The 71,651-nt window shown below is 41.5% G+C and overlaps 1 protein-coding gene across 1 annotated transcript; it reads left to right on the top strand.

The window, feature by feature from the left end:
• Positions 1–240: 240 nt before the first annotated feature.
• LOC133447307 (trafficking protein particle complex subunit 11-like) lies at positions 241–46,189 on the top strand. The gene is made up of 30 exons (XM_061725952.1): positions 241–471; positions 1,346–1,570; positions 2,908–3,077; positions 5,787–5,857; positions 5,941–6,055; positions 6,154–6,253; positions 9,729–9,802; positions 10,709–10,805; positions 13,847–13,980; positions 17,443–17,584; positions 27,223–27,313; positions 29,333–29,412; positions 29,581–29,659; positions 29,837–29,891; positions 31,348–31,493; positions 32,655–32,716; positions 32,791–32,923; positions 34,544–34,674; positions 35,202–35,327; positions 35,415–35,608; positions 35,706–35,854; positions 36,896–37,017; positions 37,271–37,390; positions 38,102–38,167; positions 38,272–38,425; positions 38,788–38,899; positions 39,679–39,770; positions 39,856–39,989; positions 44,544–44,711; positions 45,523–46,189. The coding sequence occupies exons 2-30, from the start codon at positions 1,361–1,363 to the stop codon at positions 45,565–45,567; spliced, it is 3,372 nt and encodes a 1,123-aa protein (XP_061581936.1). The 5' UTR covers positions 241–471; positions 1,346–1,360; the 3' UTR covers positions 45,568–46,189.
• Positions 46,190–71,651: the final 25,462 nt, after the last annotated feature.

Consider the following 71,651-nt stretch of genomic DNA (forward strand, 5'->3'; position numbering starts at 1 on the left):
AGTTTTGGACATTTCTTACAGACGGCTCCTTTAAAAGGAAAAAATGAAAATGGGGGCGCTGTTTCCATTTTTTTCGTGTTTTGGTTTTAACAGATTAACGGATTATACTTTAATACCCGGAGCTGGCTCCATGTAGTGTCTATTGTGTTCAATAATAAAAAAAAAAAAAAAAACATGACGTGTGCGCTCTTTTATTTTGAAAAGCCGAGCCGGATGTGGCGTGTCCATCCTCCCGGAAGCAGCTAACTGAACTAGCCGCCGCAGCCGCAGCTCCGCTGGCCTGCAGGATCTAGTTCCCCCCGGTGATACAGCTGGTGTGGTGGTGTTAGGACCAGAGGTGGATGTTAGTAGAACCAGCTCGGGGAATCACGAACCACGTGGCTTTAAAGGCCGTTATTACCAGCCCCGCGGAGCCGCTAGCGGCTTCACCTGCCCTGCCTTCAGCAGCTCACCTGGAGTCATGCACCTGAGGTACCAACACCGACCCATACAACACCGAACATGAACATGTGTGTAACTGTACTGGGGAGCTGGAGCAGCTGGAACCAGCTGGAGCCGGGGCCACGTCCTGGTTCTAGTCAGCTCAGTTAGACTGTCCCAGTTCCGCTTTCCCCGGGCTCAGTTTCCCTGTGAGCAGAAATGTGTCATAACCCCGCTGGAGCGACGCCGTTTAGTGTCGTGTCTGATGTAAACAACTGAACTGTCACTGTCACTGTCTGTTAGCAGCTGGGACGGCTAAAGTACCGGTCACGTGACCTGAGGGTTCAGAAACCTCAGGTCACGTGACCTGCACGTTAATGTGCAGAAACCTGAAAGTTAACGTTCACAAACCTGCACTTTAACGTTCCTAAACCTGAAAGTTATCGTTCATAAACCTGAAAGTTATCGTTCATAAACCTGAAAGTTATCGTTCATAAACCTGAAAGTTATCGTTCATAAACCTGAAAGTTATCGTTCATAAACCTGAAAGTTATCGTTCATAAACCTGAAAGTTATCGTTCATAAACCTGAAAGTTATCGTTCATAAACCTGAAAGTTATCGTTCCTAAACCTGAAAGTTATCGTTCATAAACCTGAAAGTTAACGCTCATAAACCTGCAAGTTAACGTTCATGAACCTGCAGGTTGACATTCATAAGATCATGCTCCCATCTTTTACCTTGTTTGTGTCGAGACTATAACCACCAATTTCCAGTAAGAAATTAGATTTCTAATTTTGAATATTGAAAACTCAGCTTAACTCCTAAACTCTTGCTAACTATGAGCATTGTAATGAAATGAAGCATTTTAGTTAATCCTCTTGTCCGCGGGTCCATGTAATGGATGTTTCTCCCTGCTCCTCCTAGGCGGTCCTGCTGAACATGGTGATGGCTGGCTCCCAGTGGGAGCTCCCCCCAGAGCTGTGCTGCCGGCCCATGGCCTTCGTGGCCCTGACGGGCCTGGACGTGGTGTTTAACGCCGTTCACCGGGCCATCTGGGACGCCTTCTGTGCCAACCGCCGCGCCGACAGAGTCCCCATCTCCTTCAAAGTGCTTCCAGGAGACCACGAGTACCCCAAATGTCGCACCAAGGTGAGGAGTGAGCCCTCTTCTGTCAGACAGCTCCTCCACCTGGAGCAGAGGGGAGGATTTCTGCTCTGCAAAAACTAAAAATCTTACCAAGAATATTTGTCTTATTTCTAGTTAAAATGTCTCATTTTTAGTCAAAAAATCTCATTACACTTAAAACAAGAGTAATTACCAGAAAAATAACTTGTTATTTGACAATTTTCACCTGTTTCAAGTACATTTTCACTTGAAATAAGTAGAAAAATCTGCCAGCGGAACAAGATTTATCTTCTCATTATAAGTAGAAAAATCTGCCAGTGGAACAAGATTTTTTTGCTTGTAATGAGAAGATAAATCTTGTTCCACTGGCAGACTTTTCTACTTATTTTAAGTGAAAATCTACTTGAAACAGGTGAAAATTTGAGTTTTTGATTTGAGAAAAAAGTTATTTTTCTGGTAATGACTGGTTTTAAGTGTAATGAGATTTTTTGACTAAAAATGAGACATTTTAACTAGAAATAAGACAAATAATCTTGGTAAGATTTTGAGTTTTTGCAGTGCGTTGAAAAGATCGATTTTCAGATTCTCATATTAATTCCTAAAAATCGATTCATATGTCTAAAGATTGATTTATGTTTTTTTTTTTTTTATTTATTTATTTATTTTTTCCATCATTACGTTACAACTTTTGGTATTTTTTTGTTTACGCCCAAAAAAGGAATGTTTTGTTGGACACAAGAATAACTGGTGCCATGTTTTTGCTTTTAAATATGTTTAAAGGTATGAAAACATTAAAGTTTTCAGTTATAATTGCATAAATTGTCTATATTTCTTGGCTTGACATACCGTCTTGGAGTTACATTTGCATAAAATGCTAAAAACCAAATAGTCAAATGTGGGGAAAAAATAAAACTGATTTCATCCGTCTCTGTTTCCTCCCTGGATCTGTTTGGTAATTCTGCCCCACGATGTTTCTGAAAGCAGTTCTATCAGCATTCTGGGAGCTGATTGGTCCGACTCCTTACAGCATCATTAGCTGCAATACTTGCTGTTGAATCTCAATATAATACTAGTATTAATATGTTGCAGAACTACAGTCATATAATTCATGCAACAGCTGAAAAAACAGTTTTAATAAAACTAACCCAAATCAATATCGGAATCAAAGCGTGATAATCGATTCGGAATCTTAAGAATTGAAATAGAATTGATTCTTGACATTTGAATGGATCCCCAGCCTTACTGGACTCCCTTTGTTGAGTTGTTTGTGTACATAAAGAATTCCTGTCCCACGCTTGTTTGAACAGACTAAAAGAAACCGTGTTTGTTGAGTGTTTCTGAAGTTTCCCCTGTGTGTTTAGCGAACGTCCTACGAGTGGTACATCCCTAAAGGCATCCTGAAAACAGGCTGGATGAACAAACACCTGAACCTGGTTCCTGCGCTGGTGGTTCTGTTCTACGAGCTGGACTGGGACGACCCGCAGTGGAAGGAGAAACAGTCTGAATGTGCCACTAAAGTGGAGATCGTCAGGTACGTGACCACCGCCGTGAACAAACCATCATTTGATCCAAACTACAAAGATGCACGCAGATTGATTCCTGCTGGAGAAGAGCAACAGTTAGGGTTGCCACCTTTCAGAAATAGAAATAAGGGACGCCCTGATTTCAGCAGCGCAGGCGCCAAAAAAAGGGACATCCCCAAAACTTCTAAACTGCATAGAAATGTATTTATTTTATATGAAAAAACTAAATGCTTTGATTGAAAGTTTAAAGTGCTTTAATAGCATTGAACTTGCATGACTGCACAGATAGACAACGATTTATTACTATTTATTTCAATAATTCAACCTGAAGGGTGAAACTAATATATTACATAGTCTCACAGTCTTACATGCAAAGCAAGATATGTTAAACCTTTATTTCTTACAATTTTGATGATTGAATTGTTTATTGATTTCATAAAACATTCAAATTTTTTTAGATTTTTTATTTGGGGTTTTCATAAACTGTGAGCCATAATCACCAAAATTATAACAAATAAAAGCTTGAAATATCTCACTTTGTATGTAGTGGGAAATAATATTTGTTTCACCTTTAGTTGAATTTACTACGAATGAAGTTTTTCAATATATTCAAATGTTCTGACCTTCACCTGTATATTATGACATCAATAAAGTATTGGTTCAATACGGAACGCAATGTTTAATTCCCAATTAAGTAACGATTCTGTATTTTAAGGGACGGGTGGCCACCCTGGCAACAGTGTTTACATGCACAGCCATATTCTGATCATCAGCTTTGTTCTACTACGAGGTGTGTAGATGTTCAGATGGAACAGAGCGTAACCCCCGTTATATCCCACTGTCTTAGTTCTGAATGCATGTTGCTAGACGCTGGTTATATTTAACGTATTTAACGTATTCACTGTACAGTGAACGTTGGTGGTGGTGTCGGTACACACCGCTGGTACTGCACTGCAAAAACTCAAAATCTTACCAGGAATGTTTGTCTTATTTCTAGTTAAAATGTCTAATTTTTAGTAAAAAAAAAAATCTCATTACACTTAAAACAAGAGTCATTACCTGAAAAATAACTTGTTGTTGGACAATTTTCACCTGTTTCAGGTAAATTTTCACTTGAAATAAGTAGAAAAATCTGCCAGTGGGACAAGATTTATCTTCTTATTACAAGCAAAAAAATCTTGTTCCACTGGCAGATTTTTTTACTTATTTTAAGTGAAAATCTACTTGAAACAGGTGAAAATTGTTGTTTTTTCCAGTGACTTTTTGACTAAAAATGAGACATTTTAACTAGAAATAAGACAAATATTCTTAATATTTTGAGTTTTTGCAGTGTGAGGTGATTACATGTCTTTGTGACATAGAAGTCCAGCTACTTCTTACCCTGGATTCACACTGAAAGAGCCACAGGCGTCCGGTTGCCATTCATGAAAGCTTGCTGCGAGAGGCGTCGGAGACCACGGAGGCGTTGGAGGCATCGAGAGCGTCGATTTGAAGTTGAAAAATCTCAACTTTATATAAATGAGCAGCGGCGACGCCGAGGCAGCGTCCAATCACAGACCGGGATTCCTGAAGCGAGAAGCCTCAATGCAGATTGTACTTTCATGTTCACACAAACGTACACTCATTCACATGCGTACAGGAGCAGAGCTGTCACTAACACACTTATTTTATCAGGAATTCATATTATTTCATCCAGCAAACTGACATTTTTTGCTGATTTGGCTGCCATTTTTACCTGAACTGATCATGTGAAACAGTAACTGATGGTTGAGGAGCTGGATGGTCCCAACGATTTTATTTGCTACATCGATCCAACGCAAAATAATTAAAAACCGTGCTTGTTAATCACAAAACACAGTTTAAAAATCATGACCAAATCCGCTGGGACCCAGTGTGTCAGTGTTCACTGCAGACAGACTGCAGCTTCATGATGGTTGATGTTGATCCAGGACCAACCTGGTTAAGGAGCATCAAACTCACTCTTATCTACACGGAAATAACATATATATATATATATATATATATATTAGGACTGGGCGATATGGACCAAAAGTCATATCTTGATATTTTCTAGCTGAATGGCGATACTCGATATATATCTCGATATTTTTTCTGTGCCTTAATTGGGGTTTCCCCCAAAGCATTATAGCATAGCATCTCTGTTAGCTTCATTTTTTTTCTGAGGCAAACCCTTAAAAAAACAGTCAGTTTTAATACAAAGCCTCGTGCCAAATGTCACACAGGTTCCTTTATTAACAGAGGTCTGCACAATATCAACATGTATAAAACAAATGAAATAAAAATAAACTGCCTGCATATATAGAATAAAAATGCTTCTTGAATAAAATAAAACAAATATCCCTTTCCTGCATAACAATTAAATTAAAATACACTGTGCAATTAATACAATGTAGACAGTAACAGGCAGACTTTTCCACTGAGGTTGACAGTTGTGCAAATAACAAAACATTTGTGCAAATCTCAAATAAAACATTCAAGTCAATTTGTCACAAAATAAGCTATATCAAAATAATTTTTTTTTTTTTTTTTTTAAATCGATATAAACGATATTGTCTCGTACCATATCGCGTTTGAAAATATATCGATAGATATAAAAGAAAAGATCTGCTCCTTTAGCCCTGTCCACCTGAGTACAAGGACAACATCCTGGTTGCTTTTTCTCTCCATTAGTCTGAGTGTTGTTGTCTCACCTTTAGGACCAGTCTCCAGGGGAGGAACACCAAGGTGGCTGTGGTTCTGATCCAGAAGAAAACCCCTCTACCTCCAGGTAAGTGCTGCTGCCGGACCAGTGCGTCAGACGTCCATGTTTCCTGATGGGAGTTTCCTGTAAGCTCTGGTCCTTGTGTGCAGGAGAGGACCTGGTTGCATCAGAGAGAGCGTCAGCTCTGTGCAGCGCGTGTGATCTGTCCGGCAAGAGCCTCTTTGTCCTGCCCCACACCGACCACTTGGTGGGCTACATCATCAGGTAGGTCGACTCTGACGCTGGAGCAGAGCTGCTCTCGTAGGGGAGGATTCTGGGAACGTCGTCTGAATGTTTCTGGTCCTGCTCATGTGTCTGTACAGGTTGGAGAACGCCTTCTACGAACACGCTCAGACCTACTACTACACGGAGATCCGCCGCGTGAAATCACACAAAGAGTTTCTCAACAAGACCACGCACCAGGTACGCACAGGTGGAGCAGTGTGACTGAAACACATATCCATACGCCACTAGACAGGCAACAAAGGGCCGCTTTTCACTTCCTAAAGGCTGAATTATGGTTCTGCGTTAAACCTACGCCTTAGTAGGGGTGTAACAATATATCGTGCCAAGAAATATCGTGACACAAAAACGTCACGATACGTGTCGTGGAGGTGACAATCTGTATCACGATATTGGATTATTAATATTAATCTATTGTGTTGAATAGTAACGTGCAGTGTATTTGTGCCGACCGCGCCTCGACCCGCAGACCAAAATCTTCCTCCGCTCAGAAGAAACTAGTACCGTTTTGGTCCCGATCACGGGACTCTTGCAGGGTTTTGAGCTCTGAACTTTTACTTATGTAAGGCTGGTGTAAAGTTAAGCCTTACCTTATTAAATTAAACCTTTTTGGGGTGGTGAGTAGGATAAACACGGGGAAACTTCTGCTGAGTTCCAGTGTACTTTAATGTCCCTCAACAGTGTAGGATTTTAGAACATCAACACAGCACCTAGTGCCGTACTGTGGCGTATCACTCCGCCCAATCTAAAACAGACTAATCACTACAGATAAACTGACTAGTGTCATTATAGTCCCTGATTTACATCAGAATATAAAGAATATATTTATAAAATAATGAAATAACCTTCTTAACAAAAATAAATCTCCTCTTACACTTATAAGGTGAGCATGAATCAATCTGTTTTATGATGTAAAATTGTATGTATTTATTTACTTTTATTTATTTAATTTTAGTTGTTAAATTTCTGGAAAAGAAAAAAGTTAAATCATACATGAGAGAAACTATTCAGTTTGTGGGTAAATATTTGTACTTGTATGAAACTGAAGATCATAATGCAAACCTGACATTTACTTTTAGTTCAGTTTGTGGAAAATGGTTGGCCTGGCTTTCTTTTTAAAACTTAAACAGTTATAAAGCTTTACAAACTGGAACAATAGGACAAACACACAGCATTGTTTTGTATTTTGTGTCTTTCAAATAAAAGACATTTTTTTTCCAGTCATATGTTCCTCATTCAAGGTTGTTAAAAAAATACTGCTATAATATCGTATCGTTATCGTGACCTCAATATCGTGTATGGTGAGATTAGTGTATCGTTACACCCCTACTCCGTAGGGTACACGGCTACGCGGGAGTCTCTCTATAGTCTACACCAGGGGTTCTTAACCTTTCTGACCTTGGGGCCCAATTTTTTCAGTACAGAGTGGCCCGAGGCCCGTTAAATATTAACGCTGTATAGCAGCGAAGGTCCAGAACATCATAATAAATATATATATATATATATATATATATATATATATATATATATTCAAGTAGCCTCATAGTTGTATCAAGATCTGCATCTGACTGTTATATTAAAAAAGTACATATTTGCCCATTAACATGTGTAACTTCAATTACACATTTTTTTCTCTTAAAAATAAAATAAATAAATAAGATTTTATTTTATTTTTCAAATGCTATCTTATTTTATTTCTTTACCAGCAGTTTGAATTTCCCCTTTTCTTTGTTAATTGTCTCAACACATTTTTATAATAAATTAATATAAACACATCTTAGCAATTTAAAAGTTTTGCAGTTTTTCTTTCTTCCCCTTAATCTTATGCCCTCACTTTCTGTCGTTCAGTGAGAGAACTGAGCTCTAACTTCTCCTGCCAGGACTTTAAATCTGGGCTGGATGGTGTCAGGTTCTCATGCACATGTGAAGGTGCTCATTGATGAACCTGGAACATATTTAGTTTTAATTATGTTCATTGTGGAGAAAGCTGCTTCACAGCTGTATGTGGACCCAAACACGTTTAAGATGGTCAGCTTATTTTCTGTGACTTCACTTCAGACTTGAGGATATGTTTGATGAAAAACTTTGTGTTTTGTTTCAGTGGCGTTTTACTTTCGCACTTTGAACGCCACGGTCTCTGAACGTATGAGACACTGGTTTTGTCCCAGTGGGAAGACTGAACAGGATGAATCTGTCCATTCCGGGTTGAACTTCCCTTTCCACCTGTTAGGCTTCTCATCTCTGTAAGAGTCAAGCTAATTACTTACTAAGTAACTTACTAAGTTTTATTTACATTAATAAGTTGTCAGGACTGCGCGTGTCGGATTTCATCCGAGCCTGATCAGCTGAGACGGCCGGGCAGAACCCGCAGCTCTCTGGCCGCTGCAGCAGAGTCACTTTCCGATGCTTTTGCGAGCCCGAACAACAGTCCAGTCCAGCAGACACATCTACATGTACAATCCTTCAGCAGTAACGATGGAGCCCACCGCCCGAGCGGCACCGACCTCCCCGGCTGCGCGGACGAGTCAGGATAAATGATCACGCCGCGCTCGCTCGCTCTGGGCGCAGACCCAAGTAATCGATCCCCGATCCTGGCGGATCTAAACCTACTCTGTGCAAAATGAAGGATTTTCTCTATAAATACACACCATTTCTCTTACTATTACACGTACAGCTAGCTGAGGGTCTTCTTCTCCTCATTTGGTTGGGAGTTGCTATGCAGTCCCGCGGCCCCCGCGGCCCACACGTACAAAACTGAATTTTTTTCGCGGCCCACTAGATGGCGCTCGCGGCCCAAGTGTGGGCCGCGGCCCTATGGTTAAGAATCACTGGTCTACACCATAGCCTGACCTGCACCTCCCAAAAATTGTAACTACACGTGGAGGCGACGCAGACCGAGAAGGCTGTGATTGGTTCGCTTTGTAGCAACACATTTCCGGTTCCGGTTCTCTCTCGGTCGTCATTGTTCACCGTGACCGGAAAAGCCGGAAGCTAAACAAAGAATCAACTAGAGACGACGATAACAATAAAATTGTTGTAATTCAGCCACATTGGAGGGTTTTCAAGCAGGAATCGCCTTTTCTTTTCTCTGGAAAAGAACGCAAGCCCCTAGTGCTCTGGGGGGGTACTGCACCGTGGATAAATGGAGTGACGGAGAAGTCTGAAGGGTTCACGACAGCGTCACGGCAACGGCGTAGGCTCTGCGTTGGTTTAACGCAGAACCTTAAATCAGGCTTAAGCCAAACACAAATTTTCTGAAGCATTCAGTAGAATATAGATCAATGAAATCATGGAATTCTTTACCACTATATGACTAAATTAACACAGAAATATATATTCAAAAAGCAAATGAAGAAACACCTTGGAATATCATATGTATAGGATACCATACACACACACTTATACAGATACATATACATACTGGACAGGGTGAGGTGTATTTTTGATCATATTTTCATGGCCAGATGATGTTTTACTGTATATTGGAATGTTTCATGTATGTTTTTTTGACTTAAAATAATGATTTACATGTACGGTAGAGTTGAATGTAGGTTTATCGTGTTATTTCGTTTTCTTTTTTTATGTTTTGTTTTTAACTGTATGTTTTAAATTTTCAGAAGTCATTTTGACAGCCACCCTCCTGTTTTCTCTCCAGCTTCTGTTCGTCAGACACCAGTTTAAAATCGCTTTCTTCAGTGAGCTGAAGCAGGACACGCAGAACGCTCTCAAGTAAGTCTGAGCCGCAGATCCCGCTGGTTGGAAATGCTCTTTGCTCCGGCTGGACTGCAGGAAAACCCCTAGAGTTTCTAGCTGACCCTGGATTCACATTGAAATAATCACAGGCGTCCAGAGCGTCAATTTGAAGTTGAAAAATCTCCACTTCAAATGCAAATGAGCAGCGGCGCCGGCGAGGCAGCGTCCAATCTCACACTTTGTACTGTATGTCACACAACTGGACACTCTCAGTACTATAATATTACCATCGCTGGTATTTCATTATTGTAATATGCATTTTTTTGCTCAAATCACTTTAAACCCAAGTCACTTTAAGATACAATCCATACTGCTTTTAAATGCTGCTAAATATATTTTGCTACTAGGTATGTTTTATGTTTGTTCCCTTGTTTGATTGTATTGTTTGACTGAATCGTTTATGTTTTCTGTGGGGACTCAGGGTGGAAACTAGCATTTCTGTTAAAACCCGGTGTATTTACACTGCTTACGGTAGTGTTCATTAATATGCATTGTCCTGTCTAAAATATACTTAAACTTAACCACAGACCGGGATTCCCAAAGCAAGAAGCCTCAATGCACATTTTACTTTCATGTACACACAAACGTACACTCATTGAAAGCCGCTACTGCAGGTGTCGGCAGACATTGGCGTGATGCAGGCGTCCCGACCCTCCACAGGCCATTTTTGACGCTTTCAGTGTGAATCCAACATAACGTGGTCCATTATCACAACCATTATCTCTGAAAAGCAGATGGACAATCGTCCAACTCCTGAACTCGTATTACTGTGTTCCTCCTGCTGCTTCTGTCAGTGTCAGAAATGGAGCGTTGCAGTGTTGACAGGAGCTGCAGGAGTTTCCTGCCCATCTCAGCCGCTGTTTTCTGCTGTTTTGTCTGCAGGTACTACAGAACTGCATACAGCCTTGTGCACGAGCTCAGAGCCCACGAGACCAACATGTTGGAGATTAAAACCATGGCTGGATTTATCAACTACAAGGTAATTACTGCTCCTGTTCACCCACAGGTGGTTCATCCCACCAGAATAGAGCGGCTGCTGCACAACAAGCAGAAACTACAGGACATGGATGCAAGAGAAGGCCGCTTAGAAATATTTACAACCAGCATTCCTTTTTTTTTTTTTTTTTTTAACATTTTTAAAATTATACATGTCCAGTGCAGTATATGAATGAATGAATGAATGAAGTTTATTCAATCATGACAACACAATAACAACACAACACCAAAAAACATTCGGCACAGCGATAACATTTCACACAAAACCAATAATCATGTGTTGAACAATGACTGAAAAGGCATAGGCTGAAGCAAACTGCTTATAAAAGCCTGTCCTATGTTATCAACTTTCTTTTTTTGGCTACCGACTTCCAGAAAAGCAAAAAGAGAATAGAAAAGCAAAGAAACAACAGAAAAGCAAAGAAACATTTACAGATAGTCAATTTCACTTATAAGCTTCAAAAATAGCTTTACAAACCATTTTCTTAAAAACCCAAAGAGAATGACATGTTTTTAAATGTATGTTGGCATCATTCCAGAATTTAACTCCAGTAATGGAGACACATCTCCTTTTCATACCTTTTTTAGCTTTTTGTTCAGTAAAATTGCAGACACCTCTAAGATTATAACGAGTCTCCTGAATTGAAAAAAACCTCTGTATTGAGTCAGGGAGCATTTTTGATTTTGCTCTGAACATAATTTGCATGATTTTATAAGAAAAAAATCAAAAAATGTAATAACATGAGAATTTAGAAAAAGTGTCTCTGTGTGAGCGTAGTAATCAGCCTTATTGATGATACGTATGGCTCGTTTTTGAAGTTTTATCATTGAATTTATATATATACAAATAATTTGAAATATGTAGCAGATCCAGTAGGGCTGGTCGATTTTGCCCAAAAATAAAATCTCGATTTTTTTTTTCTCTCAAAATCCGATTTTCGATTACGATTATTTTGTGAATTGACAAAAGGCAAAGAAATGATTTCAAATATGCAGTTTTTTTATTGAACATTTGCCCCATTGGGCTTTAAGTGCAAACTTTGCTCTTATTAAACCAAAAATGAATGAATAAAGTGCAAAACTCTGTAAAATAAGTTGAAAAAAAGTTTTAAAAAATATAATAAAATATAAAGTTTTATCTCTGAAAAAACAAAACAGCAAATCAGCACTTGCAAACATACAGTAAGTTATATTTCCAATTAAATAAAACAAGACATTTTCTAATGAAACTAAACTGGGTCTTTGCCTGCTAAATAATAATGCAACCCATGAAGGAGGTAGAGGTGTGTAATGTCAGTCATTACATTTGCTATTCACATTTGCAAGTTTTTTGCAAGGAACACGAGCCGGTCTACCGCATCTGGCTTGAGGGATGCCCGGTGGCATGTTAGTATATCACCATGGTTACAACGCCCCCTCCTACACTAAAGAGCCTCTCCAATGGGGCACTTGTCGCAGGTATTGAGAGGTATTTCCATCAATCATTAATATGGTATCAATCATTAATATGTGTGCAGACAAGGTTAAAAAAAAAAGTGAAAAATCGATTTTACGATTTTCACGTTTTAACATCGTTCTAATTACATAATCGCGATTACGATTTAAAATCGATTAATCGAACAGCCCTAATACGCAGTAATGATTCCCAATGTCCTCAGTGAATCCAGCATTTCAGGCAGTTTCCAGGTTCCAACACTTTGCCAGATGTATCTGTAAAAAGGCTCCTCTGACAAACTAATTCCAAATCTCAGTCTTTCCAGAGAAAGATAGTCCGCTATCAACGACTTCCACAAATGTGTTGATGAGGTTCTTAGTCAGAACAGCCTTTCAGCCCAACATAAGCAACAACTGTAAGAGTTTTAATGTCGTCTTAGTGATTCAGGGAAACATCCCATAAACATAATAGTGGGTTTGGCTGTAATTGTTGTTTGATTATCACACCAACCTCATCACATACAGTTTACCAGAAACGTTGAATCTTCACATTCCCAAAGACTGTGCAATCTTGTTCCTAAAGTAATCTTACATTGTTAACAGTTTGGAGAGGCCCCTGCTGTATATTTACCATACATATATGGAGATGTATAGACATTCTGTAGAATACACTGCAAAAACTCAAAATCTTACCAGGAATATTTGTCTTATTTCTAGTTAAAATGTCTAATTTTTAGTCAAAAAATCTCATTACACTTAAAACAAGACTCATCATCAGGAAAATAACTTATTTAACAATTTTCACCTGTGTCAAGTACCGGTAAATTTTCACTTGAAATTAGTAGAAAAAATCTCCCAGTGGAACAAGATTTATCTTCTTATTACAAGCAAGAGTCATCACCAGATAAATAACTTGTTAAGTTAAGTAAACTTGTTTTAAGTGTAATGAGATTTTTGTTGACTAAAAATGAAACATTTTAACTAGAAATAAGACAATTATTCTTGTTTAGATTTTGAGTTTTTGCAGTGTGGTGACGTTTCTGTGGCATAATGTGACGTTCTGAAGCCTAAATGTCCGTTTCTCTCCATTTACAAGCAAACGTGAAGACGGAGTTTTTGCAAATCTCCACTTTGGCCAGAGTTTTCAGAAATTATGGTTTTTGGAGACTTTGAGCTTCATTTTCGTTTAAACGAACGGCCAAAACGCATGAAAACACCACCGTTTTTGCTACGTGTAAACGGGGCCTTAGTTGTGGGCGTGGTTTCACGCATCGCTCTCGTTGTGACGTAACAACGGGAGCAGAATCTTATTGGCTCGTAGATCCCCATCACACTGGACGGCTCATCCGGGCGGCTGTTCAGACACTGCAGAATTTAGTTGCTTTCCTCCTTCTCTGAGTTGGCAGGCTGAGGGGAGACCACTTTATATATGTTAAACCTGTTTTTCATTATATGACCCCTTTAATCTGTCTGAAGTTTGCATGATTGCTAAAACCTCACTGATGGTCTGAATCCTGTTCGACTAAATCAGCTGGATTTGTGCAGATCTGCCCTGTAAGGCCTTGTTTCCCCCGTGTGTGTCCTCCCCAGATCTGCCGCCTGTGTTTCCAGCACAACACTCCTCTGGACGCCATCGCTCAGTTCAGGAAACACATCGACCTGTGCAAGAAGAAGATCGGCAGCGCTGAACTGGCCTTCGAGCACTCGTCCTGGATGTCCAAACAGTGAGACACACACACTAAACCTGCACATGTACAACTCTCGCATGCTGCAGAACACTCAGTACGTGCACATGCAGCGATTCAAGCTGGTTGGAGATCATTTGCACACATCGTACTGACTTTTAAACTGCATGTGAACACCTTAAGTCAGTCAAGTCAATCTGATCAGACTGGATTCATCAACCTACTTGCAGCACCTAGATAAGCCAGTCGCAAGCCAGTCGCAACCGCCTTGTTAATGCCATGTGAACGGGGACATGGATATTACAGTCTGCGCATGCTCGAGATTCACCCGGAAGTGAAAGGAGACGACGCAACGCTGCTCAGTAGTAGCACCCTGGCGTGTCGTCAAAATATTTCCTATTCTGACATTTCATATATAAATACTGTATTTTCGCGACCATACGGGCGCCGTGTGGAAAGGCATAGCCTCAGTCTTGTGTCATTTCTGTATTTAAAACACACACGGCGCACCGACTGAAACGGCACACACACAAGAACACACACACACAAGAACACACACACACACAAGCGTGCTATTTAAAAATACAGCGGGAGCAAAACTTTGTTTGATTGTAGGCTACTTTATTTCAGTTTTTACATTAATCAAACCCATCGAAGTCCTAATCCTCTGTTTCTGCATTAAAGAGCTCCGCTAAATCAGCTGTGCCAGTCCGCTGCTTCACTCCTGGAGAAACTCTTCTCCCTCTCAGTCATCCGTCGCTCACACGCCGCTCGCAGCCTTAAGGCTGATTTATGGTTCTGCGTTAACCAACGCAGAGATTACGCCGTAGGTTATGCGGCGACGCGCACGTATGGTGCGCTTCGCCGCGTACGTTACGGCGTAAGCTCTGCGTCGATTTAACGCGGAACCATAAATCAGGCTTCACTTTTCCAGCCGGCGTGAAGCCGGCTGGAAAAGTCTCTTTAGGCAAAGTCTTTTCTTTTAAAAGTCACCATAGTTTCTGTCCATCAGCGTGGCAACCAAGCACAATAGTGAACGATGACTTCTACTCTGGTGCAGTTAACGTGTTCAAGTTATTGATACAAAATAAACAGGATTTATGCATCTACAGTCAGAGCGATGCAGTGCGGTTTTTAATTATATTTTACTCTGGGGTGTCGTGAGATTTTATTCACTTTTGAAAGGTGTCATGACTGAAAAAAGGTTGAGAAAGGCTGTTTTAGACAGATTATTAATAGGAAAGCAGTTAGAATGCACTTTTTCCTTTCCTTGTTGTTAAGCGGAGGTCAACCGGAAGTGGCTCTTTGTTGAAATGGTTACCATGGTTACCATGGGTACAGCGCCACCTAGCGTCACGGAGTCAGCCATGCTCTGGTTACAGTGGCTTATTTAATCTGATTCAGTCTGATCTCAGAACAGCATGTGTGATCAGATAAGTTGATCCAATCTTCTGCATGTCATTATCTGATCAGATCCGCAACCATGTTGAATCGCTGCATGTGTACGTACTGACTGATGTGATCACAAATAAGCAGGTCTGAGGATCTGCAGGTAACAGAATACACGCGTTTGAATTGGTCCACACCTGCAGCTCCCTCTCAACATGAAGCTGCTCATTCCAGTGATGCTGCACCTATTGTATTATAACTAGAGATGCACCCATCAGGATTTTGAGGGCCGATCTCCAAAACCAGTATCTGCTGATCACCGATCACAGCCTGAAATCCATAAATTCTTCAATTGTGTTGTCTCGTGTACAACACTGACATTGTATTATTAGGTATCAAATTAGGAGATGAGGAAGTATCATGAATTGACCACTGTTTTATTGCAGGCTGAGGCAATATGCAATATTTCACTCTAGAGACTCTTAGAGACGACTTAGACTCATGTAGCTTATTAACTTAAGCTTTCCTGTGGCAATAATTATGTACATGTGCAGCAACACACACAACAGCAGACATGTCACTCTCTTAGAGTTGATACAAGTTGTAAACTATAAACCTTAGTTTGCCTGTGGAGAAAGGAGTTACATCTTAAAATAAAAAATGAATTATGAATTATTAAGGTTTGCTAAAGCTTAAGCGGTAGCATCCGCCGCGTGTGAGGAAACTCTTGTGTGAGTGAAGCAAAACTCACACTAGAATCCACATGTCACTCGTGAAGCGACTGACACGACTGTCGTCCTGCATGAGGCTTTGGATGTGACTGTATATATTCTGGTAAAACTGCAGACATTCATCAGTGAAATATTTACGATTCAGCAGCGTGTACCGGGATCCAAGCAGCTAACGAGGCGTTTAAATCCGATGCCTGCTACAACAAAAAGCGGCTGATGATCAAGGCTTGTGAATCCATTACCTTAGGATGTATTACTTTATTTTTTTTGCTGTTGCTGCTGTCGTTTATAGTTCTCTGTTACAGGTGAGTTAGCGTCGTTGCTGCACCTCCTGTTGTGTCTGCTTTAGCAGCAGCCGACTTTAGAAACTCAATATACTCCTTAGTGTGAGAAACTTTCAAATGTCTTATCAGCTTTGTTGTGTTGAAATTCTTTTGTAACATTCCTCCTCAGAGTATTTCCTTTGCATCTTGCAAACTGTAAATTTGTTGTCCTACACTGCAAAAACTCAAAATCTTAACAAGAATATTTGTCTTATTTCTAGTTAAAATGTCCCATTTTTAGTAAAAAAAAAAAAATCTCATTACACTTAAAACAAGACTCATCACTGGAAAAAACAAACATTTTTACCTGTTTCAAGTAGATTTTCATTTAAAATAAGTAGAAAAATCTGCCAGTGGAACAAGATTTTTTTGCTTGTAATGAGAAGATAAATCTTGTCCCACTGGCAGATTTTTCTACTTATTTCAAGTGAAAATTTACTTGAAACAGGTGAAAATTGTCCAATAACAAGTTATTTATCTGGTAATGACTCTTGTTTTAAATGTAATGAGATTTTCTGACTAAAAATGAGACATTTTAACTAGAAATAAGACAAATATTCCTGGTAAGATTTTGAGTTTTTGCAGTGTATTCAGACATTGTAAAACTCCATACCGGCGACGCCGGCCACGCCCCCTTAGGACAGCTGGGTCTGAGATGTGGGAACTCGCGCTCGGGGGTGGTTTGTTGTTGTAAACGTCATCAGATCAGCTGCTTTGAACTATTATTCTGAGAACTCCGATCCAAACCGATAGGGGCATTATCGGCCGATACTGATCGGTTGCCGATCGATCGGTGTATCTCTAATTATAACCTGTCAGGTTTTCCCTGTGTTCCCAGAATGCACCCTTCCACAGGAGGTGTGTTGTGTTTGCCAGTGCTGAATGAGACACAGCCCCATCATCGGGGGGGGTTGATCAAGATCCAACTCCATCAGTCCCCCCAGAACATCCCTCAGATCCCTCTAGTTCCCTCCGTGCTCTGCGTTTGAGAAGCTGCTGCTCACTCTCTCACACACGTAGACCCCAGACCTCCACTCTCTGTCCTTGTTTCCTCCCAGGTTCCAGTCGTTTGGGGAGCTGTTTGACGAGGCCATTAAGTTGGGTCTGACGGCCATTCAGACCCAGAACCCTGGATTCTACTACCAGCAAGCTGCCTGCTACAGCCAGGAGAGGAAGACGCTGGCGCAGCAGCTCTGCCAGGTGATTTCAGCTGGGGGATCACTTCCTGTTTGCACAGGGAAACATTCAACATAATACCACAGTGAACTGTCATCGCTGCTGATCCGAAGTTACTTTTTTTTTTTATTTTTAAATATCTTTATTTCACAATAATTTTCACAATTCACATTTTCACATTCACAATTTCTATTTTACCCACATTCCTACCCTCCCCATAATTGCGCAAGGGGAAAAAATTAAAAAATAAAAATAAAAAATCATACATTAAAGGCATTCTCCCTGATTGTCCCTGAGCTAGCAAGAATTTTGAAAATGGCACCTCTAAGCCCCCCCCCATTCGGTCCGAATGATACGGATTGGTCCAGGTCCAGGAAGGGAAAGAACCAATCAGATGTCTTCATTTTAAACCACGCCCCCCCGCCCTGTCCCATGCGCGCACTCGCTTCCAGCCCCGTGTCCACTTCCCACGGGTCCTCCTGGGCTCACAGTGTCCCAGTGTAACCCCCTCCCTCCCTCCCTTCTGCCACGGACCCCAGTATATAGATATTATGTACCGGTAGTTATTTCCAGAGCGGGTCGGTCCCGCTGTGTGTGACCGGGGAGCGGGAGCCGTTAGTCTGCTGCTGCTCTCTGCCCAGCAGCAGCTCCTGCAGCAGCAGCAGCCCGCGGGGACACGTGAACAGCCGCAGCCGTGAAAAGCTCCGGCTCGGAAGCTGTATGGGGTCCGTGGGGATGTAGGCGTCTCACGGCAAGAGCGGTAGGGTAGACGCCGTAGGGTACGCCGTAGGCTATGGCGTAGACGCCGTAGGGTACGCCGTAGCCGTGGCTTTAGAGCCTGCAGCGCACCGCAGCCACGCTCTCCAGGATGGAGACGCCGGTGGGCACGTTTGGGTGGGCACAGCCCCCTCCTGCCCCCCCTAAAACCGGCCTCGCTTACAGGTGAATGAGACATGGGGTAGTTTTGCTGTAAATGTGCTGTCCAAAATGTTTAATAATCGTATGCGCGTTCGTGTTTGTGGGGGCGAGGCTTTGGACGGAACGCTCGTGGGTGGGGGCGGGGGGGGGCGGGGCTTAGAGGAGGCGCCATTTTCAAATCTTGCTAGCTCTAGGAAGTTGCATAGAATACAGGGATTAAAGTTCTCCGTCTCTGGACGGATTTCCGTCAATTGGAAAATGAGAGGAAAAAAAACAAAAAAAAACCTTTGCATGTGAGTTTTGTTGTGGTACAGTTTTAGACTATCCAATGAAATCATGTTAGGCATTAAACTGACACTGTTGTAAACCAATAAAACTGCCAGAGCCTTGGATTAGCCAATCAGAGCAGAGGAGGCGGTGTTGGATCAGTAAGGGAAATCGGCAAATCAGATCCGTATTCGGGATAAGGATTGGCTCTAAGGGCTGGGTCGGTCGGGCTGGGGTTTGAAGCGGGGCTGGGCTCGAGCCGCGGCTGGGGGAGCAGTCGCCCCGTCGCCCTCCTCCCCCCGCCGCCGGAGGCGCGGTCGTCCGGCCCGCCTCGCGGGGGGCCTCTGTCCGGCGGCGTTCGCGCGTCGTCGGGCGGGGGTCTTTCATGCGGGGCGGTGTCCGGCGCCGCGCGGAAGGCGGACCGGTGGGGGGGGTCGGGTACAGCGGATGGCGGCGGCGACTCTGGACGCGCGCCGGGCCCTTCTCGCGGATCTCCCCCGCTGCGGTGCCCGCCGGGGACCCGTTAACGCGGGCCCCCGGCGGGTCCCCTCTAGGGTTGCCACCTTTCAGAAATAAAAATAAGGAACGCCTGATTTCAGCAGCGCAGGTGACAAAAAAAGGAACATCCCCAAAACGTCTAAACTGCATAGAAATATATTTATTTTATATGAAAAAACAAAATGCTTTGATTTAAAGTTTAAAGTGCCTTAATAGCATTGAACTGGCACGACTGTACAGACAGCCAACCATACCAGTAACTGAACCTCCTATTCTATGTACGTCCACATCAGCCCAGATGTAGAATATAACCTACAGGTGAAGGTCGGAAAATTAGAATATGGTTTAAATTTTAAATTTAAATTTAAAAGGTGAAACTAATATCTTACATAGTCTCAATACATACAAAGCAACACATGTTAAACCTTTATTTGTTATAATTTTGATGGTTGAATTGTTTATTGATTTCATAAAATATTCAAATTTTTTGCGATTTTTTATTTGGGGTTTTCATAACCTGAGCCATAATCACCAAAATTATAACAAATAAAGGCTTGAAGTATCTTACTTTAAATGCAGTGGGAAATAATATATTTGTTTCACCTTTAGTTGAATTTACTACAAATGAAGTTTTGCGACATATTCAACTTTTCCGACCTTCACCTGTTGATTATGACATCAATAAATTAGAGCATAATATATGTCTGTATTGGTTCAATACGGAACGCAGCTTTTAATTCCCAACTACGTAACAATTCCGTATTTCAAGGGACGGGTGGCGACCCTAGTCGCCTCGGCTGGCACCGAGCAGCTAAACTTAGAACTGGTGCGGACCAGGGGAATCTCACTGTTTAATTGAAACAAAGCATCTCGAAGGCCCACGGGGGGTGTTGACGCGATGTGATTTCATAAAACCTCCCTCTCAACAATAACATCATCATCTCTTTGTCTGCACTAACACCATCATTGATGAAACAGTCCAGGATGTTTTCATCACCTTGGCCAAAGCCTTGCCAAATGCAGTGACATCAGAGGAGCTGGTCAACTGGATGAAGAAGTGCAGTTTACCAGGTTGACTCAGATCTAGGAGAACAGGCCAAAGGCTTTAATGAGAGGACTGCACCAATTGATGTGGACGATAAATTAAAAGCAAACTAACAATAATAAAACTGCTCAAAAACACCTTCCTCCTATAAAATGCTATTGGTCTCGAGTACCGTATTTTTCGCGACCATATGGCGCACTGTGTGGAAAGGCGCACCCTCAGTTTTGTGTGTCATTTTTGGTTTTAAAACACACATACGGCGCACCGACCCAAAAGGCGCCGTCTACGGAGACGGAGCTGCACAGACACCCGTTGCAAAACACACATGCGCTAAAAATACAGCAGAAGCAAAACTTAGTTTGATATTTTATTTCACTTTTCACATCAATCAAACCCTTCAAAGGTTCATATTCTGTTTCTGCATTAAAGAATTAAAAAAAACCACCGGGTTGCTGCACAAACCTGTCTCAGCCACTGATCATCTCCTCATCCATCCAGCCCTTTTCATTTCACTCTGGCTGGAAAAGTCTCTTTAGGGAACGCTTTTCTTTTAAAAATCCCGACTGCGGCGGTCCCGGGTCCCGCTCCCTGTTTGCTCCCTCGCGCTGGACCGGGTCCCGGGTCCCGGTCCGCCCCCCCCCCGCGCTGGTCCCGCGGCGGACCGGGTCCCGGTCCGCCCCCCCCCCCCCGCGCTGGTCCCGCGGCGGTCCCGGGTCCCGCGGCGGTCCCGGGACCCTCGCGCTGGACCCGCTCACACACACGCGCTGTCGGGGAGCCGGTACCGGGTTGTATGCGACAGGAGCTCCGTTAATTCAGCTGCGCCAGTCAGAATTTCCAGACCTGTCTCAGCTTCTTGATCATCATCATCCCTTCATCCAGCCCCCTCTTTTCATTCACCCTTATAATGACTCCGGCTGGAAACCTCTTATGCAAAGTTTTTCTTTTAAAAATCACCATAAGTTTCTGTCCATCAGCTGCGCCAGTCCAGCACCACATAGCCTACATGAGAATCTGTGTGTCGCGCCGCGAATACACACACGCGCGCATGTCGGGATCCGGTACCGGGTTTGTAACCGACAGATTTGGCTGCAAATCTCGGAAAGTGAAGCTGATCTGACCTGAGACAGACCCCAGAAATCTCTGCTCTTAAAGCGGCCGGGAACCAGGTCATCGGACCCGCTTGGGGAACCAGGAAGTCGGCTGCAGCAGCGACCATCACCGCGCTGCTGCAGCCGCTGCTTTAACCGGGGAATGTGGACGGTTCCGACCGGCCGGCGCTGCAGAACACTCACACACAAGTGTGCTTATTTAAATAGAGCGGAGCAAAACTTAGTTTGATTGTATTTTATTTCACTTTACACATCAAGCAAATCCTTAAAAGTCTTCATCATCTGTTTCGCATTAAACAGCTCAGTGGATGGTCTCATTCAGCTTCACCCGCCCCCTTCTCTTTTTACCTTCTCATGGTGGCCGACCTGACATTACCGTAATTCAGGTAATAGACACGGCGCACCGTTTCTTAATGCGCCCGGCACATTTAAAAAAAAAAAAAAAAAGTTGCGCCTTATGGTTGCGAAAATACGGTATTTAAATAGTGTTGGTTAAAGTCTTATTACACCTTAAATGCTGTATTAGAAAACAGAAGGGCTAATACAGCATTTCACTTTTTTGCTTGAAACCTTTGGGAAGCGACCGCACGGCAGAAAAAGGGCCATTCTTAAAGTGTGGTGCAGCGGGAATATGAACTGGCATGAAAAAATGTTTTCAGTCAAAAATATTTTTTTTGCTTTAATCCCTGATAGAATAACTTTAAGGGAGAAAAAAATTAAATATAAAAAAAATGTAAATAAAAAAAAAAATAATAAAAAAATGGCAGCGATATCAAACTATATATATCTTTACATACATACAAACATACATACATATAAGGCACAAGTTCAAAAATAGAGATACTCATTGGTCCCCCTTGGAAAAGTGCTCTAGTTTTGAAAAAAATGGAGACCAAAATTCTAGAAAGATATGACTACGGTTGTATTTTTCTATAATTAATTTTTCCAATGGTAAAAAAACTGACATTTGATCCAAAAAAAACTTGAAAGTTGGAGGAGAATCATCTTTCCAAAGTAAAAGTATACATTTCTTAGCGAAGTATGTGATCATAATTAATATCCTGCTTTTTTTCCGGTCTAACTGAAGATCCAGTGTATCATTTAATAAATACAAATTGGAGCTTAACTCAAAATTCATTCCTAAAACTGATTGTGTGAAGGAATGGATTGATGTCCAGAAACGTATTAAAAGATCACATTCCCAAAACATATGCACAAATGTTCCATCGGTTCTTTTACATCTTGGACATTTTGAAAAGATATCCTTTGAAATTTTGTGCATTTTAATTGGAGTTAAATACAGTTTGTGAATACATTTAAAATTAGCTTCTTTAATTTTATTACTAGTAAATGGAAAATGTATTTTTTCACATATTTAACCAAGTATTTTCTTCAAAGACCATCCCTAACTCCTTCTCCCATATCTTCACTAAAGTTTGGAAGATGACAAACCTCCTTGTGATAAAATATTATAAAATTCACTCTGAAGTTAATTTTCTAGAAAAAGTAAAAAGCCAAAGGTTCAACGTGCAGCGAATGCAGCGTGACCTCAGGTGGTTGTTATGGACAGAACTGGACAGAACTGGATAGAACTGGACAGAACCAGTGACCTGGGTGTGACGGACCAGCACCACTGATACCCCTTTTACACCAAGCTGGTTCCAGGGCTGGTTCTGGGCTAGAGCCAGACTTAGCACCAGTTCTTTGGTTTTACACAGCCTAAGCACCGGCTCCTGGCTCTCAAAACTGGTGCTACGCCAGCCCCTTTGAGCTGCTGGGCCAGCGTTAGAACCAGTTTACGTCGGGGGCTGGGGGCGGGGCTGGGGACGGTGTTACTGAACAACCAAAGCAGAGTAAACACGGAAGAGCGCTGTTTTTAAACAACGTAGCGTTGAAGAAGGTGGTTAAGTTAGCAGACTCTTTTATTATTACATCCATTTATTTAATAATGGATGTAAAACAGAAGCAGCAGTGGTCTACGGTACAATCCATCAACAGTAACGTCTGCGGGCTCCGTGCCCACCGATGCAGCGGCGCAGCCTCGTCCGAGCCCGCGGAGGAGCGTTCCAGCCCTGGGACGCTTGGACGCGAGGCTGCTGCTCCATCGGCGGGCTCGGAGCCCGCCGATGCAGCGCAGCTCGATCCATTTATTTAATAAAATTCCCAGCCCGCGGTTCTGGGTCTGCGTTACACCAACGCAGAGCCTACGGCGTATGTTACGGAGGAGGAGAGGAGAGGAAAGGAGAGGAGCTGCCGGCTCTCGAGTCAAATTTCTTAACAGGCGTTATTTGGATAAACTGAGCCCAGGTTGGGGATCTTAAAGGTTACTTTACCTGAAAAAATATTAAAACTTAATAAAGTGCCATATTAACAGCGCTACAGCTGAAATCAAAACAGCTTTTGGCTCTCAGCTTCCTCATATGGTGTGACGATCGACGCAGAGCCTACGGCGTAGGTAACGCGGCGACGGGCGCCGTACGCCGTACCCTACGCCGTAGGCTCTGCGTCGATTTAACGCGGAACCATAAATCAGCTCCGGAGCCGGCAGTCAGCCAGAAATTCATCATCTCCGAAAACATCGGATCAAATTTCTTAACAGGCATTATTTGGATAAACTGAGCCCAGGTAGGGGATCTTAAAGGTTACTTTACTTGAAAAAATATTAAAACTTATAAAGTGCCATATTATCAGCGCTACAGCTGAAATTAAAACAGCTTTTGGCTCTCAGCTTCCTGATCAGGGTGGGGATGAAAACGAGGGGGAGTGGTGACGTGATGACGTGGCTCTCTGGCCAGCTGCTGGGTAGCACCAGCTGTGTAAAAGCAACAGGTTCTTACTTAGAACCAACCGCGAACCGGCTCTAGCACCAGCACTAGCACCAGCCCTGGAACCAGCTTGGTGTAAAAGGGGTATGAGTGGCTCACTTGTTCGCTTCAGAATTAAGAACCGTAAAGTGATGTGGTTGCAGTGGGGGAACCTTCTGGGCCTTCTACGCCTTCAGAGAAGGCCTAAAAAAAATTAGAAATAATAATGATAATAATAAAGTATAGAGGGTATGCATTGACGTCACTTCCCCACTGGACCAGCCCCCTTACTCTCACTGAGTGGTAAAAACATCAGCAAAAACAGCTGCAACTAGTGGAGAAGACGGGATAACAGCTGATTATCGGTTTAAATTAAAGACAGCTGGACTTGACAGTGACCCGTACAGTTACCCCAAGAACCAGTGGTCCATGGACATTAATATTTGGTACAGTTACCAAGAACCAGTGGTCCATGGACATTAATATTTGGTACAGTTACCCCAAGAACCAGTGGTCCATGGACATTAATATTTGGTACAGTTACCCCAAGAACCAGTGGTCCATGGACATTAATATTTGGTACAGTTACCCCAAGAACCAGTGGTCCATGGACATTAATATTTGGTACAGTTACCCCAAGAACCAGTGGTCCATGGACATTAATATTTGGTACAGTTACCAAGAACCAGTGGTCCATGGACATTAATATTTGGTACAGTTACCCCAAGAACCAGTGGTCCATGGACATTAATATTTGGTACAGTTACCCCAAGAACCAGTGGTCCATGGACATTAATATTTGGTACAGTTACCCCAAGAACCAGTGGTCCATGGACATTAATATTTGGCCACAAATCCAGTTTCCTGATATTTATATGTACTTAATTTCTACGCCGGGGAAATACACGAAGCAAAGCTTGAAGGCAAACAAAAGTCTTGACGCTTGGTCCGACTTCAAGGCAGGATTTGTTGTAGAAATTAAAGTGATGAGGACACTGAACTTTATGATTTGACAGTTTAACGTTAGCTACCCAAAAATCCAACATTACCTGATACAAAATGGGAACCACAAATCCACGTTTCGGTGCCTGGAATCCAGTTGTTTCTGTGAATTGTAGTGATCCATTTGTCTCTCTTAAGCTTATTTTTCGTCAGTCTGTAAAACGATGACTCTGATTTCTTGCTAAATCTATGAGTACAGTCGATCGCACAACAGCTCTTTCCCATTTAAGATGTTTTCCAGTTGCTCAAACTGAAAGTTTACGCTGACACTCAGTCTTTCTGACACTCAGTCTTTCTGACACTCAGTCTTTCTGACACTCAGTCTTTCTGACACTCAGTCTTTCTGACACTCAGTCGGCGAAACCTGCTGTGAAGTCATATCTGTGACGTCATGCGCATTCCCACTAGTCATTAAAAAAAAAAAAAAAAATGTATTTCATTTAGTTTAATACAGTATATTTAATAGATTTTCTCTCATCTATGTTCTAAAATTAAGTTTACTGTCAAGTTCATGTCCTGAAAAGCTGTTATCCAATCAGAGTTGTCTGTCTCTAGGCCCGGTTAGCTGCTCACTCAGGAGTTGGCCCTGCAAGTAGAGGGAAAACCACCAGTGTAGAATCTTTATAGAAAAACCTTTCAAACCTTTAAACAATTTCATAAAATCCTAACAAGGTGAACCCCATCTGCCAAACATATCAGACATTCAGTCATATGTCCCTGTTTATTGCTTCCTATGTTTCCTATGTCCTATGTTTCTCTTCATTGTCTTCACCTAAAGAAACACTATTTAACAGCCTAGTCATAAAACAGGAGTTGACCCTGCAACTAGAGGAAACAGCCTAGTCATAAAACAGGAGTTGACCCTGCAACTAGAGGAAACAGCCTAGTCGTAAAACAGGAGTTGACCCTGCAACTAGAGGAAACAGCCTAGTCATAAAACAGGAGTTGACCCTGCAACTAGAGGAAACAGCCTAGTCATAAAACAGGAGTTGACCCTGCAACTAGAGGAAACAGCCTAGTCATAAAACAGGAGTTGACCCTGCAACTAGAGGAAACAGCCTAGTCATAAAACAGGAGTTGACCCTGCAACTAGAGGAAACAGCCTAGTCATAAAACAGGAGTTGACCCTGCAACTAGAGGAAACAGCCTAGTCATAAAACAGGAGTTGACCCTGCAAATAGAGAAAACAGCCAAGTCATAAAACAGGAGTTGACCCTGCAACTAGAGGAAACAGCCTAGTCATCAAACAGGAGTTGACCCTGCAACTAGAGGAAACAGCCTAGTCATCAAACAGGAGTTGACCCTGCAACTAGAGGAAACAGCCTAGTCATAAAACAGGAGTTGACCCTGCAACTAGAGGAAACAGCCTAGTCATAAAACAGGAGTTGACCCTGCAACTAGAGGAAACAGCCTAGTCATAAAACAGGAGTTGACCCTGCAACTAGAGGAAACAGCCTAGTCATAAAACAGGAGTTGACCCTGCAACTAGAGGAAACAGCCTAGTCATAAAACAGGAGTTGACCCTGCAAATAGAGAAAACAGCCAAGTCATAAAACAGGAGTTGACCCTGCAACTAGAGGAAACAGCCTAGTCATCAAACAGGAGTTGACCCTGCAACTAGAGGAAACAGCCTAGTCATCAAACAGGAGTTGACCCTGCAACTAGAGGAAACAGCCTAGTCATAAAACAGGAGTTGACCCTGCAAGTAGAGGGAAAACCACCAGTGTAGAATCTTTATAGAAAAACCTTTCAAACCTTTAAACAATTTCATAAAATCCTAACAAGGTGAAGGCCCAGCGGTCGTGCTCACGGTTCGCCACCGTGTGGTTATAATATCGCACAGACGACACCAGGTTCTTCATGATATTCAGCACTCATGTTGTGACGTCCACTTCATGCTCAACGTTTCCTGTCAAAGTCAAAATACTTAGTTAATCCCCAGAGAGGAATGACTTCATAGATTGATTGATCGTTACCAAGCACAGTTAATGATGTAATTGGATGGGTTGTTTATTTCAGGCTGCCAGTTATCCCTCCCCCGACCCGCTGGATCCTCAGAGCGGAGGACTGGACTTCTACGGCCAGAGACCCTGGAGACAAGGACACCAGAGTACGCACTCTCACACTCCTGTTTCTCAATCACCAGTGCTGTCATTCACGGTCCAACCGCTAACCACAAATGTACTCATGGCAGCGACAATCACCAGCCTCTTTATTAGGTTTATTACCTCGCTAGTACCGGGTTGGACCCCCTTTATACAATACAAAAGCAGGCCTTTTATTGTCATTTACACATATTGGAATAAGCTTCCACCACATTTAACCATGATAAACAAGAAAGCTAGATTAAAAAATAAATGAAGAAAAGCAGAACTTAGCAAGGGAGTCAGTTTTAATTAGTTGGTTGATTCTGAAATTCTTGGTTTATTCTGAAATTCTGGAAGGGAATATTTGTTGTTTGGTTCTGGCTGGTTTCAACAATTTAGGGGTTGAATTCCATCACATCTCAGATAATTTCTGTTTAGATTTAGTTATGTTTTAATTGGTAAGGATTGTATTTTATTGATTTATGTGTGCAATGTTAGACCCCAGGAAGAATAGTCTTCACTGCAGTGAGGACTAATGGAGATCTGTAATAAATAAATTAATACATTTACACCTGTACAGTGAGCTATACATACATAGAATGAAACTGGAGCATCTCACTCTTCAGTGCAACACGTAATATGTGAGTGATTCTGTACATTTGAATAGAAAAAGTATAAATAATAAATACTAAATATTCAAAAGATGAGAGTGATGGGTATGTAGAACACATAGAATAGCAGGAGGTATTGTTATTGTTATTGGAGGGGGGTTGAGGTGGGACTGTAATTACAGCATGTTAGGGTTTAGGGTAGTAACTGTTCCTGAATCTATTAGTCCTGGTGCACCTGTAGCGCCTCCGTGAGGGCAACAGGTCAAACAGTTCAAAGCCAGGGGGGGAGCTTGTCCTCGGTGATATCCTTGGCTCTGCTGAACACGTGAGAGGCCAGACTGGAGGTCCAGGTTCCCCACGTACACATGTGATGGGCAAAACCTGATTCCACCATGTTTTCTGTTTCCTCTTCTGCTGAAACGTTGTTGTCGGGTCTTAATGACGGCGGCTCCATTATCTGCTAACGGTCCTGTTACAGCTGTGGATAGACACGGGTGTGGAGCAGATTGTCTCCAGGATTAGATACTGGCCTCACTACACCAGGAGGCTAGTCTGGCCTCTCACATGTGTCTGGGGAACCTTGACCTCCGGTCTGGCCTTGACCTCCGGTCTGGCCTTGACCTCCAGTCTGGCCTTGACCTCCAGTAATAGTAGTTGTAGTTTATTTGGTCGATCAGTTTCCATTGATAAATACATTGCATTTAATTTCCTTTTGTAGGAAAGAAATAATAAAAAAAAGAAGTAAGGAATAAACCGACCAACAGGTGTAGGCTGAAGCCTAAGCTTATTGTGCCGACCCTTTTTAACTTTGTTTACTTCATAGTACTACTACTGTACTAATACAACAAGGACAAACAATCTACAACAACAAAAAAACAGCAAAGTAAACACGCATGCAAAACAAGAAGGAAGACAAACGTAAATATGCCAGAAAAACCAAGTAAAAAACAAACAGAAGACGGATCTCAGAAAAACAACTAACAGAGAAAGTAAATACCGGTAATCAATGCTTAGAGGAAACAAAAACAATCTCTAGAAGAGTGAAAACAAAAGGAAACCAAAGACCAATCATTACATTTTTTGGTATATAAATATTATTATTATTACTACAACAACAATTATTCTTATTATTGTAATCGTTTAATATAGTATGGAGCATTTTTTTTATATATATATATATATATATATATATATAAAAATCTTTCGATTATATTGGATTTATACATTGTTTTAAATTTATTTATTGAACTACAGTTTTTTAATTCATTATTTAGTCTGTTCCATATTTTAACTCCTGTAACCGATATGCATCTTTCTTTAGTATTTATCCTAGTTTTGGTTCTATTATATATAGTCTGGCCTCTCACATGTGTCTAGGGAACCTTGACCTCCAGTCCTGCCTCTCTCCTGACCTCTGCGTTGTTCTTCCAGGTATTGATCCCCCAGACGCGGAGAAGGAGAAGGTGGGGATCGTGGCCCTGCAGATGAAGGAAAGAGACGTACCACATTCTGTAAGAGCATGTCTCTGTTGCGTCATCGCCTCAATATGCATCGTTTTAGTTCAGAGTGTGTGACAAGCAGTAGCTTAACACATCTCAAACTCTGTTTTGTGAAGCTTTGTTCACATTCTGCAGCTATTATTTGTATGTATTCATGTTATTGTGTGTTTGTGCTGCCAGGAGCTGATCATAACCCTCCTCAGCAACGCCGTGGCCCAGTTTAAGAAGTACAAGTGCCCTCGAATGAAGAGCCACCTGAGTGCGTAATTATGCCATAGCAGAGTGTGATGTCAACCCTGTTAAAGTTGTAGGATCAAATACTGAGTTACGGTTGTGAAACAGTATTCAATGTGTCAGTCATCAATGAAGTTTAGTTTTTTTAGTAGCATGCATGATTGAACTTGTGTCTAAGCTTGTGGTTCTGTTCTTACTCCAGTGGTCCAGATGGGAGAAGAGTACTACCATGCTAAAGATTACACTAAAGCCCTGAAGTAAGTCAGCTGCTGCTCCCCAGGCGGAAACAAAGGACAAACATGGATGCTTCACCTTGAAGTTTGTCATAAACTCTGAATGGGAACTAGAATATACAACTTATGGCGCTTTTCCACCAGCACCTACTCGGCTCGACTCAACTCGACCTGGTTTCTTTTCCACTACAATCCAGCACCTGGATCAGAAGTAGGAGGTTGGAGAAGCTGCTGTGACGTATTTGATTGTGTATCTAAACGGAGAAGACAACAGCACTAAAGATGTAGAACCTGGAGGAGATGATATACAGGACTGTCTCAGAAAATTTGAATATTGTGATAAAGTTCTTTATTTTCTGTAATGCAATTTAAAAAAAAAAAAAAAAAAAAGTCATACATTCTGGATTCATTACAAATCAACTGAAATATTGCAAGCCTTTTATTATTTTAATATTGCTGATTATGGTTTACAGTTTAAGATTCCCAGAATATTCAAATTTTTTGAGATAGGATATATGAGTTTTCTTAAGCTGTAAGCTTAAACTTAAAATGTGATTAAAACGAATAAGCATTTTCGTCCAAAAGACTAAGGCCCTGTTTCCACGTAGCAAAAACGGTGGCGTTTTCATGCGTTTCAAGCTCAAAGTCACCAAAAACCATCATTTCTGAAAAGAAAACTTAAGCTTAAGCAGAATGTATGACATTTTTGCATTACAGAAAATAAAGCATTTTATCACAATATTGTAATTTTCTGAGACGGTCCTGTATGTGCTGTGGGGTCTGTGGCTTGTGTTCGTTAAGTTAAAAAATGAGAGTGAGAGAAACTTCAAGCAGCGATGATTTTTTTTGTTTGTTTGTCTCTAGGGCTGGGGATCGATTCAAATGTCAAGAATCGATTTGATTCCAATTCTTAAGATTCAGAATCGATTATCAGGATTTGATTTGATCCGATATTGATTTGGTTTGGTGTCATTAAAAATGTTTTTTGAGCTGTTGCCTGAATTAAATAACCGTAAAATAACTAGTGAACTAATAATTTCACTAATTTCACATCGAAAGAAAAGTTAATTTAGTTCAGGAGTTTTCAAAACCAGCGCTTTGTTAACGCTACCGCTACTCTTGGCACCATGTTCATTGTTTGATAGTTTCAAACCACGCGCATGTGTGAATTAAATGATGTGACTACTGGGATTTGAGTTCACCGGGCGAAAATGTAATGAAGAAAAAAAATCCATCTTTAGACATACGAATGGATTTCACCGACTCAGCAGCTTAGAGCCTCGGCAGGATAGATACAGAAAAGTATCTACTCTGCACGTTAGACCCCTAGTGGGAAAGAACCAAACCGAGTTGAGTCGGGCTGAGTAGGTTCTAGTGGAAAAGCTCCATTACTCTCAAGTAAAGTGGAAATAGAAACGTGTTTAGAAGCTAAGGAGAAACTGTGTAATGAATGCATTTATTGTGAGTATGTGGTCATCAGGCTGCTGGACTACGTGATGTGCGATTATCGTACAGAGCGATGGTGGGGCCTCCTGACGGCCATCCTGACCATCGCCCTGCGCTGTGCGTACCTGATGGCCAGCGTGAAGGACTACATCATCTACTGCATGGAGCTGCTGGGCAGAGGTAACGCTGGCCCGCTCAAACACTCAAGCACACTCTTGTTGTTGGCAGACATTCTAGACTTAGTCTTAGTCTTTTGGATGAAAATGCTTATTAGTTTTAGTCACATTTTAGTCATTTCTACATGTGATGGTTTTAGTCTAGTTTCAGTCGACGGAAATTCAAAAAGGTTTTAGTCCAGTTTTAGTCAGTTTTAGTTAAAAAAAAAAAAAAAGTATTTTCACCAATATGTACAATAATGAAGGAAAACATACAAGTTTTCCACCCAACAGCAAATACTTTCTGATCTACTATAAGGATTAAAAAGGTCAAGTACTAAAACGTGCTTTGGCAATTGTCTTTATTTCTTAAAATTGTGCAAAGACATGTCCAAAAATGGATGAGGAACACATAAACTCAACTGATACTTTGGTCAGCTGTGGTTGTTTTAAACGTGCTTTACAAATAAAATTGGATTGGAATTGGATACTGTATTTTTAAATTTTTGTCAGACATGTCAAAGGCAGGTAGAAATGTCATGCATTTTTAACGTCTGACCCACTAACATTTTCGTCTACACTGCAAAAACTCAAAATCTTACCAAGAATATTTGTCTTACTTCTAGTTAAAATGTCTTACCAGAAAAATAACTTATTTGACAATTTTCACCTGTTTCAAGTAAATTTTCACTTGAAATAAGTAGAAAAAATCTGCCAGTGGTACAAGATTTATCTTCTCATTACAAGCAAAAAAATCTTGTTCCACTGGCAGATTTTTCTACTTATTTTAAGTGAAAATCTACTTGAAACAGGTGAAAATTGACAAATAAGTTATTTTTCGTGTAATCACACTTGTTTTAAGTGTAATGAGATTTGTTTGACTAAAAATGAGACATTTTAACTAGAAATAAGACAATTATTCTTAAGATTTTGAGTTTTTGCAGTGTCGTCTCGTCAACGAAAACTCAAACACGTCTCGTCATGTTTTAGTCATCAAAGAGCCTCGTTAAGCTCGTCACGTCTCGTTATCGTCATGAAAAAAAGGTGCGTTGACGAAATAATGTCATCATCGTTGATGAAAACAACACTTGTTTGCACATCAGTGAACAGTTTCACTGCCCACGAGGCGGTGGTGACTTTTAAACCAGAAAAGAAGCGGGACCTCATTATGAACCGTGTCTTCCAGCTTCCACCTTGAAGGAGGAGCAGAAGGAGAGGATTGAGAAGAACCTCTTCAAAGTCCTGATGGTCAGTACCGAGACATGAGCCGGAACACGCTCCAGAGTCTTCCCCTCCTCCGTTGACGGTTCCTGTGTTTTCAGAACGAGGTTCCTGACGCGGAGCCGGAGTGTGATCCGTCCTCCGTCAGCGCTGCCAGGTCTCTGTGGACCGACCGCACGGCTCTGGCCGGATCCAACGAGCTGACCATCGAAGTGCAGGATTACATCCCATTCAGTCAGTGAACACACTTAGGGATTCAGTCAGTTTTATGACCACCTTTTTTCTTTCAAAATGATTACCGTATTGGCCGGATTATAAGACGACCCCCTCTTTTTCAAGACTCAAGTTTGAAAAAAGACTTTGAACAACAAATTAAATTTTTATACAGAAAATAATGACAGTACATCTGAAACAAGGGATTTTAACAATATATTTGGAGAGAAAAAGCATGTTATTTTGCCTCATTCAAATCATCTTCTTGAAGCATCATAACTTCTCCTCAGCTGCCGGTTCACCTGCCGATCTTCCACCCACTTTTCTCCTGATTGTCACTACATTTCTCCATTGTCTGTTATGTCTTCTCTTATTTTCTTCTCTTTTCTTTCTTACTGCTGTCTTTTTTGTGACAGAGATTTGCTTTGTACGGAAGAGTATTAGGGCCATGCAGGAGAAAAAACATTTGAGAGGTGAAGATTTCTTTTTATTGTGCACTTTGAGAAAAAAGTTGAAATGTCGAGAAAAAAGTTAAAATTTCGAGAATGAAGTTGAAGTACAATTTCGTTAAAGTCGAAATGTCTCGAAATTGTTCTTTAACATTATTCTCGACATTCCGACTTTTTTTTCTCAACATTTTGACTTTTTTCTTGAAATTGTACTTTGCACTTGGAAGTGCATAATGAAAAAAAAATCTTCCTCTGAAATATTATTTGTATTTTTCTCCTGCCTGGCCTTAAAGGAGCTGTATGTAAGAGCAATAATAAAACGAATCATAAAATGACCCCGATATGTCAACAGACATTTAAAAATCATGTTCATTTCAAATACTTATGTCACTGACAACAGCACTCAAGCCAGGATATTCCAGTTTAAAAAGAGGAGTTGCAGCCCTCAACTGATGTTTATGTTGTCATTTTTTGTTTTGGCCTGAAGCTCCACCCTCCACCTATCTCCCAATCACCAAGTCAGTATTGTTTCTGAAGCTCCACCCTCCACCTATCTCCCAATCACCAAGTCAGTATTGTTTCTGAAGCTCCACCCTCCACCTATCTCCCAATCACCAAGTCAGTATTGTTTCTGAAGCTCCACCCTCCACCTATCTCCCAATCACCAAGTCAGTATTGTTTCGGCATCCGGGTTGCCAGCTCGGCTCTAATTATCGCAGCCTTGGCAGCCTACGTTCCTGCTGCATTCTGCAGCCTACCTGGCAACCTCTGGTCGGGGGGAGGAGGGGGAGGGTACACGCCGCTCAACAATATTTGGAAAGTGACTGCAGTACCAGTTTTGGACATTTCTTACAGAGGGCTCCTTTAATACTCTTCCGTAGCTTTGTCCTGGGGAGTTAAGTTCAGCATTGGCTTTAGAGATATCTGGCTCCATCTAGCGTTGTGAATGGCTATAACGTCTAGACCCTGAATGGAGGACGCCCCCCACTTTTTCAGTCTAATTTCAATGCAAAAAACACATTCTTATATTCCGGCCAATACGGTAAATGAAATGTTTCCCAAGTCTGGAGCTTTTGAATTGTTTTCTGTGTCAAACTTGACCAAAAGAATAGCATTATAGCATGTCTGACATCACGATACCCTCATGTATTACCAAGAGTGACAGTGTTATTGCTCTCCTGAATCGTTCCAGTTCAGTGCAAGGCCAAGTTCCAGTCCCCGAGTTTCCACGTAGACCAGCCCATCCAGCTGCAGGTCTTCCTCCGAGCCGACTGTCCCCATCGTGTTTCAGTGAACAAGCTGGCCGTCAGCCTCAGTAACCAGGTAGGAGCTGCCCGGACACAATACACAATACACGTGCTGTGAGGTTTAAAACACTACGTATACTTCGCTGCTAGTCTCACCCAGGGGGGAAACTGAACCGTAGGTAGGTCTTCTAAACATCTGTAAAGAAAAAGGCAAACGGTTTAAATAACTGTCTATATCAGGGGTCGGCAACCCAAAATGTTGAAAGAGCCATATTGGAACAAAAACACAAAAAACAAATATGTCTGGAGCTGCAAAAAATGAAAAGTCTTGTATCAGCCTTAGAATGAAGGCAAATGGCGAAAGGTGAAATGTCGAGAAAAAAGTCGAAATGTTGAGATTAAAAAGGAAAGGAAAAAGTAAGAAAAAAGAGAAAAAAAGAGGAACAAATAAGAAAAAAAAGGAAGGAAAAAAAGGTCAAACATTTTTTTTAAAGCTCCAGGAGCCACTAGGGCGGCGCTAATGAGCCGCGGTTTGCCAACCCCTGATCTATATGAAACCTTTAAATGGCTGACCTGTGAAAGAGGGTGTTGTCATGGTTACAGGATTACAACCAGTGGTGTGTGAAAGAGTCGTCAGGTCAGGACAGCATGACGCTGTTGCCGGGGAAAACCAAGTGCTACAACTTCAGCTTCGTGGCCAAAACTGAAGATGTTGGGAAGAAGGTGGAGGTAAGTGATGGGGGAGACCTGGTCCTGGTGTGATGGGGGAGATCAGGACCTGGTCCCTCTGGTCCTGATCCTCCCTCCTCTCCGTAGATGACGGGCGTGGAGCTGCTGCTGGGCTCCGACACCGGCCGCTGCGTGTTCCTGAGCTGGAGAGGAGCGGGCGGAGACGCCGCCTCCACCCACGAGGCCTTGCAGGCCGGCAGGTCCTCCCGCCGCTGGGGCCGGGGCATGGAGGCCCAGCAGGACCTGGACTGGGACAGTCTGGCCCTGCAGCACAACACCATGTGAGTCCACACCCCCTTCACACCCCAGGGTGGAGCGTGAGCTGGATGCTCTTCAGTGCAGCAGCAGATGTGAAGCGTCTGCTCTCATCCCCACCAGGATCATCTCCAGAGTCCCAAAGATCTCAGTCCAGCTGGTCCACCAGCCGCCCGCCCTCACCAATGAGATGTACCGCATCGGCCTCACCGTCCAGTCACAGGAACTGGGCGTGGCCAGAGACGTGAAGCTGACCGCTGGTCTCAAACCAGGTACACTAGCTGGCAGCACACACCAACTCCATCTCCCTCCTCTAGCCGGGTAGAGTAAACAAAACTAACATGGTTTACATATCGCATTTTGTTAATTAATAAAAGTTTCAGATGCTCGGTAGCCTTTTCAGTTGGTTAATGATTCATTGGACAGTGTTTATGTTAATCTCTGCTGGAGATGTTTTTTACTACTTCAGATTTTTTGCCAGTGTTGCACAGTGATAATGTTTGTCACATTATTTGTTATTAACCTCCATTTATAGAGGACTTGTTTACATCATTAGGCTTCTAGGAAATGTTTTTCATTTGAATCTCTAAATGAGGACTTTTCATTTCAGATGAACTTCTAATCCTCCTATAATTTCATGTGATTGTTTTGTTTTGCTGATATAAAGCACAGATGTGTCATAAATAAAGGAGCTTATGGTTAATATTTTGGTTGCTTATTTATAACATCAAACTGGCTACTATGGACTGAAATGCTTGTGCTCAATGCTTAATATAAGATTCAAATAAGGAAATCTTGGAGGAAAGTGATGCTTTGTCATTATGGCATGTTTTATTAAAAGTAGCTCAATATCAACTTCATTAAGTTTGCACAATGCATGGTTTCAAAATGAACTTGCATTTAAAATAATATTTCTTTATCTGAATATTATATTTAACATTCACAATGACTAAATCTGGAGAAAATTAATACATAATTCATATGTAAACTAGACAGATATATTCTCCTGCTCATTCCTGTGCACAAATGTATTAAATATACATAAATCTTCGTCTTTGAATGCAAAATACATTTTGAAAACCCCCAAATTTTCTGCGCGCACGCAGTGCGGCCCTCTCCATACAGTCTTTTTGCAGATGTGGCCCCCTGCCTAATCTAGTTGAAGACCCCTGGGGAGAGGATACCCAGGTAGAGGATCTCTCTACCCGGGTAAAGGATCTCTGGGGAAAGGATACCCGGGTATCCTCATGTCCAGCAGCAGTCAGCCTCCCCCAGCAGAGCTGGTTCTACTAACATGCACCTCTAATGTCCAGGCCAGGACGCCACCCTGGGCCAGACCACCCACGTGTCCCTGGACGGCTCCGTGGTCTGTGACCAAAGCGCTCCCTCTCTGCTGCCTGACGTTCCTCTGGGAGATCTGCAACCAGGAGAACAGGTACGTACGCATTCATCACTATATCTTTCACCAACAAGGTTCCGCCCCCTCATAGCCGCCAATAATGGCGTTATACAGCAATCTCTGGGTTTTTGGGCTGAGTAGGTTCTAGTGGAGAAGCTCCATTATCTGCCTAACAGCAGATCTGGAGTTAGAACTGGTTCTGGGGCTCAGGAGCTCCGTGGTTCCACACCAGGGACGGGTTCAAGCCCCCCCCAAGACAGTCACCGTCCCCTGTGCTGTGTCCCCCCAGCTGGAGAGGTGTGTCTACATCCGGTGTGTGTCCACCGGGCCCCGGGTCTTCCTGTTCCACGTGGCCTACAGCATCGACACGGCCGTGGAGGGACGGCAGATCGTCTGCAAATGCCACAAGGTGAGAACCTGGTCTGACTAGCTCAGGAGTCGGCTACCCGCCGCTCTAGAGCCGCATGAGGCTCTTTAGCGCCGCCCTAGTGGCTCCTGGAGCTTTTTCAAAAATGTTTGACCTTTTTTTTTCATTTTTCTTCTTTTTTTTTCTTTTTTTTCTCCTTTTCTCCTTTTTTTCTCTTTTTTCTTTTTCTCTTTTTTTCTCCTTTCCTTTTTAATCTCGACATTTCGACTTTTTTACCGAAATTTCGACTTTTTTCTTGACATTTCGACTTTTTTCTCGACATTTCGGCTTTTTTCTCGAGATTGTACTTCAACATTAATCTCGAAATTTCGACTTTTTCCTCGACATTTCGACTTTTTCCTCGACATTTCGACTTTTTTCTCGACATTTTGACTTTTTTCTCGAGATTGTACTTCAACATTAATCTCGACATTTCGACTTTTTTCTCAACATTTCGACTTTTTTCTCAACATTTCGACTTTTTTCTCAACATTTCGACTTTTTTCTCGGCATTTCGCCTTTCGCCATTTGCCTTCATTCTAAGGCTTATACAAGACTTTTCATTTTTTGCGGCTCCAGACATATTAGTTTTTTTGTGTTTTTGGTCCAATATGGCTCTTTCACCATGTTGCCGACCCCTGGACTAAAGCGTTGTCCTGCTGCGTGATGGAGCTGATAACGGGATCTGCTTTATCTCCCCCCTCCGTTGTCCAGGATGAGACGGTGACGATAGAGACGGTGGTCCCGTTTGACGTGTCGGTGAAGTTCGTGTCCACTAAGGTGAAGCCGCCGCCCATTCCTCTGCTGGTGAAGCCATCGCTCGTTCCTGTGTTGGTCCCGGTTCCCGGTTGTCCTGCTCACCCTTTGCTTCTCTCCGTCCTCAGTTTGAGCCTCTGGACCGGGTGGCGGTGGACATCCCCTTCCTGCTGATGACGGACGTCCTCTCGTCGTCCCCGTGGCCTCTCCTGCTGACGTCGTCATCCCTGCAGCTGGCCACCATGACCAGCAACACGCCGCTCCAGTCCCAGATGCAGGATGGTACTGGCCGCTTCCACGCAAGAAAAAATCCATCTTCTAAATCCATTCTCATATTCATTCCTAAAAATCCATTCATATGAAATCCCGATCAGGGGCCGATCGATCGGTGCATCTCTAATTAATATGTTGCAGAACTACAGTCATATCATTCATGCAACAGCTGAAAAAAACAGTTTTAATAACACTAACCCAAATCAATATCGGAATTGGATCGAATCAAATCTTGATAATGGATTCTGAATCTTAAGAATGGGAATGGAATGGATGCTTGACATTTGCATGGATCCCCAGCCCTGGTGCTTGTGAATCAACTGTCTCGTTGTGTCTCTGATGTGTCTCGTTGTCTCTCTGCACGTGTCCAGTGGTCCTGCAGACCGGAGAATGTGCCAGTGAGTGTTTCTGCCTGCGATGTCCCGCCGTGACCAACAACAACACCACCGTGGCCACAGGACAGTACCTCATATCCTGGAGAAGGTACGGAGACGTTTATTAGAAATATGTGCATCACAAAGACTCCTCCGGTTTATACCAGGATGTTCCAGCTCTGACATCATAAATAAATCACCAGACTGGAGGAGATTCTGCTGCTGAATGTGATCGTGATTGTAATGCTGGTAACAGGACTGGTGTGTTCAGGGCCATGTATGAGTGGAATTAATTTCCCAAACACATCACACAAACAAACAGCATAAGAACATTCAAATTAGTAGTTAATTTAGACTTTTTTCTCGTCATTTCGACTTTTTTCTCGTCGTTTCGACTTTTTTTCTTTCTTTTTCCTCGAGATTGTATTTCAACATTAATCTCGACATTTCGACTTTTTTCCTCGAAATTTTAACTATTTTCTCGACATTTCGACTTTTTTATCGTCATTTTGACTTTTTCTCAAAGTGCATAATGAAAAAAAAAAAATCTTCCCCCAGTTCTAACTAATATAGAAACATGCAGCATGTGTTGTCTTCATTCTAAGGCTTATACAAGACTTTTCATTTTTTGTGGCTCCAGACATATTTGTTTAGTTGTGTTTTTGGTCCAATATGGCTCTAAAACATTTTGGGTGGCCGACCCCATGTCTAGTGGAAATGTATCTGGTTTGGTTTTACTTTATTATGTTTAGTACAGTATTATTTTAAAATGTTGGCGGACCCAGGTAGAATAGCTGCAGTCCTGCTGTAGCTAATGTTGATCCTAATGAAACAATGAAACACCAAGTCAGGGGGGAAGAGGTTCTAAAGCCTTTTCTCTGCTAACAGGAAGTCGTCGCATCCAGACAGTCCTCTGGTCCAGACCAGCGTCACGCTACCTCACGTCATCCTGGAGTCTGTCCCCGTCTACATCTACGCTGGTCAGTGGCTCCTGCCGGGGAACGTTCTGGTCTCCAGCGGCTCCTTCAGGTCCTTGACTTGTGTGTTCTTGTGTTGTTTGTGCAGATCTACCATCGTTCGGGCGGGTCAGAGAGTCTCTACCGGTCCGCTACCACATAGAGAACCGGACAGCGCTGGTCCAGGAGGTGGAGATGGCCGTGGAACCCTCGGATGCCTTCATGTTCTCTGGACTCAAGCAGGTAGGACCACGGAGGAGGATCCGGGTCGGAATAATCTGTTTCCATGCGTGAGCAAACAGGGTTAATCCTGTTTACATGGTGATTAATCATTTATCTGGATCAAACCAGCGATGCACGGAGAACGTGATGACGCAATTCCCTTCATTTCCACTTCTTCTTCCTGTCTCCAAATCCAAAACAACAGCAATAACAGCAGCACGGAGGATAATGAACAGCCCCGTAGAAGTGGTTTTGTTTCTTGTCCCTGTAGTTCTTCTTTTCAGCGTCTTCCAGCGGAGCTTGGTCTGGTCTGGCGTTTGTACAAATGCTGCTTCGTGCAACTTTTCTCTCACCTTCTTGTAAATCTTCTATCCCGGTACTTTCTACCGTCTACAAATGCAGAAATGTTCATATCCTTCATTACATTTATGAAGTGATTAGTCTCCTCCTGGTCTTGTGTTTCTCCGTGTTTATAAGAACTTCCTGGACTCAAAAGACCAGGATTCCTTGTGAACAGAATTCAATTCAATTCAATTCAATTTTATTTATATAGCGTCTAATACAACAGAGTTGTCTCTAGACGCTTTACAGAGACCCATACCCAGAACATGACCCCCGAGCAGTTATTACATAAACAATGGCAGGTAAAAACTCCCCTAGTGGGAGAAAAACCTTAAGCCAAACAGTGGCAAGGAAAAACTCCCCTTTAGGAGGGAAGAAACCTTGAGCAGGACCAGGCTCATCAGGGGGGACCCTCCTGCCGAGGGCCAGACTGGGGGTCAGGGACGGCAACAGCACAGCAGGCAGGTGGAAGCAGCAACGGGATGACCAGGGGTGGGGACCGCAGGCCAGCACGCAGCTCCCGAAGCTCCGGCCCAATCAGCAAGTCCCAGGTTGGGGTGCAGGGTCGGGGAAAGACTTGTGCTCCGTAATGCAAGCTACAAGCCACCCACGACCACCGGCAGGTTCCGGTGTCCGGCAAAGGATGCTGCAACATGGACAAAAGAGAGAAAAGGGAGGAGAAGGGGGGGCCAGCACAAGAAACTACAGGAGCGACTCTGACACACTAAAGTTTACACTACCTAGAGATTTACCAACACCAGCTAGAGGTTTACTAAACACTAACTATAGGCTTTACTAAACAGAAATGTTTTAAGTTTAGTTTTAAAGGTGGAGGTGGTGTCAGCCTCCTTAACCCAGATTGGAAGTTGGTTCCATAGTAGTGGTGCCTGATAGCAGAACATGAGCAGAAAACAAATTCATGTTCTGTTTGATGGGGATATTCCGTTTGGTGATACATGACAAAATATTCACGATACTTCTACCACAAAAATAACTAGGCTAAAAATGCAATGAATTGGAAGACAGGTTTTATTTGCAACAGATAAATTCAATAAAAAATAAATAAAACTAGTAGAATAACTATTTTAATCAAAAAATAATCTTTCTGTGTCAATAAAAAGTCTCCACACTGGCACTGTCTTCACATTTAAGAAAATATCAAACATATAACATATCAATGAAACATCATATCACGGCTCGAGTGCGTCGAGAAGAGAAATTCTTTCGTCTTCTCCAGCTGACAGTGGCTGCTCATCCAGCGCTAGATAATAATAATATAATAGATAACGGGTTAGAGCCTCCAGTATTTTAACTTGTCTCTTGTCATCGTCCGTCTCTTCTGCAGAACCTGAGCTAATGTTGCTGTTGTGTTCTTGCAGTATTATTAGTAAACTCTGTATACTCAGCTTTATGATGCGTCTTGAGATGTTTTATCAAGTCTCTGGTATTAAACCACGTATTCTCCTCCTCTTGACACCTTAGCAGCAGTAGCTTCAGTCTGTCTTGCTTCTGTCCTCGTCTCCTCGTCCTCGGCTCAACATCTCCCCCTAGAGTCACTAACCAGTAACTACAACAACAATCAAGTGTCGGTTTTTGATTTGATTTGAAGATTTTATTTTGAACACGCATGATAAAAAAAAGAGTACAAAAAAGTAAAAAAAACAGAATACAAATATATATATCTATATATAGATATATAAATATATAAATATAATGTACAGCACTTCATATAGTAATAGTTCACGGATCCACCAACATGTCCGAAACAGAGTAGGAATGAAGTAAACACTTATCAAGTCCTACCCCTGAATCTTACATACATTCTTACATATAACAAGAAGAGTTTCAATAAACTTACTTATAAAACACCCATACCTACTTTAATAACTGTTCAATACAGTGATAGAATACTCAATTATATGTAATATATAAATATAGTCAAAATCAAGGCAAACAAAAACACGCAGCATTTAGTTGTGCTACTATGTATGTATGTACTAATAGAAGTAATTATAATGTATAGTGTTACATTAATAATACTACAATATAATGGAGAACAATAGACCACAATGGTATAACAATATACTTGGAAAAACTATATAAGAGTAGATATGCTGTATATACTGGTTCATATATTTACCTCCAATTATATACATAAAAATTACTATAAATCTATATATCCACATTCTCTACATATAACTATAAATCAATATATATTAATAGAGATATAGATACACAAATACTGTATGTATATAAAAACTCAATATATCCATATACATACCTACATATAACATACCTATATACATAATATACATCTATATATCTACATATATTAGGGTCAATGACGAATAAGGATTTTCAACAGGTCATTTTTAAAATAATAAAAAAAGAATATCTATTGCAGTAGTAAAAATTAAGAATGTTGTGTACACATAAATATATATATAAAAAAATTAAGTTTTTTGTCAAGATGAATTGACACTAGCCTTAAAAATTAATTTCCTTAACATCTTGACATCTTTTTTACAAGTTTTCAGTATTATACAAAAATGGTTGTTTTTTTTAACGGTCGTGTCACATGATATTTCATAAAACGGACATCAGTCAAACTTTGTTTGTATATTATGATGGAAATATAAATACAAATGTGTTGCAATCTTATACACTACAAGACACTTGGGAAATCATGCCAGATAGGGCAGAAGATTGATTTAAATACACTTAGGGCCCGATTTACTAAGATCCTAAATAAAGAGTACTAAATTGCGTGTGCACTGAAAAAAATTGCGCGTGCTGTTGTTGTGTGTTTTGCGGGTGATCAACTAAGATTGCGTGCGCAATTGATAACAGGTGCAAACAGCAGTATTTAAATGAGGTTTGCGCTCGCAAGTCTTACGGTTTGCGAGCGCAAACTTTGCGCCATGGAGAGTCTGGATGGAATGCACAGTCACAAGTCACAAGCGCAAAATGAAATATGACGAGTTGGAGTTAGAGATATTAGTGGAAGAGGCAAATAAACACATTCATGAACTACTGCAAAGAAATTTAAACATTACCAAAAGAAACGCAATATCGGAGAAAATCTGCGATAGAATAAATGCAGTTATAAGACAAAAAGAACGGCAGATGAGGTTAAAACAGAGTCGGCGGCAGAACAGATCTAATTGGGGGGCACATAATAACCAGCGATGTAAATGCTTAATATGAGTTTGCCATCAACGATCACAGCAAACCAGTTTCAATTACACAACTTACTGCAAAATCTCTTTTTAATACACACACACACACAAGTGTATTGTGCACCCAAACTGCAAAAAAACAAAAAACAACGACGTACAGGCCACGTCTCTCCCTCCCTCGCCCTCTCCATCTCTCTCCCATACAACGCATACACATAAAAATGTGAACGGTGAATCTCCAAATTTAATTTGACGAAATTAGACAGACCCAAACATTCCACATTTGCGTAATAATAAACGCCAAGGCTGGCGCCAGGAAGTCAATTAAATGCATGTCTCACCTTTAGAAGAGTTGCACATCTTAATTTTCCTATTTCACCATAGATCACACTTTGGGACGCCTTCTTTATATTTTAGCGTAATCACAATACGCGCAATTACTTTCAGGCTTGGTAAATCTCATTGCGCGTGGTAAATGGAGCAATTTGCATTTTCCCTCCCAGTATTTAGGATTTCTGGCGGGTACGCCCCATATTGATTATTCATCAGGGCAAAAGTACTAAATGAACAGCGTGTGCTATTTTGCTCATTTGAGAGGCGCAGTCGTCTTTGCACGCTGTTAGTAGATCAGCTGGCACTTTGGTTTGCGGGTGCTGTCAAGTTTGCACACGTTTTTACACACGCAAACCTTTAGTAAATCAGGCCCTTAGAGTTTCAAAACAAGAGTCATGGTCGGACGGTCGCACCACATGACATTTTGACGCTTAAAACAACAACAAAATACCAAAAAACTAGTTTTTGGAAAATTCAAGTGAGTCCATATGTGGGACAGGTAGTTCATATATATGGTATTTTCTTATCCATTTAAACCTTTTGTGAAGTGAAAAAAAATGTTTTTCAGAAAATATAGTCGTCACGTCACTGACCCATTAATAAATGTACATATGGGTGCGTGGTATGGGAGAGTTTTTGCGAGTCTATGAGAGCAGTATGGGTGTAGTACCTGGTATCTGTGTGGAGCGGCGTGTCCCTGACTGCGTGCTGTCCCGTGCAGGTGCGTCTCCGGATCCTCCCGGGGACGGAGCAGCAGATGTTGTACAACTATTACCCCCTGATGGCCGGATACCAGACACTACCACAGCTCAACATCAGCCTGCCCCGCTGCCCGACCCCCAACACGCCCGCACTCAGACGCTTCCTGCCACAGAGGATCTTTGTAAAGGTAATAAATATTCTCCCATTTAGTCCTTGTTCCAGACCAGATATCAGCACCACTCAAGGTGACAAAACCTGCTCAGACTCTTTGAAAATATCCATGTCTGTCGATGATATTCTGCTATGATAACCTTCCTGAGTGGCAGCTGGATCATAGTTATCAGCTCATGAAGTTACCACCCCCTTCAGAAAATGACATTTTAGATGCTGCTTCATATCCTGGTTTAGACTCATGTACAAGATATCTGTCAATGTGTCACAATATTGTCTTTGGTATCATTTTAAACATTCATTCAAGCTAAGATGTGAGTCTTTCTGACCAACATAGAAGTCACTGCAGCTCTTTAAACTATAAACAACACACAATTTTACACCATTTTCGCCTAAATGATATACTATCTTTTATCCCTGTGTCATCTAGGAACAACAGAGACACAAAATACAAAAACTGGAATACTCACCATAAGGATTCAGGAAATGTATCACATCTTAGCTTGATGTGAATGCTTTAAAGGTCTCCTTTAAAATGATACCAAAGACAATATAGTGAAACATTGACAGATTTCCTGTACATGAGTCTGAACCAGGATATGCAGCAGCATCTAAAATGTAATTTTCTGAAAGGGGTCCGTAACTCTGATCCAGCTGCCACTCAGGAAGGTTATCATACCAGAATATCATCTATAAACATGGATCTTTTCAAAAAGTCTAAGCAAGTTTAGTCACCTTGAGTGGTGCTGACCAGTGAAATGTTGGGCTCTGGCCCGTGGACTACTTACCGTTTGCGTTGCGACGCTGACCCCGTTCTTCTTCCTCAGCCTCAGGGTCGACAGCCAGACGACGCCTCCATCGCTGCAGCTTGAGCAGAAGAGAAACCTGTTTACTGTAAATACAGAGAGACAACAGCGTGGTGGATGTTGCTCTACATGTGTGATTCCATGGAATTGTCATTATTAACACTATCTGTTTCTCACTGTTGTGTAAAGAACGCACCATGAACGCAGTCTGTGGACGAACGTTGGGAGACACGTGTCTGCAGTGAGTGAGAGTGATGACATGATGTGAGCAAAGCGCTGACAAATGAACTGATAAAACCTTTAGTGAAAGTCATGTATGAATCTGAGCTATCTAGAAGTTGTGGGTAGAGTGTAAAACCTGAATTGAATGTGTTGGATTGATTATACTGAAGTGATGTAAACTTGCCGTCTCTTATTTTTGCATGTTATCTGCAGAAAAAAAAGTCATGGTTAAATATATTTTGAAATGAACACAAGGCAGTAGTAATACAGGATCTCCTTAATGATGAACGTGCAAAATAGTCAGTTTGAGTTACAACTTCCAAAATAGGAGCAGTTTTCCCCCCAGCAGCCACACCACACTGTACCAGTCTAACTTGTACCATGGTGCTTTTTTAAGGCTTGTGTATGCTGCCGGGTTTTACTCCCTTTATCTTTCATCCAAGTTATTTAAAAAATGGTTTCATAATTTGTGTCTGAATGTTGTGTTTTTATACTACAAGGTAATTATAATATTTAACAAAGTCATTTAGCTCTTTTTCAATGCCAGAATATTACTGGTCTGTACGGAAGCGTATTGCATTCACTTGAGAAAAAAAAATATATCTCTGTTTTTCTGAATTAACCAGATAATTATCTCAGAATTCCGAGAAAAGTTTTAATGAAAAAAAATAGTTCTGCTCTGTTTTTCTGAATTAACGAGATAATTATCTCAGAATTCTGATAAGTTTTAATGAAAAAAAAAATCGCTTTCCGTCGGAACAACCACAAAGTCCTGATGTGCCTGTTCAAAGTCGACAAACTAATAACAATACCATCTATAAAACTTAAAGACGAGAGTATCTCCCGATGTTTCAAACCAAAAGCAAAATAAAACTGGATTAAACTGGACAGGAACATGTTTGCTTCCATGAAATCCAGCTCTCAAGTGAATGACAGCTTCTTGCAAGTTGTGAGGTATCTCTTAATTCAGAAAAACAGAGCAGATTTAATTTTTCTCATTAAAACTTTTCTCGGAATTGTGAGATAATTAACATAATTAAATTAATAATCGTGTTAATTCAGAAAAACTGAGCAGTTTCAATGCAATACGCCTCCATAGGTCTGGACAGGATCCAGATTAAAGTTAAAACTGCCAGCAGCGTTGATCTGGGCTTGCACTCATGAACTTCATCTAACAGTTGGAGATATGATCATCAGAATGGAAGCCTCATTAGCGCATAGATTTTGGGTCAGATTAGAGAAGGTATGTGCAAGTTAGTGAGTTACATACTTCTGATTCACTCTTAAATCTAACAGGTTCTCATGTATCCATTTTGATATCAGTTATAGTGGCAAAAGAGGCCGAGAGTAGGCTGGGCGGTATGACCTCAAATCATTTTCACCATAAATTGAGTAGTTTTACCTGGATAACAATAAATGTACAATAACCCGAGCCGCTCGGTGGTGCAGTGCGTTTAGCAAGTGGCTCTTATACTGAGGCTACAGTCCTCCTGCAGCGGTCGCAGGGTACAATCCCGGCCTGTGCACCTTTGCTGCATGTCATCCCCATTCTCTCTCTCTCTCTACCCCCTTCCTGTCTGACACTTGAATAAAGGGCCACTAGAGCCACAAAAAAATCTTAAAAAAAAAAAAAAGTATGATAACTCTTAACCGGCAACAAAAAAAAAATCTATTTTCTGATTGGTTGGTAACTCCAGACAGCTGCTCTGAGTCAAGGGAAAATTGGCGTCGGTAAAAGCAGTGAATGTCGGTAACGGTAAATTCTTGGTTTATCACCCAGGCGTAGCAGAGAGACTCCATATTCAATTCAATTTTATCTATATAGCGTCTATTACAACAGAAGTTGTCTCTAAGATCTTTCCAGAGACCAGAACATAAACCCCTGAGCAATTATTACATAAACAATGACAGGTAAAAACTCCCCTAGTGGGAGAAAAACCTTAAGCCAAACAGTGGCAAGAAAAAACTCCCCTTTAGGAGGGAAGAAACCTGGACCAGGACCCGGACCCACAGGCCAGGATGTCAGCAAGCATCTAGCAGACATCCACGCAGGCAGGTGTAAGCAGCAGTGGGATGATCAGAGGATGAGACTGCAGGCCAGCATGCAGTTCCTGAAGCTCCGGCCTGCAAACATGCACAGAAGAGAAGAAGGGTGGGGGGCACCGCCCAGTGGATCAGGTCGGTGCCCCCCTGCAGCATCACGTGATCGGATTTCCTTTGCAGACGCCACAGGACTCTTTGTTTTAAAGAGACGCAACCAGAGTCCTACTTAATCCTTGAGATTTCAAGGATATATCATAAAATTGTGAAAATATTTCCAGAGGATATGGGAATGATGCGCTACAATTCAGCTTTATTTACACTCTCCTGCCTAAAGATATACTTTCATAAAAAATATTTTTAACTCTACAGTATAGAAGCCAATAAATCCCATAAAAACATCCCTATAAATCAGCTGCTGGAGCTACATCACTGAAATCGACAGGATGCTTTTAGATCACGGTAAACCACATTTTTGCAAAGTTTGTAGTTAATTGGACATGGCATGACAAAGTTATGATTTATTTGGATATGAGTTCATATTTTGAAAAAAACCGAGTGACAGATTTCTCCAGACACCATGTGTATGTTTTTTTTGTCCTGTCAAAAGGCATCTGATCCTGCAATTTCACTGTCCTAGGACAAAGCAGTGATTTTTTAATGATTATTTTACCAGAAATCCAGAGTTCCTGTTCAATGGCGTAGGATGGCTACGTTCAAGTTATGACCACAATACACGGCGCTGTCAATAAGGACCATTATGGCAATAATATGTGCAGAATTCATTTTGATTGGATGAAGGAAACAGGAAATACAGTACATAATGTGATGAAAAATATATACCTGACCAAAAGGTGGCGCTATGGAGTTCATCCAAGATTGTCACATCCACTTGTTCAGAATGGAAGCCTGATTACATGTACAGATTTTGGGTCGGATTGGACAAAGTATATGCAGGTTAGACAAACTTTTACGTTCATGGCGAGACACCGAAATTTGCCTCCCTCTCACGGTGACGCCCTTTGATAAAAAGTTACAGTTTTCACTGTCAGTCATTGTCAATGTCTTACCTACTGTGTGACCAGGTTTGAGATGCATCAGCCCATCTCGCATGGAGCACAGATACATACTAGAAGACATGACAATTCCTGGTGCCAACAGGTGGCGCTACAACCGATCCTGAATATTCCACCAGAGATGTCTTCAGACTCAGTCTACAATCATACACATACGTTTTCGGCCACATCAAATCATGTATTGCTGAATTACAGCCAATTGGTGTTTCATGGCAAGCCTTAAAAATGACCTCAAACTTCGCTGGATCACTATGACTAAGCTGTCTTATAAAAACGTAAAAGCTTTGCAATTTAGCGTCGGCCATGTGTCTAGATTGTACAAACCAAGTTGTGAACCAATCTGATAAAATCTCTAGGAGGAGTTAAAATACGAGGCCTAGAAATGACCAGAATTCATGAAAAATGACATTTTCTGTTCAAAATGCCGGACTTCCTGTGTAACTTAGAGCATGGGTCCAAGACACTTTTTTGTAGAGCTTTGTCTGATACAATAGACACATAAAGGTCATTGCTGTAAGTTAAAGCATATTGTGGGGCTCGTCAAAAAACATAAAATAGGTGGCGCTATCGAGCCCATTCCCGTCGTCCATAAAATATGTAATTTTTCCTGAAGCATGTGCAAAATTTGTTGAGTTTTCAAGCATGTTAAGGCCTCCAAAAAGGCAATTCATTTAGCATAATAATAATAATTAAAGCTGCAAGCAGCGATGAACGGGCCCTCGCACTCACGGCCACCGCCCCCCATAAGCATATCAGATATTACACCACCCACGACTTACTATGTCAAACCATTCAAAAGATATAGCAGAAAAAAGGGACAACCAATCAGAAGAAGGGGCGGGGCTAATTCAGGCTAATGAAGGTCAAGGACTCCATACAGAATCTGATGACACCACCCACGACTCTCTATGTCAAACCATTCAAAAGTTATAGCAGAAAATCGGGACAACCAATCAGAAGAAGGGGCGGGGCTAATTTTCACCAATTATGGTCAAGGACTCAATACCGAGTCCCATGACACCACCCACGACTCTTTATGTCAAACCTTTCAAAAGTTATGGCAGAGAAAAGTATTCTAGGGGGCGCTGTTGAGCCGTTAGGCCACGCCCATTAATGCAAACCATGAAATATCAAATTTATTGCCAGGCCTGGCTTGCATGCAAAATTTGATGACTTTTGGTGACTATCAAATATGGACCAATCAGATGAAGGGGGGCACGCTTTTTGGCGTCTAGCGTCGCCACGGTAACACTTTTGAAAGAGAAAAGTAATGCGCGTAGTCGCAAGAAGAAGACGCACATTTTGATGTAAAACACACCTGGGTGCACGTTACGGTTCGGGCCGTATTAATTGCCGAAAGAATGGCATAAATTGCGCCAAAATTACACAATTAATTCAAAATGGCCGACTTCCTGTTCGGTTTTGGCCATGGCGCCAAGAGACTTTTCTTTAAATTGCGACATGATACAGGTGTGTACCGATTTCCGTGCATGTACGTCAAACCGTATTGTGGGGCTTGAGGCACCAAGTTTTCCGGGGGGTGCTGTTGAGCCATTTTGCCACACCCATTAATACAAACCATGAAATATCAAATTTATCGCCAGGCCTGCCTTGCATGCAAAATTTGGTGACTTTTGGGGAACTATCAAATATGGACCAATCAGATGAAGGGGGGCGCGGTTTTTGCCGTCTAGCGTCGCCACGGTAACACTTTTGGAAGAGAAAAGTAATGCGCGTAGTCGCAGGATAGAGACGCACATTTTGATGTATAACACACCTGGGTGCACGTTACGGTTCGGGCCGTATTAATTCTCGAAGGAATGGCTCATATTGCTCCAAAATTACGCGATTAATTCAGAATGTTCAAAATGGCCGACTTCCTGTTCGGTTTCGGCCATGGCGCCAAGAGACTTTTCTTCAAGTTACGACATGATACAGGTGTGTACCGATTTTCGTTCATGTACGTCAAAGCGTATTATGGGGCTTGAGGCGCAAAGTTTTTTCTGTCTGAACCAATCAGATGAAGGGTGGGCGCGCTTTTTGGCGTCTAGCGTCGCCACGGTAACGCTTTTGACTGAGAAAAGTAATGCGTGTTGTCGCAGGACGGAGACGCATATTTTGATGTATAACACACCTGGGTGCACGTTACGGTTCGGGCCTTATTAACTGCCGAAGGAATGGCATAAATTGCGCCAAAGTGACACGATTAATTCAAAATGGCCGACTTCCTGTTCGGTTTCGGCCATGTCGCCAAGAGACTTTTCTTTAAGTTGTGTACTGATACAGGTGTGTAGCGATTTTCGTGCATGTACGTCAAACCGTATTGTGGGGCTTGAGGCACAAAGTTTTCCGGGGGGCGCTGTTGAGCCATTTTGCCACGCCCATTAATGTAAACGATTAAATATCAAATTTTTCGCCAGGCCTGACTTGCATGCAAAATTTGGTGACTTTTTGGGCACGTTTAGGGGGGCAAAAAGGCCCTCCTTTCGTCAGAAGAAAAAGAAAAAAAAATCCTACAGATACAATAGGGCTTTCGCACTGAAGGTGCTCGGGCCCTAATTAAAGCTGCAAGCAGTGATGAACGGGCCCTCGCACCCTTGTGCACGTTCAGGCTGCAGTGGAAGCTTGTATGACTTGATGTAGATTCTTCAGGCCTGGATATTTAGTGGATGAAACCTCCCACAACTCTCTATATCAAACCATTCAAAAGTTATGGCAGAAAGTAGGAACTATCAGATATCGACCAATCAGATGAAGGGGCGGGGCTAATTTGCAGCAATTATGTTCAAGGACTCAAAACTAAGTCCGATGACACCACTCACATGTCTTTATGTCAAATTATTCAAAAGTTATTGCAGAAAATCGGAACTATCACATATCGACCAATCGGAAGAAGGGGCGGGGCTAATTTGCACCAATTAAGGTGAAGGAGTCAAAACCGAGTACGATGATACCACCTACGGCTCTCTATGTCAAACCATTCAAAAGTTATAGTAGAAAATAGGGACTATCAAATATTGACCAATCAGAAGAAGGGACGGGGCTAATTAAGGCCAATGAAGGTCAAGTACTCAATACCGAGTCCGATGACACCACCCATGACTCTTTATATCACACAGAGGTGGAAAAAGTACTGAAAAATTGCAATTGAGTAAAAGTATCTTTACTTTGCTTAAATTCTACTCAAAGTAAAAGTAAAAGTAAAATTTACTCGAGTAAAAGTACAAGAGTACTTCATTTAAAATGTAATTTGAGTAAAAGTTACTTTCAGTTATTTAATGCAAAAAAAGGATGAGTCACGAATCAAATCCAGCACAAGTTGTTTTAATCAACTTTGAGGCATATTAAAGTACACATGCACACTTGTAAAAGCTCAGCTGAGCTCAGTAACATGATCCTCTTACCTCCGCAGAACAGGACAAAAAGGACAGTCACAACCTGTACTGTAAAGTGCAAACTATTTTCAGTCATATTGTCCAACCGACAACACTAAAACCAGAATCAAAGTATTCAAACACAAAATAAAGGGCCCAATGCCCGCAGGATCCTGCTATTCACAATAAACCAAAATAAAATGCCCAAAAGATCCCACAATACTGCCCACAATCTACAACTTTAGACTGGAAAAGCTCTTGTTTAATTTCAGCAGCAGCTGATTTTGGAAGTTTTTTGCTGTAAGTCTTGCTCTCTTTGCTGTGAAGAGCAACCCGGCAGAACTAAGTCTCTCACAGGCGGCTGAGGCTGGAAGGCCTGTGTTGAGTTTCAGAGACAGTTTCTTAATGTTTGGGAAGGAGTTTAGCAAGTCCATGCTCTCTGAAACACAGGCAAGGTACTCCTCCAATTCCCCAGAACCCTCTGACCTGCGGGAATTCATCGTGGAGAAGTAGTCGTCTTCGTCTGACGAATGCTCGTTGAGCGTGCCTTGCTTCACCTCAGCCTCAGCCATCTGGTCAAGGTGATGCCTCACATACAGTAGTCCTGTTTAATGACAGGCAGCGTAGGGAAATTAAGTACTGAGCTATTTGTTCTTAAAGAGTATGGACAGTTAAGTCAGATGACATATTGCAGTATGCACGTTGGCACTATTGCACTTCAATACCCCAGCTCCCACAGAACAGATGGTTAACTGTAATTTCACCTCATTTTATGCTTTTTTAGTATTTCTATGCATGTGGCAAATAAAACTCCTTGTATTCTGTCTTGAAATGTTGTTAATATGTATTTGTTGATAAAAAACTAATGAACAAGACTAAAATAAATTCCTGATCGCTGTGATATTGAACAATGGAGTCATACCTGCTTCAGTGACTTCAGCTTTGTCAGTCCAGCCCGTCTTAAATTTGGGTAGGAGGATTGCTTCGCAGATACGCCTCTTATAAGAGCTGGCCAGCTCTTGACTCCGTGCCAAAGTCACGGCGGGACCAGGGATCTTCTCTGCTCCACTGCCGGCTCCACTGCCGGCTCCCATGCTCTGCATCCCCTCGCTCCAGCTTGGCCTGGAGATCCGCTGCGGTCCCAGAGCGAGGCAGCGCTCCGTCCCTCCTGCTCCTCCTAACCTTTTCTCTGCTTGAGTTCCTTTAGTCCGGAAGCCAGACTCTTCCAGGTCCGTGAGCCCGCGCCTTGGTGAAAGACGGCAACGGCCCTGATTCCAGTGGACTGTCCCCGCACGCCTGGAGGCGCGTCAAGAGGCTCCGTGATAGGAGAGATCTACCCGGCTGTGCGCACACCTGTATCATGTCGCAACTTAAAGAAAAGTCTCTTGGCGCCATTGCCGAAACTGAACAGGAAGTCGGTCATTTTGAATTAATCGTGTCATTTTGGCGCAATTTATTCAATTCCTTCAGCCGCTTCACAGCCCGAACCGTAACGTGCACCCAGGTGTGTTAGACATCAAAATGTGCGTCTCCATCCTGCGACGACCCACGTTACTTTTCTCTTTCAAAAGCGTTACCGTGGCGACGATAGATGCCAAAAAGCGCACCCCCACTTCATCTGGTTGGTCCATATTTGATAGTTCCTACTTTCTGCCATAACTTTTGAATGGTTTCACATAAAGACTCGTGGGTGGTGTCATCGGACTCGGTTTTGAGTACTTGAACATAATTGGTGCAAATTAGCCCCGCCGCTTCTTCTGATTGGTCAATATTTGATAGCCCCTATTTTCTGCCATAACTTTTGAATGGTTTGACATAAAGACTTTTGGGTAGTGTCATCGGACTTGGTTTTGGGTATTTGACCTTCATTGGCATGAATTAGCCCCGCCCCTTTTTCTGATTGTCGATATTTGATATATCCTATTTTCTGCCATAACTTTTGAATGGTTTGACATACAGAGTCGTGGGTGGTGTCATCGGACTGTATTTGTAGGATTTGTTTTCTTTCTTTCTTTTTTATCCTTCTGACGAAAGGAGGGCCCTTTTTTCCCCCTAAACGTGCCCCAAAAGTCACCAAATTTTGCACCAAGCCAGGCCTGGCGAAAAATTTGATATTTACATGGGCGTGGCCTAATGGCTCAACAGCGCCCCCTAGAAAACTTTGTGCCTCAAGCCCCACAATACGGTTTGACGTACATACACGAAAATCGGTACACACCTATATCATGTTGCAACTTAAAGAAAAGTCTCTTGGGGTCATGGCCGAAACCCAACAGGAAGTCGGCCATTTAGAACATTTTGAATTAATCGTGTCATTTTGGCGCAATTTGCCATTCCTTCGGCAGTTAATACGAAATACAAATACAAATTAGCCCCGCCTTCATCTGATTGGTCGATATCTGATAGTTCCTACTTTCTGCCATAACCTTTGAATGGTTTGATATAGAGAGTCGTGGCTGGTTTCATCCTCTAAATGTCCAGGCCTGAAGAATCTACATGCAAGTCATACAAGCACTTCCACAAGGATGCGAGGGGCCGTTCATCACTGCTTGCAGCTTTAATTATTATTATCTTTAATTCCAAGATGTAATTTTCAATCAAAATCTCATTTGATTTCACTTGAAGACATATTAGTGTTGCACACTTGGACACAAAAATGGACGTCCAGGCGTGCATGGGTTTTTATTAAGAACTCTTTACTCTTTCTTTGTCTGAAAATACAAGAACACAAGCACATCAGCACCTTAACTGCTCACTGCAGGCTGTCACACATACATTTGATCATAAACATGTTGTGCAACTCAAGGTAGCTTGGCTGTCCAGTTATCAAGGCTAATGATAATTCTATTAAAGAATTATTAATAATTAATAAAGTTGACTATTTATCAAATTGTATTATCAAAAATGATAATTCTCGTAGGGGCACCACCGCCGGGGCCTTACTTCCGGTGGGATTCGATAACTAACAGCAGAAAATCAGTCTCATTATGATTTGAATTATCCTGCAGAACAGCAAATCTTACAGAATAACAGTGAAGGCGTGATATCCGAACACTAGGCTCTGCTTAAACAAATCAATTTGTGACCAAATCTTGCATGAAATAACACAACCACTCATAAAGAAATCAATCAGAATTTATTTACATACGGGTGTCAAAAGATGATAAACGCAACACCCAAATAAACCTGATGGCAGAAATGGCTTAAGTATCCATAAAACAATTAATTAACTAGAAAAACAACAATCAATAAAATGAAACATAAACGTTAAATGCATGGAATGAAAAAAAAGAAGAAATCAAGCAATAATAACGAAGATACAGAACATCTACAGTTCAACGGGGTTCCTGTGGTCTTTTAAAGATGGACGCGCCCTCTGGGCCACGTGCAATCGGACCGGATGGCGAACGCAGCATTTAAAACGTGCCTACGGCAGAAAACAACGACTACCAAATAATCAAACATGATAATGATAACAATGAGGATGTAATCTCAACTCTGAACACAGATTTAGCTCTGTAACACTCTTAAATTACTGATAACCCAGGTCTCACAATCTCACACACAGTTCTGAACACTCTTAAATCCTACTGATCACTGCTACGCGGGCTCACGTCTCCTCTGGGATCCGGAATCGGGACCCTGCGGGTTTGTTGACTGGGTTCGCGGTCCTGCTGGGGTTTCGCAGTCAGGCTATCGCGTCCCGTCCCTTCCCCTGAAACGGATTAGACAGCGGCGGGGCCGCCTCGTGCCGGGCCGTGGTTCCGGACCAAAACGGAGGCTCACACGCATTCCTAGGCGCGGCGGGGGGACCGGACTCTCCTTGCCGTGCTTCCCTCTCTGCGCCGGTCGCCGACGCGCGGCCGTCCGGGCCCCGGGAGAGCTCACGCCGGGCGAGACGCCGGCCGTCCGTCCCCGATCCCTGCGCCGGTTCGCAGACAGGGGCTCGGAGCGGGGAGGGGGGTTCAGTCTGAGCACTCAATCGCAGCTGTGTCCCGATCTGGTTGCCGGGAGCGCGTGGGCGTCGGAAGCTCGGATCTGCAGAAACTTAAAGAGGAACAGAGTTTAGTGAGAAATCGGAGCCTCCCGGGGGACCGCGGCTTCAACGGCCGGACCCCGCAGGGCCCGGTCCGGTGCGGGCCTCCTGCCTCCCCCCAGCCCGGGGGGAGAGAGAGGAGATGGGATCTTGGCCCAGAGCCAAACGATCCAGCTCGGATGAGAGGGTGATCGGAAGAGAAGAGAGAAAATCTCGGTGCAGCACGGAGTTTTGTATCTCTGCGCGCTGCGATGACGTCAGCGGTGCCTCGTTTGTGATTGGATGCGCGCCGCTTGTCAGGCGCCACCCCCCCCCCGCAAGGCATGCTGGGGGTGGTAGTTCAGGCAACGGCGCCATTTTATGAGGCACATTAAAGCGGAAAAGGGGGGTTCAAAGAAGCAGTACCATTTTGAGGTCTGGTTTTGCGCTCCGCTGCATCCGGCTCCCCCCCAGGGGGTGTCGCAAAACCCCAAGGAAGTCTGTTTTCCCTGGCAGAAACCCTGCTGGGTCCTTGTTTTGATCTCCGGCCATGCCGTGGGGGTCGTAAACGGACTATCTCGACCCAGGCCGAGATAACCAGGAGTTAGCAGCAGGAGGTCGCAGGACTTCAGGAAGAAGGGGCAAAGTCTGGTTTTACAGGTCCTCATAATCACAAAAATATACATTTATAAAAGTCCACATGATCACTGGGTGCGGCCCAACAAACATATCCATAAAATTTCATGTCTGTGTCCTGTCTACAATCTACAAAATAAACTTATATTCACAATATTCTGCACACTCACTCAACTTATATTTTAGCAAGCTACAGGTGGTTACACCGTTACCTTTTTCAGCTAATTACCGCTAGGTGGAGCACCGTTTCCGATGACCGGGTCATTAATTAAAGTGCAAACTCCGACAATAATCTTATATTTGCGTTACACACAGTCCATAACACGCACACATTCATTATACATCTGTGTCGCTACTTTTTATGCATCTTTACAGTCTTTTGCTCACCTGAAAATACAAGAACACAAGCACATCAGCACCTCAACTGCTCACTGCAGGCTGTCCGTTGGCTGAATGACGCAGCCGCCCGCACCTTGCTCAAAGGACCGTTGAGGACAACTAGCTCACTTATTTGACAGAATATGCCCACTACCTCTGACCACAAACAAGCAAGGTAGGCTGACCTTTTGGGTGGTTGAAATGTGAATTTTAACCAATGTCAGTCATCTCCACTTGCTCTGACTGCACAGGCATCACCATAAGTGTTATTTCCATTTACATGCCGGTAATTCACTGATTTTCTTTCCATCATTTCTTAAAGTGTACATAGAAAAACAACAACAACAAAACATTTCTGAGTTTCGGAGCATATATTTGTGGGTGTCTGAAATTGGTACTAACTCAAAGACATAACAGCCCTGTCTTTGTTTGGTGCTGAACATTGTGGATCCAGAGAACTGTTCAGATTTGCAGTGTACCGTGATGTCACAGACCCAGATAACACCAGAAGGATCTCGCTTCCCCACCACCTAATATCCCATCATGTAGCATCTCCTGTGAAGTACACAGCACTAGGATGTTACACCAGTTGTTTTTATATAAAAACACCCCGCTTGGAAGAAGGCGGTGGAGTCAAGATAATGATTCCTCCCCCTAAAAGCCCCGGTGACCAGAACAGAGATGTATAAAAATGAAGCTGTTTTACTGTATATGTCTTATTTTGAATAAAATACATTACAGCAATTTCATTTAGAGCTCAGCTTTTTTTAAATAGAGCATAATTTGTCATTTAAAAGGAGAAAAAAAGTTTGTCCAAAATGTGGTAAAAGTTTGATAGGGAAATTATAAGAAAATAAATGAAACAATGGAAACACAGAATAAATATAAACCATTTTCATTGGGATAGGTCCAATTAGGACAAGTCTTTGATCATTGTATTTTTAGACAGTCAGATACCACACTGGTACACGTGGCCACAGTCCTCTGAAGCAAAGTTTTCTTCCTTGAAGCAAACGTGGAGCTGCAGTGCCTTGAATGACAACTAGGCGTTCACTCCAGGAGAGAGTCATTCTTTAATGATCCAATGTTAAAAATGGTTGTAAGTCCAGTAGTGTTGTCCTCCATGAAGATAAATGTCTTCTTAGATGGTACAAAATTCCTCCTACACCTCTGCTTGAAGGAAGTATCTTCCAGAGACTAGCAATAAATAGGCTTAGGAATTGACGTCTATATTGAAGTCTATAATCAAAGTAACATATGCTGCTAAGCTTATCCCCGCCACCACCATGCTGGCACATGGTTCAAAGTTGCACAATGTTGTGCAGATGTTTTAGCTTATTCCCCCCATTATTTCATTCCATTTCAGAACTGTACAGAAAGGAATAAAAATAAAAGTCATTTGACTCATTCCTCAAAGTCTTTGAAAACTCTCCTCATTTTAGAAAGAATAATAAGAGTGTAATTGCATTCGTTGATTAACATTGTAACAAGATTACTTTTGCTGCTGCTGTCTGTCAGTTTATGCATTTGCTGTTGAAACTGCAAAATGTTGTCTATTATTATAAGTGTTATTTTTGCTTCTCCTCTAGCTGTTGTCCTGAATAAAAACAACTTTTTTTCCAGCTCATCCGTCACTTCCAGAATGTCCTCCAGGACATTCTTTATTGGTTCAATGAGAGTCTTGAATTCTTCATTCAGCATTTCAATAGCGTTCATCAGTTCTTTCATCGTCTTTGCCCTTTTTGTAGTAGCTTCCGAAACAGTCAAAGCTCCATTTAAGGATATAAGGACTGGTGCTATTAATGCTAAAAGTCCAATTGGCAGTGTAGCCATTTGTCCAACTCCTGCAAGAAACATTGCTCCAATCACAAGTACTCCCAAGAATATGCCAATTGCTCCAAATTGTCCCCCAATGGAGGCTTTATAATCATTTTCATTGTTTGCACGTGTAACTTTGCAAGATATTTTCCAGATCTCGTTTACAATGACCCTCATCCTCTTTCCATGTGTTTCGCACAGTCTGATGTACGAGCGAACATGTTCAGAAAGTCTTTTAAAAAGAACAGACAAATTATCTGGTAGTTCTTTGTCCATTGTTTTTTGGTGGTAAAGTATTTAGCTTCAACGGGTTCGATAGAAGATGACCGTGCCTCGGTCGGTTAGGGATTTGTTGTCAAGAGAATTTGAAGTGTCTGAAATTTGAAAAAGAAAAAAATCCATTAGCAGTTATCACATCTTCCTTTTTTAACAACTGTTTGCTTGTGTGCCATTAGTTAGTCCCATGATATGGTAAAAACCTTTATCCAACACATATATATGCATTTTAATCTCCAGCAGATGTAAGTTTTCTTAAAGTGTGTGTATGTGTGCGAGTGGGTGTGTCCTTCACTTCGACATTTTAATCAACATTTTTTATCAATATTTGGATTTCATATTCTGACAAAGACGACCAAAATAACCAAAGTGAAAGATGAAAGGACAAGACTGATAGAAAGGTTAACATGCTGACCACAGCACTGAGACTGCCCTTGTCAAGGTGTTCAATGACATTCACATAAAAACAGACTGTGAAAGAACCACACTGCTGGTATTATTGGACCTCAGCACAGCATTTGACACTGTTGATCATAGTATTGAACAGCGAATGGAGAATCGGTTCGGATTTTCTGGCACATTACTTGAATGGTTTGAGTCTTACTGAAAGACAGAGAATACTTTGTGTCAAATGGTAACTTTACATTGGAATCAAAAACAAAAATTACATGTGGTGTTCCCCAAGGTTCTATTTTAGGACCCCTTCCATTTAACATCTACATGCTTCCGCTACTCAAATAATAATAAACAACAAGATAAGTTACGCAGATGACACACAACCTTACATTACAATGTCACTAGGACACAGCTCATACAAGTGTTGAGTAGATGCATGGAACAAATCAATGAGTGGATGTACCATAATTTTCTTCAGTTGAACACAAACAAAACTGAAGTAGCTGTTTTTGGACCAAGAGAAGAGCGTTTAAGAGTCAGCACACAGCTTCAACTATTGCAGCCACAAACCACTGATAAGGTGTGAAACATAGTTATAGTCATGGACTCAGAGATGAACCTTCAGAGACACATTAAAGCAATTACAAAGTTGGCCTTCTATCACCTGAAGAACATCTGCGGAATCAAAAGGACTAATGTCTCAGCAATATCTTGAAAAACTCAATCATGTGTTTATCTTCAGTCGAATTGATTACTGCAATTGTGTCTTTATAGGTCTGTCTAAAAAGTCAATTGGGCAGCTACAGCTGATTCAAAATGCTCGGTCCCAGGTTTTCACTAGAAATAAGAAAGTGGATCATATCAGTCCAGTTCTGAGACGTTTACACTGGCTCCCTGTTCTCATCTGAGAACAGATTTTAAAATACTTCTGTTAGTTTATAAATCACTGAATGGTTTAGGACATAAAATACATCAGAAACGTGTTGCCATATCAACCATCCAGACCCTCAGGTCTTCTGGTTCAGTCTTTTGCTCTGTTTCCCCACAATCAGAACTAAACATGGAGAAGTAACATTCAGATTTTATGCTCCACAGATCTGGAACAAACCAGAAAATTGCAGGATGCTGAAACCCCCAACTTTTCTTTACTCTGCCACTGCACTGAAACTTTTTTTGTGCTTGTTCCTGATATGTGCTATACAAATAAACTTGCTTTGCCTTGCCCTACAATGCCTTACTTGCCTTACGATCACTGATCCTAACACTACAACTCCCAGCATTCCTCAGTTGTCCTCATCATGGATTGCACCTGTACCCTCCTCACCTTCATCAGTCTCACCTGGTATAATGTCTACTTATGCTCTGCACAAACCCCAGCTCTCTGTGTAGTATTGTCAGGTCTGTGTTTATTGTAAGTTGAGGCTACACCTGTGTCTCTGTGTGCATCCTAATGCGCTGTGATTTATTATTAAACCTTAGTTGAGTCATGTCTGCGCTTGTGTCTGCCTGCTGCTTGAAAACCTGATGGCGTGTGTGTATGAATGTGTGCATGTGGTTTTTAAGTTTAGAAAAACTTGGTTTTAACAGACAAAGGGTTAGGTTTAGGTCTTGTTAAAGCAGCACTATGTAACTTTTCCACCTTAATCTAATGAGCTCCCGCTCTACAACTCTGTCCATTTGACCAGAGAAATGAGAGCTGGTGGTGGGATAGTAATGTATATTCGAAAGGATTATGATTATATAAATAGAGCGGACCTGTCACTGAGCTCTGGCGGTGTTGAATCTTACTTTTTGGAAATTATATTGCCAAATGGAGGGAGGAAAATTGTTGTCGGCTGTGTCTACAGACCACCCGACACAGACATAGATAACTTTAATGAGAGCCTGACGACTACTCTAGATCAAATAAATAAAGAGGGTAAGATGTGCTACATTCTTGGAGATTATAATATTAATCTCTTTAAGAATGAAGTACATCCTCCTACTCAGAATTTCCTAAACACCTTATATGTCAACTACTTTTATCCAGTGATTCACAAACCAACCAGGGTGACTGACAAGTCTGCCACTTTAATAGACAACATCCTAACAAATGAAGTGAATAAAGTGATCCATGCAGGTATTGTTTGTACAGATATCTCTGACCAATATCCCCATTTTCCAATTTACCCTCCTTGATGAACAAAGCAAACAGGATGAGGACAAAATGACTTACCGGAAATACAATCCAAAGAATAAGGCAAAATTCAAAACTCAACTTGAAACTATATCATGGGAGACTGTCTACATGCAAACTGATGCAAACAGAGCATATCAGGGGCCGGATTCTCCAATAGTGGGGTCGTTTAAGGCTCAGTCATTTCAAATTGGTGTTAAAGTTTGGTTTTCACTTCTAAGTTGAAGTTTAGAGTCTATAGAACAATTTGAGTCCGAGTGTCAAACACATAGATAAAAAATGGCCTCTAGGGGGCGCCGTAAAATATGTAAACTGCTACAACTTTTGATTAGATTATCCAATTTTAACATATGAGGCATGTATGAATTCAGAATTAAAAGGAGAAACAGGTATACCAAGCATTTGGTGACCAGATTAAAAATAAATACACTTTTAGCCCAATATATTAAATGGACACAAGCAAAATTGTGCTTTTTTTGAAGATAAAGTCTGGGAATGTCCTCAAAGTTGCTATGAAACATGATTTTTAAAGTTATTGTAAATAAAGGCTGTGTAATTAACTCAACTGGATTTAAGATTTTTGTTCAGAATATCCCTATAGCACCAAGATAGCTAGGATACCCATACACAAATATGGCTGCATATAACCTACGTGATATGAAGCACCCAAATTGCAGGCCTTTTGTTATTGTTGCACTTCTTAATTGTTTTACTGTTTTCATCCATATAGATAATACTGTGATTTTTCAAAAATAAGGTTATGGTAGAGTTAGGGTTAGGGTTAGGGTTAGGGTTAGAGTCCTACTTCGACAAGGTCTTCTGCCCAAGAGTTCAACGTGACTTGAAAAGATCAACACGAGTGGACATTGTCTGGGACCAGTATCGTGCTTTGGAATCAAAGGAGGAACAAGAGAAAAACGAGGATCAGGCATCCGACAACGCATCTCTGGCACTGCCAAAGTCCCAAGAGATTGGCAGGCATTTCTGGCAAATGGAGATAATAAGACAGAACTGTTTTCATTCCTGTCAACTGCGCTCGTAACAAATGGACAGTTCCCAGATGACAAAGATGTCTTCATAACAGCAGATGATTGCGTCCACCATGTTGGAAACAATCCTCCAATGGATTGCTGTGACCAAGAGGAAGCTGACTCTCGTGTCCTAGTGCATCTTCTCCATGCCCTCCAAACAGCATCCGTTGGGATGGTCTATACTGGAGACACAGATGATGTCGTAATCCTGCTGACTAATTTCCATCATATCAAGGCTTTGAATGCAACTGCAGAAATCTGGATCTGCTTCAAAACTGGAAAGACATCAAGAATGATTTACCTGAACACTCTTGCCACAAAACTGGGCACAGAAACATGTAAAGCCATGGCTTTCTTCCACGCATTCACTGGATCAGACAACACATCTTCTTTCAAGTTCAGGGGTAAGCGATCCTGCTGCAAATTGATGCATGAAGTTCCACACTTGACAGAGGAGTTCGCAACTATCGTTGAGACTCCATTCCAAACCTCTCCAAGGCTGAAAGAAGTTGCAATAAACTTTGTCTGTAGGCTGGACTCCAGTGAATCAAATGAGGACAATGATGTTGATCTTCTTCGAATGAGACTATTCTCACAGAACACAAGGGATGTTGAAAGAATCCCCCCAACAATGGATGCTTTGGATCTACATCTCAAAAGGAGTGTCTTCCAAGAAAGCAACTGGACGACAGCCCACATGTAAGTATGCACCTGTATGGATTTGAGTATTGTACTATATAATCACAAAAGAAATAATGCATTTATTTATTCATTCATTTAGGTCCACAATGCCTGTCAACAACTCCACTGACCATGTGTGGAAAGAAGAGGACAGCAAACTTCTTCCCATTTGGACTACGCTACCACTTGCAAAAGACGTATTCCAACTAGATGTGAAGTGCGATTGTACAAGTACTTGTACAAGTCGACCTGACAGTTCTCGGTGCAAGTGCATGAAGGCAAAGTTAAAGTGTACACGTCTGTGCAAGTGGCACAGTGCACATGTCAGAACTTCTAAGACTGACATAGAATAAATTGGTTGGTTGGTTGGTTGGTTGGTTGGTTGGTTGGTTGATTGATTGATTGATTGATTGATTGATTGATTGATTGATTGATTGATTGATTGATTGATTGATTGATTGAAAAAAGTTGGGACTCCTGATCCTAAATCCACAAAGATTATGGCTGTTACTACATTTTGGGCATAGAATAGAAGAGTGAGGAGAATTTCGATTTCAGTTTAATCGCCACACAGTATTGACTTAATGAAATAACATTAAAAAGTAAAATTCCTTAGCAACTGTGAGGATATTTTCAGACTTTATCTTTAAAAAAGCATAATTTCGCTTGTGTCCATTTAATATATTGGGCTAAAAGTGTATTTATTTTTAATCTGGTCGCCAAATGCTTGGTATACCAGTTTCTCCTTTTAATTCTGAATCCATGCATACCTCATATGTTAAATTTGGTTAATCTAATCAAAAGTTGTTGCAGTTTACATATTTTGCGGCGCCCCCTAGGGGCCATTTTTTATCTGTGTGTTTGACACTCGGACTCAAATTGTTCTATAGACCCTAAACTTCAACTTAGAAGTGAAAACCAAACTTTAACACCAATTTGAAATGACTGAGAAAAATTACATATGCATCCAACCCCACTACAATATCTTCTTAAGAAAATCTTAAGAAATGTCTTAAGATCTAAAATTAAGAAGTTCGTAAGAAAGTTCTTAAGTGCAATTCCTCAATATTTTCTTAAGAACCATCTTAAGAACTGTCATTTCTTACGAATTTCTTATTTTTCTACTTAAGAACTTCTTAAAATATGGCTGTTTTTGAAATCACTCAAATCAATTCAGCAGCCGCTCCAGCAGACCGTTCAGCAGTAGCAGCCAAGTATCCCAGAATGCATTTCGCACCAAAACGACAGCGGGAGCCGAGAGCTAAAAGCAGGCTAAAAGCTGTTTTAATTTCCGCTGTAGCGCTGTTAATATGCCACTTTATTAAGTTTTGATATTTTTTCAGATGCCAAAGTCCCCCTTAAGATCCCCAACCTGGCCTCAGTTTATCCAAATAACGCCTGTTGAGAAATTTGCTCCGACGTTTTCGGGGATGAGAAGAGCCGGCGGCTGCGGGAGCAGCATTAGCTCACGGCCGGGGGGAGAGACGTGATCGCCGGGTAAAACCGCGCTGTCGTCCTGGGGAGAAACTGATCCAATGAACTGACCTGCAGCTCTGTGGAGAATTGTCGCTGGCTGAAATAAATCATTTAGGAAGATAAATGTTGGTTTAATAGATGAAATCTAACAGTTGTAGCTTCCATATTAGTTTGTCTGAATATAAAGTGGAGCTTCATGTTTTTACTGGAGCCCCAGAACCAGCGCTGCTGCTCTGTCTGAACATCAGAGCCGTCGCAATTTTAATAAAAGGTATTAAAATGAACATATCAGTCTATTGAATTTTATTTTGTTTTATTAAGCTACATATGTTTGGGTTTTTATTTAGTGCACCTCTACGTACTTGGTATGAAAAAATTATATGTATTATTCATTTCATTATATTATTATTATTTTTATTAATTTCATTATATTTAGTCGATTCACCTGAAGCGAGACTTCACTACACCAATGCATCGCTCCACAATATTGCAGATCTTTGTTTGTGCATGTGCAAATGTGTTGATAAAGGTGATATTAGAGTCTCACCTTTTCACAGACGAAATCTTAAGACAGGTCAAGGTTGTCTTAAGTTAAGAAAAAAGTTAAGAACAAATTTAAGAACTTTTATTTCAAGAATACCATTTCTTCTTAAGTTTTTTCTTAAGAAGAAACTTAAGAAGAAAGTTAAGAAAATACTTAAGAACTTTTTTGGAGAATACGACTTAAGAATTTTTTCTTCTTAAGACAGAACTTAAGAAAAAAATGGCACTTAAGAAGATTTTTTTTTCTTAAGAATGTTTTGAGAATACGGCCCCAGGTCTTTATCCAGTCCTTTAATTCCGTTTTCCACAAATGTTTTCCATTAATTACTGCCAAGAACAGTGAAAGGCAGGAATCTTGCAAACCATGGTTTACCCCTGGATTGCAAAAATCCTCCAGGAAGAAAAACAAACTGTATAAAATGTTTATTTCTGATCCCACATCGGAGAATCAAACAAAATAAAAACGATACAGAAATAAATTCAACCATCTCCTCCGAGCGGTCAAGAAGAAACATTACAGTGATAAATTCAAGGCCTCTGCAAACAATATCAAGGAAACATGGTCAGTCATTAACCAGCTACTCTGTCGAAAGAAAGCCAGAGCCAAGTTCCCACATCACTTCTATGATGGAGGGAAAACCATCACCGATTCTCACAAAATAGCCTGTTCAACCATTTTTTTTGTTAATGTTGGTCCCTCCCTCAGTAAAAAAATAGCAAAAAGAGATGGAAGTCCACTGGACTACATTGATGGGTCTTACCCTGTTTTTGATCATTTTGACTGCCCTGATTCTCAGGAAGTACTAGACATCATAGGAAAATTGAAGCCAACTGCAGCAGGACATGATGAGATCCGAACAACACTCATAAAAGAGGTAAAAACAACAATCATTGATCCACTAACTTATATATGCTCCATCTCACTGGCAACTGGTAATGTACCAAATGACCTTAAAATAGCCAAAGTCGTCCCCATCTTTAAATCTGAGGATCCAATTTATTTTACAAACTATCGTCCAATATCAATATTACCATCGTTTTCAAAGATTCTAGAAAAACTTGTATACAAAAGAATGCTTCAACATATAAACAATAACAACATACTCTACAATCACCAATATGGCTTCCGTAAAAAACACTCTGCCTATATGGCTTTACTTGACCTCACTGACAAAATATCCACCGCATTGGAAAATAAGGAATTTGCACTGGGAATTTTCCTAGATCTTTCCAAGGCTTTCGATACTGTAAATTACACTGTACTACTGTCAAAGCTGAAAAGATATGGTTTTCAAGGCACCGTCTTTGATTGGTTACAAAACTACATTACTGATAGACAGCAATATGTCACTGTTAAGAACACTGAATCCTGCAGAGCAACATTATCTTGTGGAGTGGCACAAGGATCAATACTTGGGCCCTTGTTATTCCTAATTTATATTAATGATTTACCTGCAGTATCACGTACCATGTTTTCCATTCTGTTCGCTGACGACACAAATGTCATCCTTTCACATAAAAACTTCAAAACCCTCGTTAATGAAGCCAATCAAGGTCTTATTTTATTGAGCAAGTGGTTCCAACTTAATAAATTATCGTTAAATATTAAAAAAACTAAGTTCATAATATTTGCAGGAAAGAAGAAATACAACCCTGGGGAAGCTAGGATCTCCATTGAGGGTAATGAAATCAGTAAAGTTGCTTCCACACCATTCCTGGGAGTAATGGTTGACGAGAAGTATTGCTGGAAAGAACACATTGACACGATAACAAAAAAGGTTGCGAAATCAGTGGGCATCATCAAGAAAATTAGTAGACTTCTAAATAGAGCCTGCTTAAAAACCTTATATTACAGTTTAATATATCCATATCTAACCTATTGTAATATTGTGTGGGCTAGTACCTATCCTTCCTACCTCCAAAAACTACATGTACTACAAAAAAGGTTTGTCAGATTGGCAACAAAATCTGCCCCATTGGATCCCTCTGCACCTCTATTCACAACCCTCAATATACTAACCATTCTCAATATAAACATCCTTCAAACTTGTATTTTCATCTATAAAACAAAATACCAGAATTCTGAACTACCTGAACATTTCCAGCAATACTTCCAGTCTAACTCTAGTTTTCATTCATACCAGACTAGACAATCCAACCAGCTGCATGTCCCACTATACAGTACCACCAGGGGTCAGTTCTCCTTAAAATACAAAGGTGTCTCCCTATGGAATGCCCATTCCCATCTAATGACCAACTCATCCTCTCTGTCCACCTACAAAAGAAGTGTAATGAATAAATTAATTACCCAAGTAAGAAACTAAAGGAAGATACCATTGATATGATGATTATGCCTTACCTGTGTTGCTTTGCCAATCTTTTGTCTCGTTCTCTCTGTTTTAGTATTCACTTTTATTGTATTAGTATTTTAACATTCTGCAGTTATTTTTATTTACTCTGCTTGTTGATTGTTTTTTTCTTGTTTGTCTTTTGCTGTTTATTTTGTTTTTGTTTCTGTTCTAGTTTTACTTTCTAATAATAAACAAGTCATGTAATATCCTATAAATGGCGAGGTCCTTGCATAAGCCCCCCTAGGGTTTCTGTCCTCACGTGCACAACTACTACCTGTTATCTTTCCTCTGGAAATGAATTATCATGTCATGTTTATGTATACATTCATGTTGTGCAAATTAAATAAATAAAAATAAATAAAAATATTTCATCATCATCATTGTGATGGTACATCAACTTCCAACAGGTTTAATGAACCTCTGTCATGGTCTGAGGGGTCTGTATCTCCTTCACTGGCACTATGTAACTTTGAGGAGCATGGTAGGAACCCTGCCACACTAAAAAACTACACATTTTTACGGCTTTGACTGCTTTACAGCATACGTCACTTCCCCCTCCTTCCCGATTCGTAGTCCAGACGAAAATGGGCGGGGCTTGGAGCGCAGCTCTGCAGAAGCTGGTAACCCGTTGCTGTTGTGGCTGCAGCAGCTCCACACAACAGACGTGGGGAAAAGATCGCTAATGGTTTAACTTTTCACCGGTTTCCTGCTCGGAGGCAGAACCACGGAGGCCAAGTATCTGATATAACAAAGTAAAAGAGTGAAAGAGTCGTCGGCTCGCTTGGATCGCGGCTGTAACGACCAAACATAACCTTCAACACAGTATCAGAAACACTCACACAGACCGGGGTCGGATCGGGTTTTATTCCCCACTACTCCAGCTAAACGCAGTTGCTGGCCAGCTCTCTGCGCTGCGATTAACCCCAGTCTTCAATTTCAATTTCAATTTCAATTTTATTTATATAGCGTCTAATACAACAGAGTTGTCTCTAGACGCTTTCCAGAGACCCATACCCAGAACATGACCCCCGAGCAGTTATTACATAAACAATGGCAGGTAAAAACTCCCATAGTGGGAGAAAAACCTTAAGCCAAACAGTGGCAAGAAAAACTCCCCTTTAGGAGGGAAGAAACCTTGAGCAGGACCAGGCTCATAAGGGGGGACCCTCCTGCCGAGGGCCAGACTGGTGGGTCAGGGACGGCAACAGCACAGCAGGTTTCTTTTCTTATCTTCAGATAAAACTAGTTTGTTGAGGAAAAAATATTAACTCTTATTTGTAGCTGCAGAGGAAAAAAATAATCTCACGAGGAAAACAAAAATATTGCTCACGCCTCGGAGCCTCTTCAACATAATATAGCAGTAAAAAAAAAAAGAAAAGAAAAGTAAGAGTAATACAAAACATGTACTGTATGTTGTACTATTATACTAATTTATTGAAACATATGGCGAGTCAAACATTTACCAAGGCAGCTGCCAAACACTCCTAAACAAGGTAGTAAGACGTGGGTTTTGCAGAACTGCAGCAGTAAATCCCTCTAAAGAGTGGAGCTCCGACGAGGAGCTCCACTCTTTAGTAGGGATTTCATATGGATCCAAACCGTTAATAATCATTATTTTCTCCATATACCGCTCCCTGGCTTCCTTGTTTAAGGTATCCCGGTAAATTCCAGTTCCTTTCCAAATCCACGCGACGGGGACAGGAGTTTTCCGGCAGTACGCGCTGGTGCTCATGGGAAACGTACGGTAGTGTTCTTTCTGGTAAAACACTACCACTTTTGTCCAAAAGATGCCGCCAAACTCAGAAAAGCTGAAAGTTACGTTGTGCTGCTTTAAGTAGTTGAACCTTTTCTATTAGCATTATTGTAAACACATTGTTTGGAAATGTCTTTTCATATAAGCTGTACTTAAATAATATAGGAAGAGGCTATGTAGTTACTTGGTCTGACATAAGGAAATGCAGAGGATAGGGTGTAGTTAAATGGAGTCCCTTTAAAGGAAAAAATGATAGAAAAAGACTTACACTATGTAATACTATTCAATCTCAAATCACCTTACCTTGGCTCATCCGGTGTGAACTCCCATCTGTTCTGCAAAACACACAAACATTTTTCAAGACATGAAAAAAAGCCTAAATAAATGAATCACTTTGAAAAAACTCTTTGAATCTTTGTCCATTAAAAACAAAACACATGATTTTTATTAAATGTTTATGCTGTGATCCAAAGTCCATTCAGGAACACTGACACCAGTATCACAAAGTACTAAAACTTGATTTCATATAAACATGTGACACATTACACTCATCCAACACATATTTTTATTGATCATTTTGACAGCTATTTATGACTTGTTTAAAAACAGAAGACCTATAAGTCATTCTAACTTAATTTAGCTACACGATATACAAACATTTAAAAGAAAATGCCACGTAATGTAAACTTTAAAAACTCAAACCACTAGAATGTGACCAGAAACCTAAACTACATCATCAATACTTTAATCATCGGAAAATCTACAAAACCACTGAAAAAATAATTAACACACCACAAAGGTTTTAGTGTGTTTGTCATACCAACAGAAACTCAAAGAAGATACCAAATATAAGCTCAGATATGAAACCTTTATATATGTTGAATTTTTCTTACCATGGGTTTGTCTGTCTGCGTGAGTGACTGTTGGAATGAAATCCTTTCACTTTGTTCAAGCTGGATTTCTTGTAACAGGCGTGTCCTTCACGTGGTATTCAAAACATCCTCCTGATAAAAGACAATAATCAAAACCTGTTTGGGTTGACACATGTTGGGTATGCTGCTTTATACATTTCTTTGTGGTGTTGTTCTCTGGGGCTGGTTAAACCCATCTAGTGGGATACTTCCGTCAATCCATGTACTGTTCATAGCAACGACAAACAACAGCATAGAATTTGTTCCTTATAAGATGAACATTCCCATGTTTGCCAGGATTTTTTATGCATTTCCAGTGCAAAAAGTAAGTAAATCTTCATCTGGTCTGAGGGCAGCACGGTGCGATTCCCTGACCTGACGGGGGTCTGTCTGTGTGGAGTTTGCATTCTCTCCCAATGCTTGAGTAATGATGATTCTAAATTGCCCGTAGGTGTGAGTGTTTGTCTTTATATGTGTCCCTGTGATAGACTTGTGACCTGACAAGGGTGTAAACCCTGCCTCTCACCTGAAATGAGCTGGGATAGGCTCCAGCAGACCCCCGTGACCCTGCAAAGGATAAAGTGAGTATAGAAAATGGGTGTTCTGGTCTGGTTTTTGGCCACATCACAACACTACCAGCTCTAGTGATATGAAATAAGCCCAAGTAAAGAATCACTTTGAATCTCTGTCCATTTAAAAACAAAACCAATTAAAGCTTCACGCAGCGATGAACAGGTCCTCGCGCGTGCAATTTTCATCAATTATAGTCAAGGACTCAAAACCGAGTCTGATGACACCACCCACGAGTCTTTATGTCAAACCATTCAAAAGTTATGGCAGAAAGTAGGAACTATGAAATATCGACCAATCAGAAGAAGGGGCGGGGCTAATTCATGCCAATGAAGGTCAAGTATTCAATACAGAGTCCGACGACACCACCCACATGTCTTTATCACAACCCGTTCAAAAGTTATTGCAGAAAATAGGGACTATCAAA

Source organism: Cololabis saira, chromosome 7, assembly GCF_033807715.1.
Source record: "Cololabis saira isolate AMF1-May2022 chromosome 7, fColSai1.1, whole genome shotgun sequence".
Classification (NCBI taxonomy): Eukaryota; Metazoa; Chordata; class Actinopteri; order Beloniformes; family Belonidae; genus Cololabis; species Cololabis saira.

What these genes read in the sequence shown, in the direction of transcription:
- LOC133447307 (XM_061725952.1), top strand. Translation starts at nt 1,361, where the DNA reads ATGGTGATGGCTGGCTCCCAGTGGGAGCTCCCCCCAGAGCTGTGCTGC. An exon ending in CTGGATTTATCAACTACAAG is followed by an intron (nt 10,806 to 13,846) that starts GTAATTACTGCT and finishes TGTCCTCCCCAG; the next exon opens with ATCTGCCGCCTGTGTTTCCA. An exon ending in CCGTCAGCCTCAGTAACCAG is followed by an intron (nt 34,675 to 35,201) that starts GTAGGAGCTGCC and finishes TCATGGTTACAG; the next exon opens with GATTACAACCAGTGGTGTGT.